The sequence below is a fragment of the Oryx dammah genome, unplaced genomic scaffold (assembly GCF_014754425.2).
Source record: "Oryx dammah isolate SB20612 unplaced genomic scaffold, SCBI_Odam_1.1 HiC_scaffold_12, whole genome shotgun sequence".
In the NCBI taxonomy this organism is placed as follows: domain Eukaryota; kingdom Metazoa; phylum Chordata; class Mammalia; order Artiodactyla; family Bovidae; genus Oryx; species Oryx dammah.
The window spans coordinates 69,397,251-69,468,359 of NW_024070196.1; the positions used below are offsets into that span (position 1 = coordinate 69,397,251).

Below are 71,109 nucleotides of genomic sequence, written 5' to 3' on the forward strand. Positions count from 1 at the left end.
GATTCTTCCGTCAGTTTGGACCTCTTGCTCTCAAGAGGCCCTATCAAGGCATGCTTCTGTGGTGGCGATGCTAAAGCAGTAACACGGGGATTTCCCTGGTGGTCAGGGGGCTGGGGAACCGCCTGCCAATGCAGGGCACATGGGTTTGAGCCCGGGTCCAGGGAAGATCCCACATGCCACAGGGCAATTAAGCCTGTGTGCTGAAGCCCGCGTGCCTAGAGCCTGTTCTCCATGAGAAAAGCCACTGCAATGAGAAGCCCACGCAACTAGAGAGTAGACCCTGCTTGCCGCAACTAGAGAAAGCCCGCGCAGCAACAAAGACCCAGCACAGCCAAACATAAAGGACGAAACTAGTAACAGAGCCTTAGGCGATGACGGGCCTCTTCCTTCCAAAGGAAGAAAAGGTGTGGGGAGGACTCTGCTCCAAGGAACCGTGAAACCTAACCAGCACAAGCACATCTGCCAGGCAGGATGCTCCCTGAAGGTGACGGACCACCAGGACAGAGATCTTTGCTGCAGAAATCCAGGAATTGGAAAAAGGCCAGGAAGAGAGGCTTGGGTGCTGCTTTTCCTCTGGACAAAGAATATCCTCAGGAACTTTGCTTCTTTCTGGAACATGTCAGCGTGATGGTAAATAGCCTTGTATCAGTCCTTCTCTCACGAGTTTCTACTGGTTAAACACAGAGCTGAGAATCAGAAGACTCGCAGCCTAACCTCATGTACAGTTGGGAAGGATATGTGATAGAAGGCAAGACCTTTTTTTGATTGCTTTAAGGCCTTTTTAAAAGTAAGTGAATGTACTCCACCATATTTATACTCTGCCAGGTAGCCTCCTCAGCAAGCTAAACTCTTCTTTCAGACATCTTGCTAATATTTTGACTTTGCTAATGTTTATTTTGACCTGAACTTGTTACTGCTTTTTTGACTTCCCAGCCGTGTGAGAAAACTAGCACTATTCAAAAACCACACCTAAAACACTGTGTGGTCAGCTTCCCCACCCACTTAATGGGGTGTGACTCCAATCTCAAAGAGTCTTAGCTGCTTCCAGATACAAAAGCCCCTCAAAATGATCCACCACCTGAGTGAACTGAAAATGCTGCACAACTGGCTCAGAAGGCCACCCACAGGTGGAGCTCTACACGTGTCCTGAGCACGGGACAGTCCTCAGAAAATGGCGGCCACTTTGGGTGGGAACATGTTTGTTGTGATATATAACTTTGGAAAGTCTATTAAATAGCAGCAACCTCATTACAGGTAAAATTTTAACTTATGAAGCCATAAGAACAGCCTTGAAAGTTATTTGAAAGGTTTAAAAAAAAAAAGAGAATCTTTTTATTTTCATAAATTAACACACATAAGCAGTGGGATTTTTAGTCACAAACTACAGAACAGAGAAGGAACTGCAGGGGCATTGTGTGTGCCAATGTTACCAAAAATGTACAAATTTCACTGAACTAATGACCATGATAATTATATAAACACTTCAGGTGGCTATTTACTGGCCCAGACCAGCCCAAGGAGATGCTGAGGCCTCTTGCCAAGGGTTCAAATCCAATTCAGCACCAGAGAGGGGCTCGTGAAGACACATGATGTACAAGCATCCAGTCTGACAGGATGCGGTGCCAGAGGGCGGACTATGCAGGGACCCTTGCTTCACAATCAGAATAAATAGCCTCTGCTGCTCAGTGGGTGGCTAGGTGATAGTGTCACACTTTGATTTTAGTAAAATGAAGCCTTCTTCCTGGCCAACTTTTGATACAGGAAGTTCAGTTGCAGCAAGGAGCCCTCCCCGTGCACGAATCCAGGGTAGGGTGCTACGAGCCTCTGGCCAACCACTTACAGACTTTGGGGACAGCCACCCACGATGCTGTCTCAGAGGTCCTTTCCATGATACTGGGGTCGGGGGACACGCACAGAAAACAGAACACAAGGGAATTAAGGAAAGCACCGACTGCATACTCAGCCCCCAGGGAACGGGGGAAAGTACCACCGCGTACAAGTTGGTCTTTTGCGGATCTCGACGTACATTATGAGATGAAATCCTAGCCTTGGAAACGAGCATTGGCTCTGCGTTCCACCAGCCGCAAGAGCCTTGGATCGGTGGCCCTGCCCTGCACCCTCTGTGCCACCCTCGGCCTGGCAGGCAGGGAGCCAGCCCCACGGGGAGGACCAAGCCCAGAAGGTGGGATCTGCAGTTAACCTCAGGTTGGCTCTGGCGCCCTTGGTAAGGCCCTTCCAGGCAAAATTGTGACAAAGTGTCTGATTTTCACAGCTCGAGGGGGAGTTCCAGATTCACAGCATGAGTTTCTGAGCTCTTCCGGCTCCAAGTAAGGCAAACGCTACATGTCTCTGCACTGCACCCTCCTTGGCTGTAGCTCTTAAGAGTAAGGTCAGTGTGAAAAAGTGGACATAATCTGCTTGAATGGGTGACGAGGTACATTTAAACTGATAAAGAAATGAACCTGCAAAGGAAACCAGAAGAAGAGGGGAAAGGCGGCCAATACTGCCAGAAACTGACAGAGAGAGAAAACCATAGCTGAGGGGTCAGTGAAAAGTCAGTGGGCAGAACCGCGGATTGGACCTGAGATTTCTCCTCTCTTTCCCATATTAAAATCACTAAATCTGATGGGGTGGGAAGTCCCCATCCGTGGAAACTACTAACTCCCAGCCCAGAACCAGACCTCCCAAGGCTCTGAGCAGGTGGCGCCAGCAGCCGACTGGTGGCAGGTGGCACTAGGGCCACGAACAGCGCTGCAGCTGCTAGACGTTAAGACAGGTGCGGCCGAGCACAGCTAAAACCTGACGTGGGGTTCAGGCAAGCAACTTCAGGTCTGCAGTGGGGGCCCCTTCTTAACTTTGGAATGAGGCAGGGCCAGAGGCAGGCTGAAAATTACAAGGGGAGGCTGGCCTCAGAGAAGCTACTTCCTACACTCCCAGGACAGGAAGGAACCAGGGTTCCACTTCCTCGCCTCCCCTCCAGACGTTGAGGCTCCAAACCCCGCTCCCAGCCCTGACAGGTGCCACGCCTGCAAAGGGCAGACTTGAAATTGGATCTCCAGAACGTTGGTGAAACCGCAGCTGCACCCACTTCAGTCTGCCACGTTTGCCCCACAGTGGACTGATCTACACTGGCGATGGAGCGGCGAACAGGGTTCTGTTCATTTGCTGGGAGTTTGTACAGTGGGAGCACCCTAAAAATGTCCGTACGTGGGCACAAACTCGTCCCTACTCCCTTGAGCAAAAAGCTGGACAAAAGCATTTGTGTCTGAGGACCCTGTCCCAGGACGGGAGAGGTGCTGAGGTGACACGCAGGTTATGTCTACGCAGTCTGAGCAAAGTGGATGCACGGGGGCAGCATCCGGTTTGTGCTGTCCACGGCCAGTGTGAATGCCTGGCTCTCCTCCGATGCTGCGTGGCCATGGCCTGAGAAGCCTCCGTGGGTCAGCAGGTCGGTCATTCGGCTCCTGAAAGCGCTGCCTGAGGCAGCGGGCCGACGAGACAGGCGTGGCACTGTTCTCACACTGCCCATTTTTCTGCTCCAGTGTGGCACAGACTGTCAGCCTGCAGAGGAAAGGCACATAGAGAACCCCACCCCCCATCTCCCTGCCCGCCGACTCACCGGGAGACCAAAGGAACCCAGGAGACGTGGCCCCTCACAGGCTGGGAAACGCCCCCGGGATCCGAGGGTCCCCGCTGGCCGGCGCTGCTCCCCGGAGGACAGTGGAGGCGGCGGCCGGCGCCTGGGCTGGGTTTCCAGCATCCGGCTCACCAGCCAAGGAATGCTAACTCTGCACTCTCGTTTTCAGAGACAGAGATGAAGAGAAAAGATAAAACGCAAGGGAAGGGGAAGGAGGAACAGGGTGAGGGCACACAGGCCTGACGTGGGGAAGGAACGAAGCCTCTAGGCCGGTGCCTCCACGGCAGCCGGCTGCTCCTCCGCACACAGACTCCTCGGGCGCACACAGAGAAGCTGAGGGACCTGCTGACGTTCCCCCAGGCTTTTAGCAGGACTGACGCAGGAGCCCGGAGGACAGCAATGTGCCCTTGGAGGGGGCTGCCAGTGAACTCCGTGACCTTGGCTGGCCCCCTCTCCCCCTGGACTGAGCAGCTCTGGCAGCTGTGCACACTCCGGGCTGGCCTTCGTCACCACCAGGGCCGCTGTGGACCTTTGTCACGGACACCACTTCAGATGAAACCCACTGAGACCACACCCAACCTTCCAACTTGTTAAATGACCGGGAGAGAAACCTGCTCTTACTTCTGTCATTACAATAAATACATCTAGTCGGTGGGCGAGAATGAGAACCCAGATGAGACAATAGTCACGCCCCGAGTTGCATGTGGGGAAGAGGCTGCCCAAACGTGTTGATGGGAAAAGAAGGCTCTTGGCCACCCACCGACAAACCGAGGCAAATGCCTGTCGTGTGTTCTGGAGATGTGTATTGTCTTTCTCCTTGATGTCTTAAAAAATTCGTTTTAAAATCACATTTAAAGGCTCCAAACATGCAGCAAAAATTTAAAAAAAAAAGAGGGAAATAAAACAAATGAAAATAATCAACACCACAACATTAAAAAGTGCAACTTACTTCAAATGGGCCCTGGACAGGCTCCTCTGGCACTAGTGACCCACAGTCACAGAGGGGGGAAAGACAATAGGGAAAAGCGAAACACACACACACACAGAGACACACACACACACACAGACACACACACACTCTCCTGGTTCTGGACAGATGGACTCAAAGGATAAGAAAACACAACAGCTCATCTTTCCTCAACTACTGAAGTGAGCCAGTGAGACCTCACGGGACAGGACACCAGGTCTCTCTCCCCAGGTCACATGTCTGAATGATCTTGGTCTAGCACCACCGTAGACAACGTGGGACTTTCACATGGACGTGCAAATGCTGTGAGTCGTTGAAACCTAGTGTTGCTGAAGGGGTGCCGCAAGCCCCTCCATGGATGGCAGAGAATGGGGCAAGGAGGCCGGCGTCATCCGGGACCATTTCCAAGAGAAAGGGAGCATTCCTGAGGTTCTGTGCTCAGCAGTACAAGCTAGAGGGCCCTCCTACACCAGCTCCAACAGAGGCTGCACCCGGAAGGAGGTAAAAATCCACAGCCTGTGCTCTGAGGGGTTTAGGCGAGAGGGCAAAATCAGGCAACCTCTTCCAGGAGGCCAAGAAAAGTCTGAAGCCAAGACCCCCGACCTGAATCGCCACTCAGCAGCCGGACGACTGCTCCTGCTCCTCCTCCTCCTTGGCAAAGAAGGTCTCCAGTTCCATCAGTTTCTGTATCAAGAGCGCGTCCAGCTCCCGGCTCTGCAGTGCCGCCTTCTGGGCCCGCGTAAAGCTGCCTGCTACCTTAACCTTTCCACGCGAACGCCTCTTCCGAGGGACTGTGAAATCCTGAAACTCTAGGACTCGCTTCCTCTTCTGTTGGCTGATGGAGATGAGCGTACCGTTTCGTTCCTTAGGTTCCTCGAAAATGGTCTCTAAACACCTAAAGGTGAAGTACAAGACAGGGTCACTGACACGCAGACCTGGGGGGCCACCGACCCTCCCTGTCTATGCTGAAGGCTCACTGCTCCTGACTCAGCTCCTGTCTCTGGCCTGCAGCCTTATTTTTTATGACCTATTTATATATATGCGTATATGTATATGTATGAATATGTAATCCAAGCACTTTGAATATGTAATACAAGCAATTTGGAAAACTCAACAGTGGCCACAGGATTGGAAAAGGTCAGTTTTTATTCCAATCCCAAGGAAAGGCAATGCCAAAGAATGTTCAAACTACCACACAATTGCACTCATCTCACATGCTAGCAAAGTAATGCTCAAAATTCTCCAAGCCAGGCTTCAATAATACGTGAACCATGAACTTCCAGATGTTCAAGCTGCATTTAGAAAAGGCAGAGGAACCAGAGATCAAACTGCCAACATCCACTGGATCACAGAAAAAGCAAGAGAGTTCCAAAAAAACATCTACTTCTGTTTTATTGACTATGTCAAAGCCTTTAACTATGGATCACAATAAACTGTGGGAAATTCTTAAAGAGAAGGGAATACCAGACCACCTTACTTGCCTCTTGAGAAATATGTATGCAGGTCAAGAAGCAACAGTTAGAACCAAACATGGAACAATAGACTGGTTCCAAATTGGGAAAGGAGTATGTCAAGGCTGTATATTGTCCCCCTTCTTATTTAACTTATATGCAGAGTACATCAGGCAAAAAGCCAGACTGGATGAAGCACAAGCTGGAATCAAGATTGCTGGGAGAAATATCAAAAACCTCAGATATGCAGATGACACCACCCCTACGGCAGAAAGTGAAGAACAAAAGAGCCTTTTGATGAAAGAACAAAATGAAAAAGTTGGCTTAAAACTCAACATTCAAAAAATTAAAATCATGGCATCCGGTCCCATCACTTCAGGGCAAATAAGACAGGGAAACAATGGAAACAGTGACAGATTTTATATTTTGGGGCTCCAAAATCACTGCAGATGGTGACTGCAGCCATGAAATTAAAGACGCTTGCTCGTTGGAAGAAAAGCTGTGACCGACCTAGACAGCATATTAAAAAGCAGAGACATTATTTTGCCAACAAAGGTCCATCTAGTCAAAGGTATGGTTTTTCCAGTAGTCATGTATGGATGTGAGAGTTGGACCATAAAGAAGGCAGAATGCCGAAGAACTGATGCTTTTGAACTGTGGTGTTGGGGAAGTCTCTTGAGAGTCCCCTGGACTGCAAGGAGATCCAACCAGTCCATCCTAAAGGAGATCAGTCCTGGGTATTCACTGGAAGGACTGATGTTGAAGCTGAAACTCCAAACTTTGGCCACTTGATGCAGAGAGCTGACTCACTTGAAAAGACCCCAATGCTGGGAAAGATTGAGGGCAGGAGGAGAGGGGGACGACAGAAGATGAGGTGGTTGGATGGCATCACCGACTCAATGGACATGGGCTTGGGTAAACTCTGGCAGTTGGTGATGGACAGGGAGGCCTGGCATGCTGCAGTTCATGGGGTCACAAAGAGTTGGACACGACTGAGCAACTGAACTGAACTGAGGAGATGCTAAAGCTGAAACTCCAATACTTTGGCCACTTGATGTGAAGAACTGACTCATTGGAAAAGACCCTGATGCTGGGAAAGATTGAAGGCAGGAGAAGGGGACGACAGAGGATGAGATGGTTGGATGGCATCACCGATTCTATGGACATGAGTTTGCGCAAGCTCCAGGAATTGGTGATGGACACAGAAGCCTGGTGTGCTGCAGGCCATGGGGTTGCAAAGAGTCGAACACGACTGAGCGACTGAACTGAACTGAATACAAGCACATAGTGAAGAAATGGAAATTGGATAGGATGGTAAAGAATAAAATAAGACACCTCCACCCCACTAGCAACAGTGTTTCATGTATCCTCCCAAAGTCATTCAACGTACAGACGAGCACAGGTAAGCATGCATCAGCAGAGGTCAGCCCTGCTGTGTGAAGCGTTGGGTAGCAAACATTTTAAAAACTGATGAGCCACTGGGGTCTCTGCTACATATTTATTTTCATTTTTCAAATAGTCCTTTGAAAGAATAGAGATCATTCTTAGCTCATAGGACTGAAAAAAAAGAAAGGAAACAGGCGACTGGCTGAACCTGGCCCGTAGTTTGCTGACCCGCGGCACCATCCATCCGACAGTCTGGGTTCCTCCTTACTCACAGGCTCTCCCGTGCACTGTGCCGCTCTGACTAGCAATAACCTTTAATAAGAGCGCCCCAGCTGGTACGCAGGGACCCCATTTTCAATGGCTGTGCGGTGTAGCCCACAGTCAGGATGGGTCATAATTTAGTCAGAACTCTAGTAATGGGCATTTTTAAAGTTGTTTCCAACCCTCTCCTATTATTGGGTTGGCCAAAAAGTCTGTTCAGGTTTGTAAAATCGTATGGACAAATTTAAAAGAACTTTTTTGGCCAATCCAATATTTAGCAATTCTGCAATGAACAGCATTATATGACAAAGGCTTCAGAGCAAATGCTCATCCTATCTTATAAGATAAAATTCTCCTCCTTCATCCTAGACACCACACAAATGCAATAAACATTCAACGATTTGAACAGAATTTAGACCCAAACAAAGCCAAGTAAGTGAAATGCCTTCTGTATTTGGGTTTGGAGTCAAATCTGAAGATCAATGATTCTTAGTCTTGAAGACACAAGTACAAACGAAAAGAGGATAACCAACCTGACACACACTTCTTTCCTGTCCTACTACTGACTGCAATTCAAGCTAACACTAAAAATACCAATCCTAGTTACTTTTGAGATCCGGTATTGGAAGAACTGAACATAAAACCCTTTCCAAAGTGAAAAGACTGGAGATTGATGTCGATGGTTTCAGAAGCCCTCCCAATCTATTATTTCCTACTTGTGTGTACCTACCTGTTTGCAGGAGGAGATTTATAATTCTTGTTGGTATATATTTCTTCTAAACTAAACTCTTTTTTCTTTAACCTGAAAAGAGAAAAAGGTATAAATTCTTCATGGTCTCGCTTTTAAGAAAACAGATTTATTTGGCTCTGCTGGTTAGTTGCGGCCTGTGGAAGCTAGCTCCCTGACCAGGGATCAGTCCCAGGCCCCCTGCATTGACAGCTTGGAGTCTTAGCCACTGGACCACCAGCGAAGTCCCTTCATGGTCTCCTAAGAGGAACGAGATTGGTTTCCCAACTCTATCCTTTCCGGTCTTTTACTTTCCAAGAGCCCTTGATATGTCTCACGTGAACCATGAATCCTGGATCTTCCTTTGCATGCCGCCGATCTTAGCTTTGTGAGATTCAGTTCAATTATACTTACTGGGAGGGATATAACTGGACCTGTACCTATTATCTTAGCTTACAGCTTCTTTTTTTCCTACTTTTTCAATGTTTCTTCTCTTTGACTGACTGCTCTCTTTTTTATCCTCCCCTCCTGGCTTGAAAATTATACGACTTCTATTCTTTCAGCGGTTGCAAGAATTTTGATTAGCATATTTAACTTAGAAACTGAAGTGCAGTAATATTTGTACCATTCTCTCAAACAACACAAGGTCCCTGGAAGTTCTGAGTCTAATCGATACTGTCCCAATGCACTTGGGCTTCCTCTAACTGCAGTGAGCGGGGGCTACCCTTCGCTGCAGTGCGCAGGCTCCTAACTGCGGCGGCTTCCTTTGTGGAGCATGGGCTCCAGGGCATGTGGGCTTCGGTAGTCATGGCTTGCAGGCTCTAGAGCGGGGGCTCAGTAGTTGTGGTGAACGGGCTTAGTTAGCTGCTCTGCAACAAGTGGGATCTTTCTGGATCAGAGACTGAATCCATGTCCCCTGTGTTAGCAGGCAGACTCTTAGCCACTGTGCTACCAGGCAAGTCCTGGCATCATGTTGTTTAAATTGCTGAGCAGTATTCTATGTTGCCTTTTGATTTTGTAATTATGCATCTAATGAGCTAACCATGTTATCTCTTTATTCTCTTCGTTAAATTTCCTTTATTCTATTAATATGGTATACTACACGGATTGATCTCCTGTGTTCAACTAACTCTGCATTTCCGGGGTAACACCCACTTGGTCACGGGCATAATCATTTTTTCAAAGACATTGCTGGATTCAGTTTGCTAGTATTTGAAGATTTTGGTGTCTACACCTACAAAGTTTCCTGGCTTCTTTTAAGATCATCTTTCTGCCTTTGGAACTCTGGGCTCTCCTCCCTGCCATGTCGTCTGTCCTCTATATCTTTGTCTCCATTGCTGCCCTGCAAATAGGTTCATCAGCACCATCTTCCTGGATTCCACATACATGCGTTAAAATTCGATATCTGTTTTTCTCTTTCTGACTTACTTCACTCTGTATGACAGATTCTAGGTTCATCCACCTCATCAGAACTGACTCAAATGTGTTCCTTTTTATGGCTAATATTCCCCTGTATATACGAGTTTGTGTTTTGTCTTTGTTTATAGCTTATTTATTTTTTCCTCAGCAGGAAAGATAAGATTTTCATGAAATAGCTTATTCAGATTTTTGACTCTGAATTTTGTTATAGTTAATCATTTCCTATGGTTTCTTATTCAGATTTTTATTTTGACTCTGAATTTTGTTATAGTTAATCATTTCCTATGGTTTCTTCAAGTATTCTTTTTTTCACATTTAAGTCTTGATTTCATGTGGAATATATTCTGGTGAGAGGTCTAAGATAGAGACCCAGCTTTATTATTCTTAGAATGGCTGCCCAGCTGTCCCAGTAGCACTTTACTGATTAGCCCATCTTTACACCACTGATTTGAGGGGACGCCTTTGTTACGTAGTAAACTTCTCTATGTATTTGTGTCTATTTATGGACTCCCATCTTTGTTTTACGAGCCTGTATGTTAATCCTCTGGCATCACGTTGTTTCGCTCTCCATTCTGTCATACTTATCTATTTTTTGAAATGTACATGTGTGTTTGGTCGCTCAGTCGTGTCTGACTCTTTTGTGACCCCATGGACGCTGTCCACCAGGCTCCTCTGTCCATGAAAGTTTCCAGGCCAGAACGCTGGCGTGGGCTGCCACTTCCTATTCCAGGGGATCTTTCCGACTCAGGGATTGAATCCTGGTCCCTTGCATTTCCTACAATGGCAGGCAGGTTCTTTTTTCTTTTAATTTATTTTTAGTTGAAGGATAACTGCTTTACAACATTGTGTTGGTTTCTGCTATTCATCAACATGCAGGCAGGTTCTTTACCATATACACAGCTTTACTGTTAGCTGTGATGGGTCTTCGCTGCTGCACTTGGGCTTCCTCTAACTGCAGTGAGCGGGGGCTACCCTTCGCTGCAGTGCGCAGGCTCCTAACTGCGGCGGCTTCCTTTGTGGAGCATGGGCTCCAGGGCATGTGGGCTTCGGTAGTTATGGCTTGCAGGCTCTAGAGCGGGGGCTCAGTAGTTGTGACGAACGGGCTTAGTTAGCTGCTCTGCACCATGTGGGATCTTTCTGGATCAGAGACTGAATCCATGTCCCCTGTGTTAGCAGGCAGACTCTTAGCCACTGTGCTACCAGGCAAGTCCTGGCATCATGTTGTTTAAATTGCTGAGATTTTACAACATATTTTAAGATCTCTTAAGACTATATTCTTTTTTTTCCATTTACTTGTTTTTGGCTGGGCTGGGCCTTGCTCGGGCTTTCTCCAGTTGCAGCGAGTGAGGGCTACTCTCCATTGTGTTGCATGGGCTTCTCATTTCGGTGGCTTATTGCAGAGCACAGGCTCTAGGCACTCATACTTAGCAGCTGTGGTACGCAGGCTCTAGGGTATGCAAGCTTCAGCAGTTGCCGTTTGCAGGCTTAGTTGCTCCACAGTAAGTAGAATCTTCCTGGACCAGAGATCGAACCCATGTCCCATGCACTGGCAGCAGACTCTTTACCACTGGATCACCAGGAAGTCCGAAGACTAGCACTCTTTCCTTTCACTTGTTTGCTGAACTTTCCAGGCTACTCATGCTTTAGTTCTGTGCCTATGTTACACACACGGCTTCCCGTTCATTCCTATCTCTTCCTACAACTACAGAGCTTGGTCAAGTGTATTCACTTTACATTTTGTTTACTGGAATGTACCAGTTACTAAATTACTGCTTCTCAGCTCAGAACGTGCTCTCGGTGCCTGCTCTGTGATAATGGAATCTTGGCCTCCTTACACATTTCTTTGCCACAGTGAACACAGTGCTGGACTTTGGCAAAAGAAGGCACCAGAGGAACACTGGAGGAGGAAGGGAGCTTTTTTCCTTGCCCCTGCCACATGGTCCATCGTGGGTGTTTGTGTATTGGGGTGTCTGGGGTGGAAATAGATGGGGACACTTGGAGGGGCTCAGCCCCAGCTGAACAGCCAGAGTGTGCAGCCTCCGAGGACCCCTGCAGCACTAGTTTGGTGACCACCACACCACAGATAAAGCATTCAGGGACAGAAGCCCATGGTGGGACCCCAACTTCCTGGGGGTCATTTCCTGTGACTCCCCTGGAGCAACCATCCCCCACTGCAGGCCACGCAACTGCAGCAGCACCCCAACACCCTGGGTGTAGCCCTCCAGCCTCATCTCGGGTCCCACAAGGCTGCTGTTGTTTCCTGCTCACCCAGCTCCAGTATTAGCAACCCAGCCATCTGATGGCTGCAACCATACCTTCTGCAACAAAATCAGACTCCAGTTGAGGCGAGGGCCCTAAGATGCCCTTCAGAATTCTCTGTACGGGGCACTTCCCTGGTGGCTCAGTAATAAAGAATTGCCTGCCAATGCAGGAGGCATAGGTTCGATCCCTGGTCCAAGAAGATCCTACATGGTGCAGAGCAACTAAGCTGATGTGTCAAAACTACTGAGCCTGTGCTCTGGAGCCCAGGAACTGCAACTACTGAGCCCAAGCTGGAGCCTGTGCTCCACAAGAAGAAAAGCCCAGGCAACGAGAAGCCTGCCCATTGCAACCAAGAGTAGCTCCCCGCAACCAGAGAAAATTCTCTGTACACCTCTACGGTTCCTCTTCTGTTGTATTAACAGTTTAACACTTTAATATTAAACTTGCCCTGTTTAACATACCATGCAGTTTCCATCTCCTGAATGGACTCAGACTGATATGTGATACTAAGGTAAAACCCCTCAGGCTCTGCTAGACCTCGGGTCCTCGTACCGGCATACTGGAAAACTTTCAAGAGAGCACACGGGAACTCAGCTCCAGCGTAATCAACCTCCTGAACTCTAATCTCCTGCTCATGACTCATCTAGAAGTGTCCGTATGCTCATGCATAACTTCCCACAAATTCTTCCCAAACAGTCCCATCCACCCTGAATTCTGCCTTAGTATCAGAATCAAATCACTGATCTCACCAACCCCTCTTTAGAGATTAATGAAGTCATTGTAAACTTGTCTTGGACGTGTCTCTCCCCACTTCACACAAGGTTCCATGTAGTGGCTTCATTGAGAGGAGACCTGGCCTGGTATAAGGATATCTGGATTTCAGATTCAGTGTGGAATGGAGCTCTCAGAGGGACTTTGTTTCATTCACCTCCTGACTATCATCAGACAACAACTATTTAAGAAAGAGAGTTTCAAACGCCAAAAATAGCTTAACTGTACACAATGTCTTTTTCAAACTATTCTCAACACTCAGTCTGTTATCACTTAGAAAAACTGGACTTAATAGTTGATTCTTCTTCTTTAAAAAAAAAAGTAACTGAAATGTTTACTGGGACTATCAAACTTTTGAAGATAAAGTATATAAAACTTAGAAGAACTTTAATCAAATCTTATACAGAAACATTTAAGTCAATTAGTCAATCTTCATCTTATAAAATACAACTTCTACTTTCTGTTAACAACAAAAATTATATGATAAGCTGCCATGACAACTGGTTTGCAGTGATACACTTGTACCCTACATTGAAGTGATCATGAGATTTTATATTAATTAATGGATCTCTTTTTTCCCCCACGATTAGTTGTTCCTAAAAGTCTAATCACAGTTTGATTCGTGCATGTGCACACATGTACTAAAGCAACATCGTGCTTTGTTATACAGTACTCTCTTCATAATTTATTATTTTAGCTACAAATCACATTGCTTTATTATAAATTCAATAACAGAAAATTCTTATACATAAATTTAAACTTTGTCTTATGACTCAGAAGTCTACAAGATGTGTTCCATAGTTTACTTCTCAATGGTCTGTATGGTTCTCTTGAAGGTGAATATTAACATACTTATTGTTTCATAGCCCTGGGCATGGAGGGGAGACAGTATTTGTGGCACTGTGCCATTTCATATAAGAGACTTGGGCATCCGTGGATTTTGGTATCCGTGGGAGCGCTTGTAACCACTTCCCCGAGGATACTGAGGGACGACTACATTTGAATTGGAAAACAGAAAAGTAAGGAAGTAAGATTGATCCGGCTGATGGGCTTGAAAAATAAAATATGCCTTTGCTAATTAAGTTACATGTCAAAAATGTTCCATAAGTTTAAGGCACTAAATCAGCATCTTCAAGACATAAAAGTGTACTTGAAGTAATAAAAGCATCTTAATCAAAATGTCTTTGGTAAAGACTTATTGAAGATGCTAGTTTTCAACCTCACTCATTATATAGGATTAAATAAAGTACCTCTAAGTGACAAAGTAGCATGTAATTTGTTAGCCATCTGACACTGGTCAGATCCTCCTGGGTCACGTCCCACAAACCGAGATACTGCCTACCTGCAAAGCCTGGGTGACAGCACCCAAGGGAGTCAGCACTTTTCAATTCTTTGCTTTCAAAAAAAAAATTAAGTGATAAATCATTATAGATCACTCAGTTTTTGTTTAATACTACTTGTCAGGACTTGAAAGGGTTGAATGTCATTGTTCCATTAAAACTCTCTCCACTCCCACTACTTATCTGAATAAGGTTTTCTAGAACTTATATCTACCAAAAAATTCAAGGTAGAATACCATGATTCTGAACCCTATTTTATTCTAGTAAAAAGTACTATTCAACACAGGATGTCTGAAATACTTAAAAAATTTATCTTGAAAAGACATCGTAGGATGATCAGTAAAAGAACTGTAGAATACAACACATTAAGATAAAACCAAGTGGGCAAAGTGGCACAGCAATCATGTAATAGTTACCTGTCACATCTGTGTTGTGTGAAGCAATAAAATAGACATTTTTTTTTCAACTGGACTGTACAACAATTTTAAATATTGGGAATTCTTATTTACCTTTTACAGGTAGGTCCTTGATGTTCAGGAGGGTGAAACAACTTACTTTGGGTTAGTCAAGGGACACAGGCTTCCATTCGCCAATGAGAAATGAACGCATGAAATCCATCACAAAGGAAACGTAACTAGGTATCTTTTAAAACGTGTCTCTCTTCATTGTGTGTACATGCGTGTGAGCACGTGCACACAGTCGTGTCCCACTCTTTGTGACCCCAAGCACTGCAGCCCACCAGGTTCTTTGTGACCCCAAGCACTGCAGCCCACCAGGTTCCTCTGTCCATGGCATTTTACAGGCAAGAATCCTGGAGTGGGTTGCCATTCCCTTCTCCATGGGATCTTCCCGACCCAGGGATCGAACCCAGGTCTCATGTGTCTCCTGCATTAGCAAGCGGACTCTTTACCACTAGCACCACCTGGGAAGCACATGTATGTAATACACATCATCCCCAAACACCAATCATGTCAAATACACAATCTGGAATCATGCCCAATACATAATTTAGTAATCGTTTTTTTTCCACTTCACTCTTTGGGGATGAGCAATCATCTCTGTCACAAAAATCTTTAGAATCCAAAATTTTCAAATTTTAAAATCATCTCTGTACCATAACACAGAACTACCATTTTCTTAATTAAAAAAAAAAAAAAAAGACAAAAAAGACAACTTCTCTTATAACTTGTGGGTCGCTTTCCCGTTCTGCGTGCAGAATGTCATGAGTCTGGGCTGTGCGGCTGGGTGAGACCTGTGGGGATAGGAGCCACCAGGGCCAGGACAGAAGTTCCGGCATAACACAGGTCTCTCAGCCACTGAGCCCTGGCACCGGCACCTAAGCCTGGGGAAAACGGCAGTGCTGACTTCCCAGCACCCCTGGAGGAGGCACTGGGATTGTAAACACAGAGGGACCTGGCACAGAGAGCTCAGGAAGTGACCCAGAACCCTGCGCACAAATCTCTGGCCACAGTACTGGTGAAATTCTTCTGGATAAATTCCTAGAAGTATTGATATAACAGAAGCTCAATATGATCATTGAAAAGGCCATTATATTATACTAAACAATTTCCAGAAAAGTACATCCGTGTGTGTTAGAAAAGGTGCTCACCTTTTGGGTCGAGGAAGGCCCATGGGCGTGAGGTTAGGGTCTGGCTTAGGAATGGTTTTCCGGATGCGAATCTGTGAGACTTTCTTCGGCCTCTTCTCCAGCTCAGCCTATTTTTAAGAAAGACAGTCAGGTTGTAAGTCATTCTAAATACACAGAGGCCCCTTTGTTGACACTCACCACACTGCTTCCTCAGTGTACAGGTGGCTTCAGGAAGCAGTTTTATGAGAGAGCTTCCCCAACCACTCCTCCCAACAGCATTTTCAGCAACTGCCCCCTTCATGTCACTGTGCATGCAGCTCAGATACTGAGATGATCAACACACAAGTTTAAAACTGTTGGAGACAGTGGATGCTAATAATGAGCACAGCATCATTCACTCATCTCTGCCTGTGTGAAGCCCCCTGCTCCGTACTTCAATTCTCTGAATGTTGTTATATGCGTCATTAAGAAAAGGGTCTGGAGAGCAACGAGGATGAAGAGATCCCAGGCACCCTGTAGTGGCCAACGGAAGAGCCCCTGTCCTGATGACATCCGGCACTGGGCTGAAGCTACAGGTGGCAGTAAGGAGACCTGGGGGGCTGTCTGCACCTGTCACGGGAGCTGAGGCGCCTCTGCCGCCCGAGCCCACTGCACCAAGTTTACCTCTTTCTGGTCTGGAGTGCTGCCCTGTGGTCGGGGGCAGGCGGCTGTCACACCGTCCAGCTCGTCAAACCCAGGAACCGGGAACTCGGAGGCTGAGAACAGGAGCTTGCTGACGGCTGAGTCTGTTACCAGGTGAGACTTTGGTACCAAGGCAGGGAATGGAGGCTCTAGCCTGGCACCGCAGAGAGAGAGACAAAGAAGCAAATGTGGGGCAGGTTCACCTTCCACGTCGGCACCAAGTGACATTCCCGTAAGGCTGTCCCCATGTTGCTTCTGGACACGCCTGTGTCTGCATGTGTGATAAAGTACAAGAATGTGGTCAACCCAGTTCCCTGGGGTGGAACAAGGAGACTTGGAAGATGCAGTGAGTAAGGAAAAAAGTGAGAAAAGGCAAGGAGTTCTTGCAGGAAGAAGACATTTAGGGAACTGAACAAACGAATTGTGCTTGGGTATGATCAACAGCATCCGCGCACTGAAACCAGCTCAAGGCCTGAGATGTATCTTGAGGGGACTTGCGGTACAATGAGCTGGCTCCCGATTCTGACTTTTTTCATGTTTTCAGTAAATGGGACTGATCACACAACTTTACACAGTCCTGGGGCTGAACTTCTGCCTGTGCACCTGAGACGCACATCAGGCTTAGAAGGAGAACAAGAGGCCAGAACTGCACCGAGCTCAACCCACAGCAGCTGCTAGAGTACCCCCCCCACCCCCATGTCTCCCTCCCTCCACAAGCCCTCACCTCACGTGACTGCCGCCGGCACTGTAAGCAGCTTCCAGGCCCGGAAGAGGCATGGACGGTAACACGGTGTGGCTGAAGTGGAGCAAAAATAAAGAGTGACAGGTTTGGGCGGCAGGATGGTGGGAAAGGCTGTGGGGCCCCGCAGGTTTGGAAGGATGCTCAGTCAGAGCCCAGGGAAGACCTACGAAGTGTCCATCTACCCACAGAGACAAAAACCTGCCTCCAGGGCACAGAAATTACATATCCATGCCCATCACTGGAATGGAGGTGGGCTCACAGGAGGGCTGTGTCCTGACTTAAATGGAAAGGCAGAGAGAGATTAGAAGGCAAACTGATATTGGTGAAATTATTTTCAACTGTTCTCAGTGGTCAAACCACAAGAACTCTTTCCCAGTTCATAAAGTCTATGAATTCTATAGCTATAACATGTACATGAAAATCTTTGAAGTTCCTCTGCTCCAAAAAGAAACAGAGGTAGGCTTATAAACAGACTGGGTGTTTGCCTGCATAACTAATTAATTTTAAAAGTACTTCTGTATCCTTTACACACCAAACACTGAGTGTAACAGCTGTGAACAGATCATAGGTGCAAGTCACAAGTCACCACTTACAGTCTTTAACTCACAGTGTGATTTGTTCTTGGCAAGAAGAGGGCAAGAGAAGAAAAGGAGAGATTTAAGATTTAATGGTTCATAGAAATAAACCAACAGAATGAAGGAAGGTACCAAATAAAGGGTTCTGCAGGAAATCCAGATCCTTCAGGAAAATTTGAGGGGCCCGCACTTCAGAATTACTGCTGCACTTTCTCAGCAGAGATCTGGCAATAAACAGGCAATGCAGACACAGCCTCTGAGCCTTCTGGCTTTAGGAGAGCCCTCCCCTCTCCCCAGTGAGAGGATGCAAACACGGGACTTCAGCAAAGGACAGGGCATGGAGTTTACCTGCTCACAGCGCCCAGAGGTGACTGCCGCTTGCTGTGAGAGGGCGGAAGGGCAGAGATCTCCAAGGGGCAGGCGGAAGGCCCATGCTGGCTCCAGATGGACAGCACCCGGCCCACCGAGTAGGGCAGGGAACAGAAGATCTTGTCAGCTATGGAGGCGGGAGACCGCAGCCCTTTGAGGCCCTGTGTTAACTGGGTCATGAAGAGCCTCTGCATGGCAGGCGTGTGGCTGGCGCAGCTCCGTTTCTTCGTCCAGATCCGGTAGCATCCCGGGGAGCAGAGTGCTAAGAGCGTGTGGAGGCCGAGGACGGAACAGCCCGCTCTGGTCTGGACTAGGGCGGTGGCCCTGTGGTCCTGGAGGGGAACTGGAGGCTGGGCGCCTGCCTGGCTGCAGAGGCCAGGGTCTTCCCTGGACGTGGCCATTCCAGGGCAGCCATGGGCCAGGAAGAAGGAGAAGGTCCACTTGGGAGGTGGAGAACGGCCCCAGTGGGCCTCTCCTAAGGCGAGTCTCGCAGGCGCACAGTGCTCGGGGAAAGTCCTGGGGGACTCGGCCACGCGCTCAGGGCCCAGCTTCACATGGAAGGACACCGGGAAAGTTTCAGAACCGAACAGCAGCGATTGCATCTTGTCACTCACATCTATGAAGCTCATTTTGACAGTTTCGAGCGAATAAAGCGTCAGGGGTTTACTGTTAGGCCTCCTGTCCCAGCCACCAGCTGCCAGACACGGGTTCAGCTGCGTCGTGCTGCAGGAGAAGCCGTCCAGGAGCCTCCGGTATCGGAGTTGCTTGTAGCTTTTAGCCACGGGGAGAAAGTCCGAGGAGCACCGCCGGGACCGCAGCTTCTGGGTCCTGGCAGCGGGGGCCAGTCTGGAGGCAAGGATAGACAGCTTGCTGAGTAAGGCCAATTCTTTGGTAGGCATCCGCACATTCAGGCCGCCTGAGGGTGGGCCCGGGTTGGCCTTTGGCTTTGGTACGTGGCTCACAAGGCTTCTGGCAGGGGCTGTTTCGGGCTCTGGGCGCACAAGTACAGACATGGCATGGGAAGCGAGAAACCTGTGTGCTTTCGTGGGGATGGTCTCAGAGGAGCTCTTTAGGAAAGCAGAACGTGCAATTCTACTGCTTTTCCTCCCCACAGAGACCAGCTCCTGGCAGGAGACTTTCTTGCAGGTTCGGGGGGGCTGCCTCTTTAAGGGCAGCGCCCCCTTCCGGTGAGAAGTGTTCCCAAAGGCACCGTGGAAGGCCTCCCGCCGGGCGGAGCTGGGGTCTCGAGCGCGCCGCCGAGGGGCAGTGCGGGAGCCGGGGCACGTGCATGACTCCGTGTCCTTTCTCAGTGGGTGACACGAGCTTTCCTCCTTCAGGTCTATGGGCTTCTGAGGCCCGACGGCCGGCTTTGCAGAAGTGACTTCCGGCTCTGAGGCGGGCTCATCTTTGCCACCCTGAGGTGGGCTCTGACTCTGCCCCTCATCCGACAACGTATGAGATGCTGCGCACTGCCCCAACAGCGTGTGTGCTTCTTTCTGGCATGCCTGCTCCTCTTCCTTGTGGCTCAGAACCTTCTGGCTTGGTCGTTTCTCCGAGTCAGCCGGCACCCTCGGAGCTTTAAGGTGCGTCTGAGAGGCCTGGCTCGGGTCGTCAGCGAGACCGCCTTCCCTGATCGCCATCTCTTGAGACTCCTCCCCAGTAGGAAACTGACCCCACGGGCCCCTCTGCTGTTCGGCAGTGTCTTCTCCCTTCACATTAGATTCTGCTGCTAGTGTCAAAGGCGAGCTTTCCGCCCTGATGGCTGCGCTGCTTTCTCTGCTAGGCTCACTCTCACTCCTTGGTGCTCCGCCTTCCATCTCAGGCAGGACTTTGTTGTTCTTATTCTCACAAGGCATTTCACTGTCTATTGGCTTAAAAAGGTTTTGGAGGTCAGTTTCTTCACTATTAATAATTGTTCCTGATTTTTTTTGAGACAATGGGTGCAAAGGCATTATCTCGGTGGATTTCGGGCTTCTCAAGGGGACAGAGTTTACGTGGTGTCCAGAAGATGTCAACTCTACTGAAGAAATTCCAATGGTATTTTCTTTGTCTTGCTCAGGGTTTATTTCTAGTCTTGATCCTTCAATTTTTCCTTGTGTTTCTCTCAGAGATGCTTCTTTAACTTGCTCTTCATGATGAATGTAATTTAAAGACATATTTATTTTACCCAATACTCTTACATCTGGTTCATGATCTGTGACAGACCCTGTGTCAGGCACACAAGGGTCTGGACACACTTCCATTTCACAGTCTTCTACGGGTCTCCATGCTTTCTCTTCACATGATTTTTTAATACTGAGACAGTCTGATGTAGAAGCAGCAGCATCTTGGAAATCCGACTCCTGGTCAATCATTCCTATAAATGCAGCAACAGGCGCTCCCCTCTGGGACAGCGTACTCCCTGAGGCTTCCAGCGACATCGCCCTGGTGTGCCTTGCACCCCCAGTGAGAGTACCAGAAACCCTTCCATCCAGAATGCCTTCTGTGGGCTCATTACTACAGCCTATGGAGACCATATGTGCTGTCCCATCTGTGGGTTCCCCACAATCAGAAGTCCTCCCACAGCCCCCTTTCTTGGGGCTCCTGCCAGATGCTGAACTGTTACTGCCTGAACCAACGGGTGGAGCCTTCAGGCTGAGGCTCGCCTCTCTGTCAGGCTCTGTGGGCGACTCGCACTGGTCACAGCCGAGTGTCTCCTCAGCTGGGTTACCTTCACCTCTGCATTCACTGGGTCTGCCTGGGTCACCCTGGGAGCCGAGGGTGTCATCTGCCTTCTGCTTGGGAGTTTCAGCTGCTTGGTTCACGTTCTTAACACCAGAGAACATCACGGGAGGAAACTGGCCAAACAATTTCTCAGGACTTGGCATGCTTGTGGGTTGGTTTAATTCTTGTGCGACACAAGCAGAAACGTCACGTCGACAGAACACGGTCTCTTTGGGCGTGGCCTGTTCTTTTCCCTCTGGTCCTTCCTCACATAGTCGGGTGGTTTGGTCTGGAGCGTCACTGTTTAATGTGCCTGCCATCGTTTCATCTCTGGCCTCACCTCTGGGAAGGCTGCCTTCAGTTTCTCCCTCACCTGGCTCACTTTCCTCTGATGCACAATTCTTTCTGCAGCTGCAGCTTTCCACAGAGCTGTCTCTCCCTTGGGAGTGGTGATCAATATGCTGACAGGTATCTTCATACTTGGTTAACAGACAGTTCTCGACACCCAGGGTCGTTCTGCTGGGCTCCAGGGCAGCACACCTGCTCTCCTCTGGGACGTTTTTCGTCACACAAGGGCAGCTAGAGAGATCCCGAGATGGAACGCACTGACGTTCCCGGACTGAGACCTCTACAGGCAAGGCTGCCACTTTGCTCTTATCTGAGGGAAGTCCAGAATGCAGACTACCTGCTCCCGAATCGGCTGCTTCGGTCTTTCTCTCTAGGCTTTCTGGTCTGTTGTGTAAGGTGGGGCTGTCTGAAGAGGCACCACGGGTTCCGTCACTTGGTGGAGAGATGTCTTCGGTCTTTGTTTTCACAGGAACGGGGTGGGTTCTGGCAGCAACACCTGCACCATCCTCTGATGGAAGGCGCTGGCTCTGGCGGGAACCCCCGCTCACTGTTACAGGCATCTCTTTGTCGGTTGGCAACTCTGTGTGGGTTTCAGGATTAAGGGACACTTGATTTAAAACACATTCACTTCCTGTTTTGTTCACAACCAGCTTGCTGTCATGAGGAAATTTATTCACCTCCCAGGCGGTGCTCTGTTTACCTAAATGTGGGCCATGGTCCTGGGCATTTTGTATGGCTATTTCTGACTCAGGCCTGTCATCAAGTTCTAGGGATGGTAGCAATGGCGTAATGTCTTTCTTGGGCTTAGACATCTCATTTATAGAATTTATCTGGTGCTCTGGCGTTAAACTCACAAGGGATTTCCCTTCAATTAAAAATCCTTTAGGTGAGGCTTCATTTAACTGGGGTCTGCCTTCTAGATTTCTCTGGGTACGGACTAAGGAGTCACAGTCTTTACTGTGAGTCTTCTCAGTCAGCACACTGGGCTCTAGGGTAGCTGTCCGTTCTGGTTCTTCAATCTGCATTGAGGAGGGAAAATGACTCCCTTCAGAGTCTGTGCCTGGATGGCTCATTTCAGCAAAAGTTCCTCTGTGGTCCTCATCGTTTGCCAAGCTACCATGAACGTCTAAAGTGATTTTCAAATCACTTTTTTCAAGCATTCCTTCCACAGCTTTAGTAAAAGAATTGGGTATGAAGGAACTGGAGCAGCCTATATGGGGACTGCCTCGAGGGCAGTAGTGATCGTGGGCATTTTCTTTGGGGAAGACAGTAGTCTCTTTTTTTCCAGAACAGTGACGACTAGAATCCTCTCCTGGTTGCCTGGCGTTAACAAGGAAGAGTTCTCTTTCACTTCTAGGGTTCAAAGGCTGTTTGTGTTCTTCTCTAGAAGACAAGTTCTGGCTTTGACCATTGCCATCCAAACAGGAATTGTGCGTCTTTTCAGCGGATCCCTTTGGCAAGCCATCACCTTCAAGAGCACACTCTTCTGAGGACGTTGTTCTGGATCCTGGACCGGATAAGCCTGATGGGAAATGGGAAACTTTAGAATTCTCTTCTGAGGGTTCTGTTATCACCACCTTTCTCGTGGCTTTGGGACTGTCACGTGCAGAACTGTGTCTCTCACTATGGTGCCCAGGGACCTGCTGGTGATTGTCGTCGGCTTCACAGACAAGGTTTAATTTACACAACTCTTCCTCCCTGCTGTCTGCTTTGGAAACAGCACTGCTCCCTGGTAACAATGACAACCAAGAAGGATAAGTTCTTATTTCTTCACATTCTTTTTCTTTTGGAGTTGCTTCTGTTAATCCAGGGTCCACAATGCTTAAAGGCTCTAGGGAAACTAAGGTGCTGGACTCTGAGACCTCAGCACTGGCCATGATTTTGTCTGTCTCTGAGTGTCCACGGCACCCAGCCGAGAGACCCTGACTCACACAGCCATTCTCGAGTCCTTTGTTATTGTCCACCTTAGTTCCATGGACCTTCATAACTTGGACTTCCTCAGTAGATGTCAGAAGAGTTTCAGCTGTGATTTGTACATTTCCTTCTGCACAAGAGAAATAAATCTGAATTAATGTGTAATCATTTGCTCTAACTTCATAAATTTAATCACACAACAAAAACAACAACTCCAAAAGAGAACTGCAAAGTTAGTGCTACAGCAACCACTGGCTTTGTTCTTTGCAAAATATGACAGAGAGCCAAAAGAGTACCTGAAAGAAACAGTCTATTCTGAACAAATTCTTTCTTTAAATGTGTTACTTACTGAAACACACTGACCTAGCTGGACAAATGACGATAATGGGAGACATATGCTTAATTCAGTCTTAGGAAGCTTTCATCCTAAAGCATTTATAAAGCAGACTCACATTAAAATAGCTTATGTTACAAAATGACCATCTTAATACTCGAATAAATAAAATTATCTTTGAAATAGAATAGTAACACATAAAGGCTTAAGTAAAAGAGATTAATCTGTAAGTGGAATATCAGTCTTGAACCCAATTACCTGCAAGGCTTGCCTCCCTACAGGGTCGGTCATGAGTTGGTAATAATTGAAGGTGAGAGACAGGTTCACAGGGATTTAGTTATGTTCTCCTTTTCACTTCTGAGTGAGAAATTTTTCATTATGAAACATTACAACATACACACACACACAATACCTAAGATGTAAATGTAACTCATGAAGGAGTTTTACTTCCCAGAAGTTCTCTGAAACTCTAGGCACAGGATGTAGTATAAAGAAGTTCCCCCAACCTGTTAATCTACAAAAGACTTTTTGTCCCTCTCCCAAAGCTGTTCACATAGAGGTAAATATGTGTGTATGCCTGTACGTATGCTGCCTGCATATATCAGGACGCCTGCACTGACAGACAAAGCAAGACGCAAATCAACCTACAGATCTAGTTCCCACTAGAACATGAGCTCCACGAGGGGGAGGATCACCTCTGACTTGCTATCTCCACCTCCCTGTTATCTAGCATAATACCAGGTACATAACAGCACTCAGTAAATATCTGTGGAGCTGATAAATGACTACAGTTTGGTGACGTCAACAAATGCTATTAGATCTTACTGCTCACTCTGTACTGAACACCCCATGGTGACCCTGGCGACTGGTAGGTATGTTTCAGATGTCAGCAGAATGAGGAATTAAGTGAGGGAAGCTGTTGCAAGTTAGGCACACTGGAGGGTGAAATGTGTTCTGTGAGGTGTATGCCTGTTTAAGCAGCACAGGAGTTTCGCGACCTTGGCTGAACATCCTGGATTTGTAGTCATGTGATAACTGTTTAAACGGTGCTTACGTTTGCAGAAATTGACAGACATCCTAAAACTCGTATGAAAATGCAATGGACACATAATAGCCAACACACAATCTTGAACAAAGAAAACAGACTGGAGGAGTTAGAGAGGAGGATAAGGAGCCTGCAAGGTGGAAATGTTCCATTTTTTTTTATTGTGTCGGTACAGCTGTGATTACACAACTGCATGTTTGTGTACACACACACACACGAGTAAATTCCACTGTATGTAAGCTATACCTTAATTAAAAAAAAAAGTCAGTGCCCCAAATGTCTAGACCACTTCCTGGTTGCCTTTTAAATGAGTATGGTACTGGCTCATTTTTCAACTTTCCACTCCTCCAAAATGTGAATTACAGGAAGATAATGACCATCCTCAACTTCAGAGCTTTACTCTCCACAGGACAGCGGGGTCTTTGAGCCACAGAGAGAACCTCCAGCAGCAGGAAGCTGGAGGATGAACTGGGACAAGTGTCCTTTCTCACAGGGATGGTCTGCACCCCCTTTTCTGTCAGGCTGCCAAGAAGCATCATCAAATCTGACGCTGTTCCACAGTAACAAAATGTTCACGTGATTAAACGTATTTGCTGTTTTGTGTTTTTTTTTTGCAGCTCTAATTGTTCTACGTAGTTCATCTTAATTATGTGACAGATGCACACAGAATCTTGGCTCAGCACTCTCTTTTAGGCCTCGGTTTCTTCCCTCATCAATCAACAGATGAATCACAATGAAGCAGTGTCTCCGAGGCCCACATCTCACCATTGTCTTGAGGAGCAAGTGTGTGTACGTGTTCAGTCGCGTCTGACTCTTTGCGACCCCCTGGACTGTAGCCCACAGGCTCCCCTGTCCCTGGGACTCTCCAGGCAAGAAGGCTGGAGCAGTCTGCCGTCCCCTTCTCCAGGGGAGTCTCTTGCATCCCCTGCACTGGCAGGCAGCGCTCTTTGCCACTGCCACACCTGAGGAGCAAATGAGGTGACAGAAATGAGCTTCGCAAACTCTCAAGGGGATGGGGAGTGGACGCGGGGTGAACACAGTGCGATGTCCTGTGAGGCAGGGGTTCCTGCCCCGTCCATGTGAACTCGTTTGGACGGCAGTGTTGCTTTATAAAGTCAAATGGAAGATTCCACACTAGCTTTAAGGTTCAACTCATAGTCAGTGGGGCTTCATTACAGAAAAAGTGGGAAGCAAACTTGTCACAGAAGAGGCACCGCTGGGTAACACCAGGAGCCTCTGAGCATAGCCATGGGCAGTAATACCAACAGCTGCTACAACCAGGCCCTTGTGCAAGATGGGGTCCTACAATCCTCATGTTCTCAGTGGGAACAAAAATGGTGCAACAAGTGGAAAAAGGAAAGGATGTGAGAGAAATAGATACCTTTATTCCTCAGACCATCTTCAGGGAGGCCCGTGCATAAAAGTTCTTCACTTGCCTGCATCTGGAGGTCCTCCTGCGGTAAGAAAATCCAGTGGTCAAGGAAGACCCAGAGACTCTGAGCTCACACCGCCAATGATCCTCTGAGAGGCTTCTCTGAAGCTCCTGGAAATGTGCTAGTGGCCACAAGGACTGGGGACTGAAGGAGGCCGCAAATTCAAGTTCATATTATTAGTAAAACTTCCATTCCTCTAGAATATGAGCTTGAAAAGTCACGTTTCCCAAGGTCTTGACAGATCCAAACAAAACCTTGTGTCTTCCGAATCAATAAACACACTGGTGCAGTGTGATCTTAATAACGTGAAAACCTAACTGGAAACTGTCAGGAAGTTGGATGGCACTCAGCCCCTAACCATGTTCTTTCTTCCTGCAAGGGCTACTTTCCCTTTTCACCCCTGTTCACTGGAGGAGGGGACAAGGGGGAGCGCCGTCAATGACAACTGACAAAAGGGACTTCAGGAAAACAGGCAGGGGCACCGTGGTGGGGAGCCTGGTGAGGACAGGGTCCAAGTGCGCTGGCCAGCTGCAGACGTCGACTAGCCAACGACGGCTGCTCACGTCAAAGTGTCCTTCTGGCTCACCTCTGTTTATCTGCCCACCGATTTACATTTTTTTCTTTTTCAATGTAGACCCCAGACCAGTTGGACCCAAAGGTTGACAATGTGACTCCTAATTACCTCCGAAGGGTGTCCACCAGCTAATCACGCCCTCTTTGAACAATTTCTATAAAACTCCTCACTGTCTTCCCCAAGTGTGGACACTTGGATTTGAGGGCATTAGCCCACTGTGTCCCCCTTTGCCTGGCAAAACAATAAAGTTATCCTTTTCTATTGCAAAACTCTGTCCCAGAGATCAGACTCAGCACCAGCATCGGTGCACAGAGAGGCTGAACTTCCCACATCACCCTGAGGAAACTGAGGGTAGGAACCAGATGCCCGCCGGGCAGCAGTCAACTGCTGCAGCCACACCATGCTTGACGGCGCACCCCGAGACTCAGGAAGAGAGGCACAGGACACGGACCTCAGGGAGCTGAGGTGTGCATCGAAGGAATGAGTTCATGAGTTCAGACTCTTGCATCTCCCCATACAGACAAAAGCACTGAATTCCTTAACTGGGGATATCTGGGGGTTTTTTGGTCATCTTCTTCGATGTTTTTAAAAAAATCTTTTGGTTTTTCTTTCTGCCTCACCCTCAGGCACGAGGGGTTTAGTACTCCTCCTCCCTACCAGGGGTGGAGCTCATGCCCCTTGAAGCGGAAGTGTGGAGTTCTAACCACTGGTTTTCTTTTACATCAATAATCTTTTGATGTTCAAAAAAAAAAAAAAAAAAAAAGAGTAGAATTTTCCCCTACACTAATTTAATTGGTAAATACAAGATTCTGACTGACACAACACTCACTTAAATCTACAGATGGTGAAGTCACTGTTGTAACTTCTGATAATTTTTTTTATAGCACTTAAAAAAACAATAAGCAAAACCATTTCATCTCTAAGCAAAGTTCTGCAGTGGAAACAGAAGACCCAAGTGATGCCAAGTACAGGGGGAGAAAAGTATCGCCACTGGACCTGAGAGAAGACGCCCGGCACGGAGCGTCGTGTAGGAAGCAGGACTGTTCCTTTGCTTTTTCTCGCAACTTCAGAGATGAATGCTTTGGCGGAGCACGAACTCAAAACAGCTCTCTCCCACAGAACTTACTGTCACTGTACTTGACCAAAGCGTACAAATTCTAGCATGGTGCTGGGTCAAATTTATTTGCAAATGGGAAGAGGAGAAAGCTCTTACTCATCATAGAAGGAAGGACGGAACTAGAAAATCACCGCTTGGTGATAATTACCTCAAGGAAAATCATCAGTGGGTGTTAAACCTACTGGCTAAAAGTTTGAATGAGAAACAGAAATAATTACGTATTATTCAAATATCTCCCCACAAGATACTCAGTAATTGTGAAGGGGAAAATGATACCTCCACACTGGAGAGGCCAGGCAGTTCCCCTGCCCAGGAAGGAGGCACCCCCTACACCGAGCCTGTGAGAGGATGCATGGAGAAGAATCGACCATTTCTGTGGGATTCCTGCCCCGCTAAATGCACAACCACGATCTGATCACGAGGAAACCCAAGCTGACAAACCCAAGCTGAGGAAAACGCTACAAAATAAATGGCCTGTCCTCTGTAAGTGTCAAGGTCACGAGCTGAGGAAACACTGCAGATTAAAGGAGACTAGAGAGACATGACAGATGAATGCCACGAGTGATCCTGAATTTTTCTCTTAGACCAAAAAAAGATTTTCTTTTGCTAAAAGACATCAGTGGGCCGACTGGTCCAGTGTGAATATGCTCTTCCGATAAAAGGGTTAACGTCTTGATTTTGATTAGTGTACTGCGGTCACCTAACAGAATGCCCAATGTTTGCGAGTAAATACACAGTCAAGTATTTAGGCCTCACATCTGCAACTACAAACTAAGATCAGAAGGGAAAAAAGCACATGTGGTGAAAAGTTAACAGGAGGGGGACCCACAGGAAGGGCTTCACATTGCTTCCGCAACTTTTCTGTGAGTCTCAAATTATTTAAAAATGAAAGGTTAAGAAAGCACCTTTTCCTGTGGTAACCCTTGACCCTTGCTCCAAACCACACTGCCCTGCACACTTCTAGTTCTCAGGCTGAGTGTCTGAGGGGTGAGACTGGATGCTATTCAAGTATTTCTTCAGATGAACACTCTATAGGCAAGGCTGAGTGCTGGAGCAGAAGCCCAGGGTGGACCCAGACTCAGCTCCGCTCCAGCCTCAGGATGCCCACCTGCAGCTTCGCGAGGCTTAGAGCGAGCTCACAGGTGGTTTTACAAATGGGGACCACAGGCAGCTTGTGCCACGAACAACAGAAGCTCTTGCCACCCAGCACACCTTAGACACTCGCCATCCCTTCCTGTGAGAAAGCTGACAGGACTGTCAGCAGCAGACCCCGGTGTCATCTGGGGTGATCGCCCTAAGCTCTTCTGGGTCTAAAGAGCCTCTGCAGGGTGAGAGCGGACCTCCCGCCAGCAGCACGCAGCTCCCCTCAGGTTCCCAAGGGCTCTGGTGATCTCACCAGAGGGGGCCCTGGTGGGGCTGCGGTGAGTTCAGTTCCTCCACACCTGCTGCTCGAAGGAGGGGTCTCAGCTGGAGACCCCACACCCAAGCCAACTGCTTCAGGCCGTCCCCTTCTCCCTGGTTAGCAGCACGATCCTAACGGGAGGGGAGAAGCAGGGTCCAAGAGCGACAGACTCCCCTCTCCCCTCTCCGACCTCTGAAAAGGTCCTGAGTCAGGAAAAACAAGTCTCCCCTCGCAAGGGCTGCAAACCCTACAAAGCTTTAAGTTTCAGATCTGATCTGGGTTATCAGATATGACCAGGTAAGGCTGAGGTCGGATGTGAGGGACACCCAAGCATCGCCAGCAGGGTGGTGGGCGACCTCCAGATCAGGTGGGAGCTTGAACAGCCTGGGCCCCAAGTGCAGATAAGGGCACAGAACAGACAACTTGAAGCCGCGGCTGAGCAGCCTAAGTGTCCTGCGTGTAACTCTACCACCCTAAGGCCAGCCCAACATGTAACACTCGCAAAAACTTACCAGACATGAGGTTCTCTTCCCATAATACCTTATCAGCTAGTGTTTTCCAGTAGTCAGGTACAGATGTGAGAGCTGGACCATAAAGAAGGCTGTGTGTGTGTGCTTAGTCGCTTTAGCTCTGTCTGACTGTGACGCTATGGACTGTAGCCCACCAGGCTCCTGTCCGTGGGATTCTCCAGGCAAGAATACCAGAGTGGGTTGCCATGCCCTCCTCCAGGGGATCTTTCCAATTCAGGGATTGAATCTGTGTCTCCTGGGCCTCCTGCATTGCAGACGGATTCTCTACCAGCTGAGCCACCGGGGAAGCCCAAAGAAGGCTGAGTGGCAAAGAATTGATGCTTTTGAACTGTGGTGCTGGAGAAGAGTCTTGAGAACCCCTGGACTGCAAGGAGATCAAACCAGTCAATCCTAAAGGAAATCAACCCTGACTATTCACTGGAAGGACTCATGCTGAAGCTCAAGTCCCAAAACTCTGGCCACCTGATGCGAACAGCCTACTCACTGGAAAAGATCCTGATGCTGGGAAAGACTGAGGGCAGGAGGAGAAGGGGCTGCAGAGGATGAGACAGTTAGATGGTATTACTGACTCAATGGACATGAATTTGAGCAAGCTCCAGGAGACAATGAAGCACAGGGAAGCCTGGCGTGCTGCAGCTCATGGGGCCGCAAGGAGTCAGACACAGCTTAGCGACTGCACAACAACGAATGTACTTCAGTCTCAGGATTCCCAGGGGTGAAGTCCCAAACATTTCTCTCTACCATCTAGATTTTTAAAAATCTCCATAGCTGATCACTCGTATCTTAATATTCCTTGCAAAATCTGTTTCCAAGATAAAAGTTAATGTGGATCCCTCTTGCAAAATCAAGTGAGATCACTGCAGTAGTCTGTAGCATTATATAAACTATGTAAAATAAGAAAGGTCACACCATAGTGGAATTTGTCAAATTGACAGCAACTTCTCCACCTCAGCCTGCCACAGCCAACATGTCACTCTCCCGCCCACTGCTTTCAACCAAAATCAGCTTGCCATACTTCTCCAAAGTCTAGGCAGATTTTAGAAGGGTACTGAAAACCATTCTTACTGTTCATCTGTAATCTCATTTCCTGTTAAAAGCTGGCTGTGAGTCCTAGAAAAGATGCAATACCGGTTCATACCTATGAGGTTACTATAGAGCCAGAAAAAAAACAAACCAAAAAACCCACAAATATCTTTAGGAGGGAAATGAACACATACCGGGCTCTTCAGCTTTTATAAGCAGGCTGGTTAAAGTTCCTTGGGGCCTGATGTATCTCTGAGCCTTGGGCCCTAGATCCTGCAGACCTCCTCCAAGCCTGAACTTCCTGAGTTGCCGGCAGTGGTGGTCCCAGCTTCAGGCAGAGCTACTGCCGACACATGGAACACACAGGAGCGGGGCCACACATGGAGCAAACGAGAGAGCCCACACTTCTTGACGCTCACGGCAACAGCCGTGATCACGCGTGTGTAGTGAAGAACACTGAAAATCAGTGAGACATGGAGTCTCCAGATGGACCTGTTACCTACACTTGCACATCTGGGAAGTAAGAGCTGTGGGACAGAACTCTAAATCATCTTTACAGGGTTTACAAGGACTGTTCCTCTGTGGATCTCAAGTCAGAGAAACTTTAGACAAGGCATCGATTATGTGAGCGGGGTAAGGCATTTCATGACAGCCCCCCCACAGGGATTACCTAAGAGAACTGCTAGAATGCTGAGAAAGTTTCACCTTGTGTGCATGCTTAGTCAAGCATGGACTGCAGCCCGTCAGACTCCTCTGTGCACGGGATTTCCCGGGAAAGAATACTGGAGTGGGTTGCCATTTCCTCCTCCACAGCATCTTCCCACCCCAGGGATCAAACCCCCACCTCCTGCACCACAGGGGCACTCTTCACCGCTGAGCCACTGAGGAAGCCCCAGCTCTACCTTAAGGCCTGGCAGCACGCACACGGTCCTCGGGCACTGCTCCGTCACACAGTTAACACCAGGAGCTGAGAACCGCCGGCATGTGGGGATCACTGTGTCCTGGCTGACCTGGAAAAGAGCTTATGGCCATCAGCTTCATTACTGAGAGTGTGAAGTCCAGATTTTTTTTACTTTTAAATCACTGAAAACTAGCTCTGTCCAACAAGATCTCTTTTACACAAACAGCAAGGTCCTTCACACTGTGGAGAAGCTTCCTCAGGATCAGAGACTCTCAGGGTGACAATGAAGCAAACTTAACTGGCCCACAGCATACCAGCCTTTCACTTAAGTGAAGTCATGGAAATCACACGAGATCAGGTCTTTTATGGACATGCCGTTAAATAACAAGTTTCTCAAGAGCGTCACCCACCTCGAGTGATCACCAGCCACTGTGCATCCTTACTGGATGTCTCCTGTCCACATATCTGTCAGACGACGTACTGAGCCCTGGCATGTTTCAGCCAGCAGACGATTCAGAACGTTTGTGCGCCTGTGCTGAGCATGAATATCTTGAGGCTAAAGCTTTCACAACAGATTCAGCCAGGCAGATCTAACCCTGTGACTCTCAGCACCAAGAAAAACAAAGAGCAAGCACAGGGCTTCCTTGGTGGCTCAGTGGCAAAGAATCTGCCTGAAACGCGGGAGACATGGGTTCAATTCCTGGTCCAGGAAGATCCCGTATGCCATGGGGGAACTAACCATTGTTCTCACAGGGTCGGACCCGACTGAAGTGACTTAGCAGCAGCAGCAGCACCTAACTAATCTCTCTTACTCTAATATCAAACTCACAGAGACTGGATTTTTCATGCCACACCAAGCAGAGATTCCACTTCTCACTCTGTATTAAAGAACGGGCTTTCTGTGTCTCCGAAACACGGAGACCCCTCGAGGGTATCCATCCTGCGAAGCCCTTGCTGCATCCGTCTCCCTCAGGCACTTCTGTGACACCTCACTCTGTCCTGATCGTGATGTTACCGAAACAAGCAACCAGTACGCATCCTTCCACACAACTGTCACAAAGAGACTCAACATTCCGTACACAGCAGCTGCTACAGAGGACTGACACTTTCTTCATGAGATAAGCACTTCTCCTCTTCAAGTGTCTGATGTGACACACGTTTTCAAAGATCACTGAAAAAAAGTTAACATCAAGATCAACATTCTGGAAATGTTTCAGGAACGAATTGTAAGCCACCTGTGAGCGTCTGTACTTCACCTTGTGAAGCGTCAGTCCAGCTGGAGAGACGCCGAGTGAGCCAAGTCTCGCGTCTTACCTGGCCGGGGCGGAGCTGTTCTCCAGCAGCTGTGGGATACTGCTCCCTCACAGGGATCTCTCACCACCTCTGCCTGGTCCCCTCCATCTCTGAAGACCTTTTGCTCCAGGCTCTCGGCTTTTGCTTCCCTATCCAGGCTCCCAGGAGCCACGGGACCTTCTGTTGAGGGGTCCACCAGCCCACACTGCCCAGGCTCACCCCCATGGTCCGAGGTCTCGGGGGCTTCTTCACGACAACTGTCCGCAGGAGTCCTCTGCAGCTCCGAGGGCGCAGCCCTACTCTGACTTACATGAGAGCTTGAGGCTCCGGGTTTTACATCTGGAGTTGCACTCGGCTCAGGGTCAGCATGAAGCTCTTTGGAGGCACTCCCTGGGAGTTCAGAGTATAATTCCTGCACCTCAGCAGACATGGAGGAATCAAGTGGAACGGGCTGGGTCTCCACGCCGGATGACAGCATGGGGGCAGGTGCAGATATGGAGTCAAGCCTCTTACACCAAACGGTTCACCCTGACACAAATCAAAGGAAGGGATAAGAATTTAAAACCTTGCAGGGTAAAAGGAAGCTGTCTCAGCTCAAATTGGCTAAAACAAGCACCAAAAATTCTATCTCAAATGCCAGCATTATCTGGCACCAAGAAATCTGCTTAACAGATTGAGTTTGAGGAAAAATAAATACCTTAAACCTTTAGTAGACGTCTGTCTAATCGCAATTCAGAGACCGCCTTGTGATAAATTCTCAATTTAAAGCTGGATTTAAGCGAGATCTGATCAAATGTAGATGAGAATAAGACTTGTCTAAGCACTCAAGGATAGACCGGATGTACCAAATAAATCAGAAGATAAATGGGAGTTCCTTGGTGGCCCAGTGGTTAGGATTCCAAGCTTTCCCTGCTGGGGCCTGGGTTCAATCCCTGCTTTAGAAACAGACCCTGCACGTTGTGAGGCAAGGTCAAAAAGAAAGAAATTTTTGAAATTAGAAGGTAAAGATGGTTTTCCACTCATTCTCGGGTCATGAACCTTGCCCATTTTATTCAGTGCTGCAGCCCCACTGCCTGGAAGAGCTGCCTCACACCTAGCAGGCACTCAGAAAGAATCTTCTGAAGGAACATACACTGAGGGACTCAGAATCTGATCGACTGACTTCTCTTCATTAAGAATTTTCTTTGGAAGAACATACAGAGAAAACAGAATTCCATTCTTTTATTGTCACCACAGAGCCTGGAGCCAGACAGCACTATCCCAGCTCTGGGGCAGAATCCTTCCTGACTTCCACTCAGCACTTCAAGATTGCCCAAGTGCGTTCCCAGATACTGCTCATGTGAGTTTCCTGACAGCCCTGTGAACTGAACAGGGCAGCTGCTGTCCTTCCGGTGTAGGCTCCCACACCATAGCTGAGGAGGGTGAGAGTGAGCTGCCGGAAGTGTTGGGGGCTTCCCAAGAGGCTCAGTGGTACAGAATCCGCCTGCCAATGCAGGATACATGGGTTTAATCCCTGGGTTGGGAAGATCGCCTGGAGAAGGGAATGGCGACCCACTCCAGCATTCTTGCCTGGGAAATCCATAGACAGAGGAGCCTGGTGGACTACAGTCCATGGGGCCAGAGAGTCAAACATGGAGGAGACAGTGAGCACGCATGCCTGAAATATTACATTGTTAATGCAAGGGAGGAGAGGGGATGTCTGGGGCTTCTAATGTGGAGGTCACATTTCACTTCTGTTGGGCAACAGAAACATAGGTTATCTGCTAAAATCAGTATGTTTAAGTAGTTCACAATACTACATTATTAAAGCAATCAAAACAGATGCAAAGAGATAGGGAATGGTACCCCCAGAACCGGGGCTCCTGGCTGGGACTTTTCCATTTTAGTCTACCAAATGTGTGCAGTTTCCACCACAAAATCCACTTATCTGACCAAGGCGTAAATGGTTAACCAAATGAGACACTGCAGGCTTTCATTCTTGATGCTTTCCCTAACCCTGAACAGGAGGACAGAGAAGGTGAGAAATGTTTGGCAACTCCGAATTCAGAACAGGAATTTACTAGAGGTACTGGCGGCCAATCCCGTTGGCCGAAAAGCACACAGAAAGGATGTTTCACAAGGCTACTCCCACTGCTTCCAAATGTCCACGTTTCCCTGTAATAAACACATTACATCAAGTAAAGCCCAGAGCGAACTACAGATCTGTTCTCACTGTGCTGAGCGGTCTCAGCTTCTCTCCAGTGACCACAACTGTGTTTCTGAGCAGGAGGGACTCCCTGAGACACCCTGTAATTCCTTAGGACCCAGCGGCCTTTGGGCCCTGTCTCTATTTGCACCCCGATTCCCTGAGGGAGCCCACCCACATCGCTTCCACAAAAGCACACGCTCCACCTCCCCATCACTGAGCACCCTGCTCCTTGAACACCTCTGGGCTGACAGGGGGATGGACGGTCCCCTCCACGGGCCTGTGCTGCCTGGACTGGAGCTGGGACCGAGGAAGGGGGCAGGGGAGGGTGACAGGCGCTCTCCTTGTGGGCCATCCTGCCCTTCTCCTGGTTTTCCGACCCATGGGGGACAGTTTATTCACGCCCCTGTGCTCTCATCCGCCGAGCGCCTGTGTTCTCAAGGAACCCTACTCAGAACGAAAGGGCACATTGTGACGCCACTAATTTAAATGCTAGAAATTATAGGAAAGCAGACGGCCGACCCATGAGGCTGAGGTAATGTAAGAAGAGACTTAACTCCAAAAGGGAAACAAGGAGAGAGAGGCTGCTGAGCACAGGAGCACGGCAGGGCTCACAGACTTCCACAGAGAGCGCTGACAAGGCCTCCTTCCTGGAGTTAGTCTCCCCTTTCTCCACGAGCTCCTGGATATCTCCAGGGGTACTCTGGATTTTAGGCCAATGTGTGTGTGTAGATATGTGGGGGTTAAGGGAATAATAGTGGAATTGCTATTTGAGGCCCCTCCCCCAAAAGGCTGGCAGTGCTCCATTTTAATTTGGTTCAGCTCCCCTTTCACCTCACCAGACACCATCCAGCTTCTGACTGTCACATCACAAACAGACCGCAAGAGCGAGCGCAGAACTGGAAAGCCCACTGCAGGAGATGGTCTTGTGGCTGGAGAAGGCTCCGTGGGTCTTGCCAGCCGCCATCAGGTGGGGCTTTTCAAATCCAGCCCTGGACATGCGTTCCCCGGCTTCACTTTCTTCATGCCCTTGCCTTTTCATGCAGCTTGTCTGCCAAGAAGGTGACTCAAACTGTCCCTTTAGGCACAGAGGAACTACACGACTCCGCGACTCCACTCTAACCACACAACTGCACAGAAACTTGTACGTGGATGTTCACTGTAGCACTGTTCACAGGGGCCAGAAAACAGAAACAGCTCAAAATGTCTATTAACGGATGAATGGCCGATGAAATGTTGTCCATCCACAACGGAGTCTTACTCGACTATGAAAAGACGCAATGTGCTGGTTCATGACACAACACAGATGCCCCTTGAAAACATCATGCAGGTAAAGGAAGCCATCAGGAGAGACCACTGTTATAAGATCTCATTTCCACAAAATGTCCAGAGCAGGCAAATCTAGAGCCGGAAAGTGGATTAGTGGTCGCCTACTTCTGGAAGCGATGGTTTTTCCAGTACTCACATATGGATGTGAGAGTCGGACTACAAAGAAGGCTGAGCACCAAAGATTTATTGCTTTCAAACTGTGGTGCTGGAGAAGGCTTTAGAGTCCCTTGGACAGCAAGGAGATCAAACCAGTCAATCCTAAAAGAAATCGACCCTGAATGTTCATGAAGGACTGAAGCCGAAGCTCTAATACTTTGGCCACCTGATACGAAGAGCCCACTCACTGGAAAAGACCCTGATGTTGGAAAAGACTGAAGGGCGGAGGAGAAGGGGATGACAGAAGATGAGATGGCTGGATGGCATCACCAACTCAATGGACATGAATCTGAACAAAATCCAGGAGGTGGTAGAGGACAGGAGACTGGTGTACTGCAGTCCACGGGGTGGCAAAGAGATGGACAAGACTGAGGGACTGAACAACTTTTGGAAGAAGTGGACAAACGGAGTGGCTGCTGATGGACAGTGCTGCTTTGGTGCACAACAGAAGTATTCTAAAACTGGTGTGGTGATGGCTGCACAACTCTGACTATGCCAAACACCACTGAATTGTACAATTTACACTGTGAATTGTGTGGTATATGAATTATATCTTAATAAAGTTGACTTTTTAAAAAAAGAAACCTGTCCATGGCCTCAACCTTTTCTCAAGTTGTGATCTATGTTTCATTGACAAGGATGGCACCCTCTCAAAACTTGTTGTTTAGCTGCTAACTTGTGTCCAACTCTTTTGCAAGCCCATGGACTTCGCTCAGACTCTTCTGTCCACAGGATTTCCCCAGCAAGAACACTGGAGTGGGTTGCTATGTCTTTCTTACTCTCCTGCATTGGCAGTTGGATTCTTTACCACTGAGCCACCAGGGAAGCCCCCTCCCCCAAACTCAACATGCCTAAAACAGAGCACACTCAACCCAGTGAAAAATCGAGTATTGTCCATGCAAACAGCTGTGAGATTCAAGGATGAGTTAAGATGTTCTCAGTAACCTTACATGCTTTTATTTCTGATCCTGCTGCCTCTCTCGGTAATGGCACCACCTGACCCTAGAGCTCAGACACGAATCCCCAAAGGTAACGGTCTGGCCGTCCACACACTGTGCAGTCAGCACTCAAACACGCACCCAACGCCAGCTGTGTCTCCACCACATCTCACTGTTCCATCCCCATCGTCCTAACTCAAGATTCTGCTCTGGACACAGGATCATGCACGAGCACACGCACTCACTAAACAGCTCTTTATCGAAGAGGGGCAACACTGATCACCACACAAAATGGCTCAAAACATTCCTCAGGAAAAACTGCTGTCATCTTTCCTGTGCCCCCACCTATGCTGTGGCTGCTGCTGCTAAGTCGCTTCAGTCGTGGCCGACTCTGTGCGATCCCATAGACAGCAGCTCACCAGGCTCCCCCATCCCTGAGATTCTCCAGGCAAGAACACTGGAGTGGGTTGCCATTTCCCTCTCCAATGCATGAAAGTGAAAAGTGAAAGCGAAGTTGCTCAGTCGTGTCCAACTCTTAGCAACCTCATGGACTGCAGCCCACCAGGCTCCTCCATCCATGGGATTTTCCAGGCAAGAGTGCTGGAGTGCGGTGCCACTGCCTCCTCCACCTATGCTGTGGACCGAACCAGAATTGTAAGGCTTGGTGACTAAAAGATGACTCCCAATATACAAAAGCCGGATGTCACAAAGCTCCTGGCTCTCGTTACGCGTGTTTGGTAGAGACAGAATTCTAAGACTTTTCAACCTGTAAAAGAGCCATGCACATCGGCTATCCAAGCAAAAGACACCCCTCCTCCTTCTCTTCAGCCCCTCAAGTCTCTCAGCAGTGCGTGCAGTGGAGTCACCATGAACAGCTCAGTGCCTCAGCTGAAACTCCAAGCTGAGTGAGTGAGCGAAGCTGCTCGGCTGTGTCTCTCTCTGCAACCCCACGGACTGGACTGTAGCCCGCCAGGCTCCTCCATCCATGGGCTTCTCCAGCCAAGAATACTGGAGTGGGTTGCCATTTCCTTCTCCAGGGAATCTTCCCGACCCAGGGACCGAACCTGGGTCTCCTGCACTGCAGGTAGACTCTACCATCTGAGCCACAAGGAAGCCCCAGAGGTGAAGTAGTATTTAGAAGCTAGAGTAGTGGTTTTACAATTACTCTTAGCTCACCAGCGCATATCACTAAACTCTCCATCTATCAAGATACTTGGTTGTTGCCTCAAAGACAGCAGAAACAAAATTTTACCATTTGAGTCCTTCAAATTTCTGAATTCAATGGAGCAATAAAAAATGATGCTATAGAAATATACCTCTCCATAGAAAGCTGTCTGGGATGTCTTATCAAACTAGATAAACACTGTGTTTATCTGTTGTCAGTGGTGTCTGACTCTTTGCAGCCTCCTGGACTGTAGCTCGCCAGGCTCCCCTGTTCAGGGAATTTTCCAGGCAATAATACTGGCGTGGGTTGCCATACCCTCCTCCAGGGGATCTTCCTGAACCAGGGATCGAACCCGTGTCTCTTGCATCTCCTGCATTGGCAGGGAGATTCTTCACCACTGTGCCTCCTGGAAAGCCCACATTAAAAAATAGGATTATTTTATTTTGGTAAAGTATATATCTACATCCATACAGGAAAAATGTTTTTAAAACTATAAGCCAAATATTAACAATGCAACCGTGGGTGATAGGATTATTAATGACATGTCCCTATCTTTTTTTTACAATGAGTGTGTAATACATGTTAAACTTTTAAAAAATATTATATCTCAAGATCCAAATATGAAGCAATAAATAACTGGTAAGTGTATTATCCCTTTACTTTTATCAGTATTTTTTAAATGTTAGCTCTCTCCCTTAACCATAAAAGTTTTTAAAGTTTTAAATATACGTGAAATAAAGTAAGTATAGCATGTGCTTATAAAATGTAGACAGAGATTTATGGCTTAATCCTTACTACAGACTTATAACCAACCTACTGGGTTGAAGACATCAGATAATTACCTAGTTTGAGGTACAAGGGAAAAATAACCATAGACTCACAAACAACTCTTTCCTACTGCTACTGGCTTGTCATCTTTACCGTGAACACAAATAAGAATTAGATTGTTCAGGGGATGGATTTATCCCTGGGCGGGGGGGAGACTAACATTTGGGGGAGTAGGCAGCACAATTATTCCAACAGAAGAAATCATTTTTCAATTGAGAAGAACAATCATCTCCCAGTCTTCCTGTTTCAAAGGCAGAGTCACTGTTAGGAAGTAGTCTAGTTTTGGTCTCCAAGGTGGGAGACACAGGGTCCCTATCCTGCCCCTCACACTCAGCACGGCCTTGAGTGTGTGTCACTGAACTTTCCTGGGCTTGTTTTCCACATGTAAAATGGACAAGTCAAACAAAATAATCTCAGAGAGTCCTGCTAACCCATAAAATTCCCAAGACTTCTCTATTTCACTTTGTTTTGGCACAGTGCACCTAAAGACGCCAACCAAAGTGGTACGGAATTCAGACTAATCCCTACTGCAAGGGCAAAGGAGGTAATTTAAGAACACTTTACATACGAAAAGGATAGAAAGCTGTTCTTTAGCGTGTCTTCAGGCAATTGGAAGTGTTAATTCCTATCCCACCAAATGACAAAAGCCAGGGGGAGGGTGGGGAGACTACCAGTGAAAGATTAACTAACACTGCAGCTCTCAGCCTCATTAGAATACACTTTATTATAGTAATATTAAAAACCTGACCAAGTGACAACTTTTAGTCATTCAAACACTCCCCAAAACAAAAGTTCTGGGGGTATAAAGTTTACAGCACTAAGCAAAAGAAGAATAAGGAAAAAAGAAAGAATCAGACAAAGAAAACAGCAGAACAGAAAGCCATGTGCCCCAATAATCCCAAGTCTGAAGGTCTCCCTTCTCGTTAATTCCAAAAGCAAAGGGGCTGCTCTTAATGAAATGAAGCAGTAAGAACGCTAGGCGCTGCCACACTTGTGTCAGGGGACAATACAATAGTGATCGGGACCTCAGAAGTTCCCCACAGGCCTTTCACCTTGAGAAAGGGCCTTTCTTTTCCAAAGATTCAAACACTGTAGCCAATCTCTGAGGCAATTCGGAAAAGGGGCCTCTTCTTGAGGGACAGAGGAAGAGGGATCTTTTAACAAGCTCTCCAGACAAGCTCAAAGTGGGGCAGGGAAATCCATACAATGAACAGGGCCTTGCTCTTCCACAGGGGAAGAGAGCACAGGAAATCTCAAGAGCATCAGGCACAGCTTTCCTGTTCCTCCCCTAATCAGCACTCAGAAAAAGGATCCCTCTATCTCCACGGGGGTGGGGAGGGGGGACTGAAACACTGCAAATGCTCCTGATTTCTATTGACAGAGACTCTGCATAAGAGATTTCATCCTTTTTTCAAAGGGAGGGGAAAAGAGAAACCATTGGTGCCACTCCAAAGATACAGCAGGAAAGGGCACTCCTCTCAAAGGTCTAGAGTCATATTTTTCTTGGGAGAGCAGGAGAAAGAAGTTGGAATCTCCTTTCTGGGGGTGAGTGGTGTGCAGATCAGATAGAAGGAAGCTTTTTCATCAGCAGAGCAAGTTCGGGGATTGGAAGAGGGCAGCTCTAACCAGTCGGGAAGGACTGATAGCTTCTGTGGACAAAGGGAAGGCTGCTTCTCCTATCAGATCTTCCAGACCCGTTTGCCCAAACAGTCTTTTCCCCAGATTACTCTAACAGCTTTGTTAATTTAGGATCTAAAAGAGTAAAAGCGCCTCTTTCTCTCCCTCCCGGGGGTTAAAAGCCTCCTCTCTAGTGAGGAAGGGATGCGGGGAGCGGTGGGGAGGGATGGGAAGAGGCACGCATGGAAAAATCTGTTTCTCTATGGAAGATACTACTTTTCTTTCCTAACAACTTAAGTAACTAATAGCAACAGTCTACCAAAAGGTTACTATGTACCAAGCAGTTACACGAAATTTCCAGTAGTCTTGAGAACAATTCTATGAAAAGAAGACCGAAATTAAGAGATGGGCTGACAAAAGGTGAAGCTGTGAGTCAAGGTCATAAAGATGGAAAGTGGGACACACGAGCTTGCATCCCTCACACTCCAAACACCACGCTCTTCATTGTGCAAAGGTAAAAAGCTCAAGGCACACCAGGAGACTCGGAGGCAGAGAAGCAAGGCTCCCTCGGTGGACACGGCTGGGGGAGGGGAGAAAGCCTAACACCTCTAAGTAAATTCTAGGTCTTCCTCCCCATATACCGGGATAAAGGCGAAAAATATGAGGGAAGATAACTCTATCTTTTACAGGAAAGGAAGATCTCTCTCACTTTTAGGCAACTTGAGTCTTTCTCTCCACCTGAGGGGCGCTGACCAAACCAAGAGAAGTCTTATCCCTCCTGAAAATAAGTTCAGGGTCGCCCCCTCGCACTCCGGGAGCGGGTTTCCCTCCGCTGACAAGCGCGATGCAGCCGGACACGCGCGTTCGCCCACGACAACGGGCGTCGCCTTCCCGAGGAGAGAAGTTGGGGGGTCCCCCGCCGTATTGAGGTCGACGAGCAGTCGCTTTCCCCCGCCGGAGCCATGACACCGAGAAGCTGTTTTGCCCTCGCGACGCGGGGCCTGGGCTCCTCCCTCTCCCCTGGTCTCTCGGCGCCCGCAGCGCAGCCTGCGTTCCTGTCGGCGCTCCAAGAGGGCGGGGGACCCGGGCTCTCGCTCAGCCTGCACCGCCCGGCTGAGGGTCCGCTAGGGCTTGAGTGGGACGGGGCGGCTACGCCCCAAGCGTTCCCGCCCCCAGCCTCTTACCCTGAGGCCTGCTCCGCGGCCCGCGCTCGCCCCGCCAGCCCGGCTTCTGCAGCCGCAACCCCGTCGCCGCCGAATCTACCTGAGCCAGCCGAGCCGTGAGAGCCCGGGGGCGCTCCGGCCACCGCCGTGTCTTCGTCTCTATGGTCGCCCTGCACTTCCTCATCCGGGGCCCGAGCCAGCCATGCGGACTCGCCCAAGTCCCGCCCCCGCACTGCGCGCGCGCGCACCCTAGAGGCGGCTCTTCTCAGTAGGGACTCCCGCCCTCAGCTAGGTCTGGTGGCCTCTGCCCCGCCCCCGCCTCCAGGACTCTTAAAGGGGAACACACTTTTTGATTCCGCTGTTGAGCCTCAGGCCCAGTGTCTGATTCCACTGCTACCACCCTGGTCCAGTCCTTTTTGTGGCCCTAATGTTTGCAGCTCTTGGGACCTCTCGGCTTCCACCCTGGCAGCCCAAGATATCTTTTTATACCTGGAATCAGTATTTTAGATCATGTCACTCCCTTGCTCCCTCTCCTTTCTGGAGTTTTGTTTTCGTCTCTTCATAGCTTTAACACTAGCTGAAATTGCCATTTCGTCTATTTATCGACTCCTTTTATCACCTGTCTCTCCCACCCTTATCTGTTTTGTTCATCATTCTTTGTTCACCGCCTAGAGCAGTGCCCGCAAAAGCAAACACTAAGCAGATATTTGAAGGAAGGAAAAGAATGTTCTTTCAAGAGGGAATTGAGGTCTAGAGAATGCAATCAACTTGCTTCAAATCACACAGTCTTGTGTTTAAACAGAAGTCTGTTATTTTTTAGCTGATTAGAGAGCTAAAGTTTTACAGTTTTGTGAGAGATTTTAGTTTTCTCTTCTTTGATCAAGGTATCTTTGAACCAGTCAACATATGGACCGTTTTATCTGAGATAGTGGTTTTCCCAGCTTTAGTTAGGGCTGGAGATACAGAAACCCAAATGCCAACACTATTGTTTACATCCAGTGAGTCCAGCCATCCTCCATGCACGCATGCACTTCACATATAGGCTACTACAGATGTTGTTGGGATTAATTAACTAGAAACTCACTTTAAGACATTTCAACACATTTTTTACAGGAGTATCCAAGACTTCAGGTTCTTCCTCAGGCCACTGCATGCCTACAGACAAGGATCTGAGAAACCCAGTGTTATTGGTTTGTCTTCTGCCTCAGGTTCTAATATGACAGGCACTGCACCATTATTCTAATCTTTATTTTAAAAATGTCATATTTTGTTCAACATGGATTTTTTGTATTAATGCTTCCTTTAAAAACAATCACATTATCGTTTATCTCTTTGAGTTTTTTGGCACCCCCTTAGCATTTTGTGCCCTAAATAAGGCAAGTGGTTAATAGGATGACCGGTTCAATGGACATGAATTTGAGCAAACTCTGGGAGAAAGGGAAGGACAGGGAAGGCTGGCGTGCTGCAATTCATGGGGTCAAAAAGAGTCAAATCAGATTTATGACTGAACAACAACTCATTAGCCTCACCCACCTCACCCTAGTCCTAGTCTTGCTCCTAGCTCTGTAGTAAGCACAAAGGGACCTCAAAGAAGCATCATCATTCAACCCCCTAAAAGTCAATGAGAGCCAATTTCCTGATAAATTCCATGCTTTTGGAATCACTGCAGATGGTGATTGCAGCAATGAAATTAAAAGATGCTTACTCCTTGGAAGGAAAGTTATGACCAACCTAGATAGCATATGAAAAAGCATATTACTTTGCCAACTAAGGTCTGGCTAGTCAAGGCTATGGTTTTTCCAGTGGTCATGTATGGATGTGAGAGTTGGACTATGAAGAAAGCTGAGTGCCAAAGAATTGGTGCTTTTGAACTGTGGTGTTGGAGAAGACTCTTTAGAGTCCCTTGGACTGCAAGGAGATCCAACCAGTCCATCCTAAAGGAGATCAGTCTTGGGTGTTCATTGGAAGGACTGATGCTGAAGCTGAAATGCCAATACTTTGGCCACCTCATGCGAAGAGTTGACTCATTGGAAAAGACCCTGATGCTGGGAGAAATTGAGGGCAGGAGGAGAAGGGGACGACAGAGGATGAGATGGCTGGATGGCATCACCGACTCGATGGACATGAGTTTGGGTAAACTCCGGGAGTTGGTGATTGACCCGGGGCCTGGTGTGCTGCGATTCATGGGGTCGCAGAGTCAGACACAACTGAGCGACTAAACTGAACTGACATGGCATTTAAAGTTTTTTTTAATTTCAAAGACCTAATGTAACATGTCCTTCACCTCATCTGGCCCTCAAACACTTTGTGAAGGAAGAATAACGCATACTTTAATTCCCACCTGTCAAGGGAGAAATTTGAGCAGAGAGAATTATCTTGTGCAAAGGTACAGCTAAAAGCAGGCAATCCCACAGATGGTTGTAGAACCAAGGCTATTGACTCCTCAGTACTTCAGCTACCTGCTCCAGCCTTCCCTAGCTTTGCCCAGCTTTAGACATTTTTAAAAGTCTCAACCCTTGACAAGGTTTTGTTGTTGTTGTCGTCTTGTTTTTATGAATTTTTGCCAAATTAAAAAGTGAAATATTTGTATTTCTAAGATATGTCACCAATTATGGACATTGCTCAGGACAAAGAATCAAATTCCCCTGAGGGCCAGGGACATAGGGTCCCCTTAATTCTGTCTGGGATGGAAGGACTTCTCACTAGCTACTAAAAAACAAACAGAGTCTGAGAGATCTGGGGGTGCCACCCTGAAATGGCAACATAAACAAGTCTAACATTTAACATTTTATCCTTGAAAAGTTTTGCAACTGTTGCAGTGTGCTTCATTACATGCTTTTCTTTACTATTAAAAATTACAATTATTTAAAAATTATTTAACTTCTGAACCCTTCACCCCCACCCCCCACCCCCAGTTCCTTTGTGATATGCGGTGCTTTTTTCCTTTCAATACTCAGAAAATTTCCAAAAATTATAGGTCAATTGCCTTCCCTTGTAGCTCAGTCAAAATCAGTAAAGAATCTGCCTGCAGTGCCGGAGACCCGGATTCGATCCCTGGGTTGGGAAGATCCCCTGGAGTAGGGAATGGCAACCCACAGGGACTAACTTTCACTTTCATATGTCAATTAGATGGAGCTGGAAACTTGCCTGGAGCCCTTAGCCTGCTTCAGGCACGGTCCACACAGCGCTATTTCCCTTGAGAAGAGAAAGGTGTCCCAACACAATAGGGGCTTAGGCCCTTGGGTGGGACATGAGGATGCCGGTTAAACGCTCAGCCTTGGAGCCAAGTTGGACTGCGTTGGGTCAGGATCCGTACTCCCTTCCTCCCGAGGATTTTTCTGTCCTCGGCCTGTTCCAGTTGTCTGTGAAATGAAATAGTATCTGCCTCCATAAAGGGATGTAGCGATTACATAAGAATGTCTGTGAAAACCATGGTAGCTATTACCAAGAAACAGAGACACTGAACACCATTTGCGGTTTGGAAGAATTTGAAAAGCCCCCCCCACCCCAAATGGATACTTCCCAGCAGGGGCCATCGCACTAAGTCGCACATGCTCAGCCCTTTACATTTTACAAAAGTTCCCCCAGAAACCCTATTTTGTGCCTCTCTGTTGCCCTAGGAGGCCCCGCGAAGGTCCGTAACACCCTTTATAGATCCCGGGACGCTCGACCGAGTTTGTCCTGTTGGGGAAATCACTAGGTCGGAAGTCAACTCTTGGGCTCGAATCTATTTCGGAACGTCTAGGAGGAAAAGGATTTCCTGCCCGGGTCGACGGCCCTTAGGAAGCGGGAAACGCCGTCCGGCATCCCGGCCAATAGACCGCACGTGAGGCCCCGCCCCCGACGCGAGCCCCGGATGGGGAAGTAGCGCGGACACCGAGACGAGGCGGAGGCCCGGCCAGAGCGGCCCGGAGCGGGTGGGCGGGAAGGGGGCGGTGCCCCGGGGCGGAGCCACCGGAGCGGCGCGGGTTCTCAGGTGAGCACTCTGTGCCCGGGGCGGGCCGGCCGGCGCCTGGAGATCCGGCACGGGATCCTCACGGACTCTGCGGGCGTAGGAGGGACGTCCGGAGGAGACGCGGGGACCCGGCCAGGGTCCGGCCGTCGGAACCCCGGCCTCAAGCAGGAAGGGGCTCCGGAGCTGCGGGTGAGTGGACCTGTCCGCCGGGGCCGGAGTTGGGGATCAGGAGGAGAGGGCCAGGGCCCCGGTTCAAATCCCGGCCCCACCCCCAACCTGCTGTGTGACCTTAGACAAGTCTCTGTCCGTCTCTGAGCCATCGTGACATCAGTTCTGACATGAGGGGAGCTGGTACGGGTAGGAACCGCGGAGAGTTTGTGCAGATGGAGGTTTGGGGAGCGACCCTTCCACTCTCCTCGCCCAAGACATCGGTGGCCGAACGTGAACAGTAGGAATTCTTCTCTGTCTCAGAGACCTCGGGCATGTCCCTTGCGCTGACCCTCACTTTCCTCATCTACAAAATGAGTGTACCAAACCTCTTTTAAGGTCTCTTTAATGTTTGAGTGTTATTGATTTATACAGAGGCAAGGTAATGGTGCCTCGTTCACTCCAAGTTTTCCCTTTAGGGTGTGATAGCATATCTCAGGGGTTGGAGTAGACCCTGACTTGAATTCCTTTTCGTTCCCAGATTGGTTGGTTCTGTTTGTTTTCCATCCCTCTTGGTATTTGGAGGAGTGATTTCATCCAAGGATTGGTGCCACCTCTCAGCTGAGCAAGAGCAGTATTTTCACTGCCCTAAAATCAAAGAGCAGTTGCAAAGAAAACTCTGACATTCCAGCCTTTTTTTGTTTGTATTTCACTGGCAGGGAGGCAAGATGACTTCTCTCCCCCAAACTTGGAACAGCTGAAGGAAACAACAGTACAAGATGAGAACAACAAAGGTCTACAAACTCGTCATCCACAAGAAGGGCTTCGGGGGCAGTGGTCAGTATTGACTGGTCTTTGAGGTTGTGTAAGTTGGCTGAAGTTCTGATATATCCTGTGCCTTGAAGTTTACACTCTGATTCAGGAGACAGTGGAGGCTCAGCAGGTAGCTTAACTGAGTTAGGCAGCAGGTGTGGTACTGAAGTATTGAAAGGATAGCAGGACCAGAGAGCACAAGCCCCTTCTAGAAGCATTTGCATTCTGCATTTTCAGGGATGTTGTATTTCCAGCTTACTGCTCTTCATTTGTTTGTTTTTGTTTTATTTTAAATTGATGTGTGGTTGATTTACAGTGTTGTATTTAAGATGTATAGCAATGTAATTCATATATTTATATTTTTTCATGTCTTTTTCTCCATTGCAGGTTATTACATGGTGTTGAATATAGTTCTGTGTGCTAGGTCCTTGTTGATTTGTTTGTGTTTTTTATTACATGTTTACTGTGTATGTTCTATAAAATTCCAGTCTGCACTGGTTCGGGAGATAAGAGAAACTTATGTTCAATGAAAGAGAGGTAATAGGTGTGCATAAGACAGGTATGATCAAAGCAGGAACCTTTGCCTGGCTCTGAAGCACCATGAGTTGGGGCAAGACACAGCATGTTGCCCTCCATTAAACCTGAATCTGGGTATCAGCTCTGCCTCTTAATTTCCCTGTGACCTTGGGCAAGCCTCTAGTTTACCTTAATTACAAATTCCAGCTTTTTAAGGTAATTTCTCCATTTTTCTTAGCACGTTGAGATTATGACTCTGCAGAATAAGGAAGCACCTATTTATATGACGTTTTTTTCCCCTAGAGGAAAAAATTTCTTTTATGTCCTAATAACCTTATTTACTTCAGGAATTAGAATTAACAACACAGTGTTTTAAAAATTGTATTTTACTATATATTTGCTCAAAATCCCTGGTGGCTCAGATGGTAAAGCATCTGCCTGCAATGCGAGAGACCTGGGTTCAATCCCTGGGTTGGGAAGATCCCCTGGAGAAGAAAATGGCAACCCACTCCAGTACTCTTGCCTGGAAAATTCCATGGATGGAGGAGCTTGGTAGGCTATAGTCCATGAGGTCGAAAAGAGTCGGACATGACTGAGCGACTTCACTTTCACTTTTATATCTGCTCCTGTATTATAGATGTATAAGCCTCCCAAAGGTAAGGGCTGCCTAAAAGGTAGAATAATAGTTTCTATATCATAAGATCTTAAGGGTTCAAATTAAGTGATGTATGTAAAGTATTCAGCCAGGCTCCTTTGAGCTGCTAAATAAATGTAGCCATTGTAAGTACCAGGTAAAGGATATACCAGGCATTGCTATATTTAAAACATAATTTCTGCTAAAACCACAGTCTGTTGTTAACATTGTACTTTGTATGCAGTGGAAGCTTCCTAAACCTTTGTGGAGCAGAATTGAACAAACAGAAATAACTTTTGACACAGGAAAGGATAAAAGGATACAGTGTATAAAGTGTATCTATTAATACAATGTATGCAAGTGTTCTTTTTCATGTGTGCAAGACAGTGGTAGATCCCTGCCGTACCCAGTCTGTGTAGGACTATAAAGAAAAAAATACATCCTACAATATTACTCAGCCATAAAAAAGAATGAAATGTCATTTGCAGCAACATGGATAGACCTAGAGAATATTATGCTTAGTGATTAAGTCAGACAGAGAAAGACAAATACTAAAAAAATAATACAAAACAAATGAATGTATATGTAGAACAAACTCTCAGACATAAAGCAAAACTTGTGGTAACCAAAGAGGAGAGGAAAAAGGGGAGGGGCAAATTAGGGGTATGGGATTAATGGATACAGACTGCTATGTATCAGATAGATAAACAACAAGGATATATTATGTAGCGGAGGGAATACACCTCTTATCTTGTAATAGCTCATAATGGTATATATTCTGCAAAAATACTGAATCCTATGCTGAACACCTGAAGCTAATGCAGTATTGTATGTCACCTGTATGTCAATAAATAAATAAAAATCAAATTGAAAAAAATACATCCAACAAATATTTATTAGGTACATACCTATACCAGTGGAGAAGGAAATGGCAACCCACTCCAATATTCTTGCCTGGAGAGTCCCATGGACAGAGGAGCCTGGTGGGCTGTAGTCCATGGGGTTGCAATAGTCAGATACGACTTAGTGACTAAACCACCTGTCTATACCAAGCATAAAGATTTTGAATATGACAAGGTTCCTTCTCCCTAAGGAGCTTTCAGCTAGTTGTGACATACATGCAAAAAGAAATGATAAGATTGAACAGGAAGGAATACTTGTTAGACTGTGAAAGTTAGAGGAAGACTTCATAGAGGGTTTGCTTTACATCTGTCAATGGAAACTGTATCCAAAAAAAAAAAAAAAAAAGAGCAACTGTGGATTAACTCAGTACTTTGCTTTCCTAGGCTGAGTTCTTGTTGGTTCTGATTATATCTGAAATCTGGACATATTTATTTGTCATAATTTTAGCATGATAGAAGGATATGTTGGGAATTCCCTTATGGTCCAGCAGTTAGGACTCTGTGCTCTCACTACTGAAGGCCTGGGTTTGATCCCTGGTTGGGGAATTAATATCCCACAAGCCATGTGACATGGCCAAAAAAATTGAAAAGAAAAAAAAAAGACCATCTTGCCCTGAAAGCTAAAACAGAGACAAAGAAAAAACAACAACAACAGATACCATATCTTTATGATCCTGAGTGTGTTATATTTGAAAGAGTTCCCTCCCCGCTCCCCGAGCCCTAGTGTGGGGCAGGGATAGATAACCATATAAAATCACATCCTCTGTGTATTTAAGAGTCTTCTGTACCCAGCTCCAGACTGAAGAAGAAGACTTCCTATAGATACATTATAGATACACTGTATATACTGTGTCCTTGCATCCTGTGCTCTGTTATTTCTGTTGTCTGTTCAATTCTGCTATATGTGAATTTTTTCCCTGATCAAGCATTGCCCTCCAAGTCCAGGGTGTTTTATTTGGCTTGAGGGATGTGAGAGACAGTGGGTTTTGGAACCTCGTGTCCTGTTGTTACTAGCTATCTACCTTTGGCAAGTTGCTTTATCTCTTGTTTCCTTGCTTCTGTTAGATCTAGAGATTTATTGTGAGGGTCCCATTCAGACAGTATTTTGAAAAATTTTTTGAATATTAAGTAGAAGGGATTGTGCTGTATGTGGGCCCCTGGCTGTCTTGTTCCTGGTGTATGCCAGATGCGCACCATTTGAGGAAGTAAAGAATTGCCCTAGAGGCCTAATTCCCAGAGCAGAAGAGCTGCCTTCTCCCTGGCAGCAGTGGGCTGGCAGGTAAAGCTCTGGAGACAAAGGTCCCCCGAACACCATCCCACTCAGCTGCTCACCAGCTCTGGCTTCCTGTACAAATCCTTCAGTCAAGCTAAATTTCCTTTATTTATTTTTGGCTTTGCTGGGTCTCCGTTGCTAAGCAGGCTTTTCTCCGGTTGCAGCAGGTGGGGACTCCTCTCTAACTGTGGACCGTGGGCTCCTCGTGGCAGTGGCCTCTCCTGTTGCAGGCACAGGCTCTGGGCTATGCAGGCTCAGTAGTCGTGCCATGTGGGCTCAGGACTGTGGCTCCTGGGCTCTAGGCTCCATAGTTGTGGTGCACGGGCTTAGCGGCTCCCAGGCACGTGGGATCTTCCCGGACCTGGGATCGAACCCATGTCTTCCGCATTGGCAGGTGGATTCCTTACCACTGAGCCACTAGGGAAGCCTTAAATCTCAATTTTAAATGGAGCTTCCTCTGTGAGATGGGGTTGTCGTACTGAATGATGGGGTTGTAAGGACCCAGCATGAGAACACACAGCAACCCACAACCCGAGTGAGTTGCTTGCTGCCTGAGATCCCTGAATTGTCTTTCAGACGATGAGCTAGTCATGAACCCCAAAGTATTTCCACACATCAAGCTTGGAGACATCGTGGAGATTGCCCACCCCAATGATGAGTACAGGTGAGCATCTGAGCAGGAGTAGGGGGCTAGCTGGGCAGCCCGCTGTTTCCAGGTGATGTGTTATCTAAGGGGATGAAGGGCGAGATGGCTCTTTGCCTTGGGATAAAAATGTTCCTGCCCTCCGGGATTTGCTAGACCAATCAATCTTTTTAAAGGGGGTCCATTCTTTCTGTTTACAAAGCTGAGAGGAGAACTCTGAACAATTCTGTAGCATTTATTCATTCCCTTGAATACAGTAAGTCTCTGACATACCGATGAGTTCTGTTCTGAGACTGCGTTTGTCCTTAAGTCCAATTTGTCCCTAAGTCCAGCGAAGTTGGCCTAGGTACCCAACTGACACATCGGCTGTATAGTACGTGCTGTAATAGGTTCAGAACATTGGGCTGGCCAGTATTCGAGTTCTTCCATATCCCAAATGAACTTTTTGGCCAGCCTAATACTTTTTCACACAAATAATACATACATCAAAAACACAAAAAATAAAACATAGTTAATCGTACAGCACAGTACCTTGAAAACTACAGTCATCCAGTACAGTGGGTGGCACACAGGGGCTGGCACACACATTCGCGTCTTTGAAAGTTCACAAGTTGAAGGTCTGGATGTAGGGGACTTACTGTACAAGTGCAGAGTTTGTTTCTAAAGGAACTCTCTCCTGTTCTTGTGCTGCCATTTAGAATATGTCCAGAGGGATCTGTTTGTGTTTTGTGGGTGGTAAAGAAAGCTGATTACTTAATGCTGACAACCTCTCTTCTCTTTGTTGCTTCCCCCCACCCCACCCCGCCCCCAGCCCTCTGCTTTTGCAGGTCAAGTCCCTTAAGGAGGATTTGCAGAAAGGTAAGAACTCCATCTCTCTTCTCTAAGATTTTTTACACTTTGTTGTTTCAGAAACTTTAAGGAACCTCCCTTCACAATGAGGACACAGAACGTCTCTCCTTATCAAATTGTGTTCCTGCTAATAAAAATATCGTCAGATACCAAAACTGCCAAGGAATCTCATTTGTCAGCACCTTGAGGGCACTAGAAATTTTTAACTATGTTTAGAGACTTCCCTGGTGGTCCAGTGACTAAGACTTTGTGCTCCCAATGCAGGGGGCCTGGGTTCGATCCCTGGTCAGGGAACTAAGAGTTCCCACAACTAAGACCCTGCACAGCCAAGTAAGTAAATATTAACAAGAAAACAAAAACTGTATTTAGAATCAAAAGGAAAGAAGATGAAGCCCTGCACTTAAACTCCAAAACAATTGTTGGCAAAGCATGCTTTCCTCAATATTATATTTTTTCACAAAATATTTGTTACGTGTCTACACTGGATTGGAGCAGGGGAGGAACATATACCTCTGATTACCCGGCACTTGTGCAAGGCACTGTACTGGAGCTGTTTGTTATCTATCTTTCTTTTTCTTCCCACCAGCTCTTGAGTGAGGGAGGAACCTTTGTCTCAGTGGGATGAGCAAGTTTGCCTGGTGTTATCAAGTGAAGGAGCCAGAGCAGTGATTCTATCAATACTAACTCATTCTGGATCCAAATCCTTTCTCCTAATGACTATACCATGCTGATCTAGGAACTAAAATGTTAATTGATAGCAAATAAAATAATTCCTTAAATGGCACTGAAAAGAAAAAATTTTTTAAATCTTCTCTAAAGGATTTTGATGTCAACCACTTTTTTATGTTTTAAATTGATGGGAAAACGTGTTTTCAAACCTAGATCCTGAGTGTCCTTTTTACTCTCCCCTCGGTGTTCTTGCCTGGAGAATCCCAGAGATGGGGGAGCCTGGCGGGCTGCCGTCTGTGGGGTCGCACAGAGTCGGACACGACTGAAGCGACTCGGCGGCAGCAGCAACAGCTCCTGCTGCCTGTTGAGTTTTTTTACTTAGCAGACTTCAGGGCTCATTGGAAAGGTTGTTTCTTTCTTGACTACCATCATTACTTTTATTCCAAAAGAGAAAGGATCTCTTTCCTCTTCTGAATTTTCACAGCCCTTTGAATTTTCTTATGTTGCTTCTTAAATTCTTTTCTTTCTCTCTATTTCAGTCTGTCTCTCTCTCATTTTTTAATTGCTTGGGTTCAGGTCTTTGCTTGGGTTCAGGTCTTACTTCACCTGAAAAGCAGAGAACTCTAAGTTTTAAGTTCCTGAAGACAGAAAACATGTCTTGCCCTTGGTAAAGAATCAGTTGTGTTGTTTGTTGAATGTTTGGGTATTTATAGATTGTGTGTGCGTGTGTGCACACACGCACACACATGCCCTCAGTTGTATCTCATTCTTTGTGACCCCATGGACTGTAGCCTGCGTCTCCTCTGCCCATGAATTTTCTAGGGAAGAATACTGGAGCGGGTTGCCATTTCCTTCTCCAGGGGATCTTCCCGACCCAGGGATCAAACCCACATCTCCTGATTCTCCTGAAAAATTGGCAGGCAGATTCTTTACCACTGAGCCACCTGAGAAGCCGTTTATAGATTAGAATGTATTTACCTGGTTTTTCAGAATGTATTATGTGATCCAGATTTCTTCTCTGTTTCAGAAACTATCAGTGTGGACCAGACTGTGACTCAGGTGTTCCGGCTAAGACCTTATCAAGATGTGTATGTGAATGTTGTAGACCCTAAGGTGTGTCTTTGTTCTGGATTTGGATATCTTATGGGGAATGATTAATGCCCTTCCTCAACAGTAGGTCTCTAAGGAAATAATGAGTTACTTAGGGCTTCCCTGGTGCCTCAGACAGTAAAGAACCCGTCTGCAATGCAGGAGACTTGGGTTCAGTCTCTGGGTCTGGAAGATCCACTGGAGAAGGGAATGGCTACCCACTCCAGTATTCTTGCCTGGAGAATTCCAGAGACAGGAGAGCCTGGTGGGCTACCGTCCATGGCGTCGCGAAGAGTGAAACACAACAGAGCAACTAACACGCCAAGGGTAGTGTAGACTATTCAACGTGTGGTCATACATAGGTCGTTTAGGTTATAGACAGAATGTACGTTGCATTGAAAGTCCTCCTTTTTTTAAAAGCTTGTCCTATAAAGGTTCTGTACATATATGTATGTTTGTGAAGCTAAATATAAAATTCTCCATAAAATACTAAAATTTCTTTCTTTGTTCTCATTTTACTTTGAGCAATGATGCTATAAAATTAAGAGGTAAAAAAAATCATTGTCCAAATGACATGATCGATAGTATCTAGGGAAATAAAACCCATAGCTCAGTGTCACATTTGTGTACCAAAATTAAGACTAAAACACTGACTGTCTACTCTGGTATGCTTTGCACTTGACCATAGTACAGTAGCTGTCATATCTGTTGGACACTTCCCTGTCTTCAAAAGCCTTCTCAGGCAGGATAAAGTTCTGTTTCTCAGGGTTCCGCTAATGAATGGGCTTCCCTTGTGGCTCATTGGGTAAAGAATCTGCCTGCAATGCAGGAGACCTGGGTTCGATCCCTGGGCTGGGAAAATCCGTGGAGAAGGGAAGGCTATGCACTCCAGAATTCTGGCCTGGAGAATTCCATGGACTATATATAGTCCATGGGGTCACAAAAAGTCAGACATGGCTGAGCGACTTTCACTTTCACTATTGAATGGTCTTCAGTGCTTGTCTTTTTGTCAAAAAGTTTCTCTGTGGTGAATGAGCACTATCTTACACCTGTAAAGCATGGCAGAGTAATGTAGAAACATACATCTGATTATCCTTTTTAGGATGTGACCCTTGACCTTGTGGAATTAACCTTTAAGGATCAGTATATTGGCCGTGGGGATATGTGGCGACTAAAGAAAAGTTTGGTAAGATGTGATTGTTCTTTTGTTTTAAAGTCTGTTACTTTTTCGATTATGTTAATAATCCATGTCACTGGGGAGATTTATGTCTAGTTGGAAGAAGAGTATAAAATCATTTCTGGTTCCAGCATCACAGACAGTTATTGTAGAGATGTTGTCTGTCTCCTTCCATTCTCTTTTCATGTTTTTTTTTTCATGCTTTGTTCTGCTTGTTTGTTGTCACAGAGTTTTACTCTGCATTTTTTGATCTGAATGGGAAAGTATAATATGATTTTACATTTAAATGGGACTTTGATTTTCAAGTTTTCACCTGATTTCATTTGCTCTTCATATCTCCTTCTGTGGATAGGCATTTATTACCCTGAATTTATATATATGAAAACTGAGATAGAGAGGTTGAGTGAGTTCCCAAGATGAGAAAGCTAGTAAACAGTTGACACTCGGCTGGAACCGAGATCTTGTTGCTTCCAGGTTAGACTGCTTTTCGCTTTCCCCTCCTCCCATTTTTCCTTTTTTGTTTATTTTTAACTGACATTTTCCACTGAACCTGATCAGTTCATCACAATTGCGAGCTGGTGTGGAAACTTCTCCTTTTGGACTCTTTGGCAATTATGGAACAGCAAATCATACGTAAAATGTCCACACTGTATATTTTTAGACAGAGATATCTTTGCTTCTTTTTTATTTGGTGGGAGAAGGTTCCATTTTCTAAAATGAGAAGTAGATGTTCTGTATGTAAATACAGGTGCATATGAGAGCGTCTCTGACTAGCGTACAGGTGAAGCTGGCCACTCACTATCCACCCAGGCTTTACTATTGTCGGTACCTGCCAAGCCCTTCAGAACCTACTGTTATACCCGCCCCAGCAGGCTTCCCTGTGGGATAAACCTATTGCTCCCATGTTAATTGAGTATCGGGTTGTTGGAAGAGATTAGAGAGCCAGGAGACTTTCTCTGTGGCCTTTCATGGCCTCGATGTGTTGTTGAATCTCTCTCTCTCTCCACCTAGGTCAGCACATGTGCCTATATCACTCAGAAGGTGGAATTTGCTGGCATCAGGTAACTACTGTGTCACTCCTGATTCATCAGCTTGTAAACAGGAGCAGGGTCCAGTGCAGTAACTGTTCTACATACGGCCTTTGAGGCGTGTGGATATCTATATAATAAAACACACAGTAGGCCCAGGAGCAGACAGATCTGTTTGCTAGGCACACTGAAAGCCCATTGGAACATCCAGTTAGGGTGTTTTTCTGCTTGATCTGCCCAACTGCAGAGGATCTTCTGGAATATTCTCTCTGACTTGAGCTCTGATTTTTTGGTGGCCAGTCTCAACACACATGTCCTGGTGATGGAATTAACACTGTCAAGTACCACATGTTCAGCAGATGCTGTGTGTCAGGCGTGTGCTAAGTAGTTTCACATACAGTGCTTGTTCATTGTAGACAATTTGAAAAACAGGATAAAGCAAGAGGAGGACTTCCCTGGTGGCTCAGTGGTAAGGAATCTGCCTACCAATGCTAGAGACACAGGTGTAATCCCTGGTCGGGGAAGATCCCACGTGCCGCCAAGCAACTAAGCCAGCGCAGCACGACCACCAAGCCTGCGCTCCAGAGCCCAGGAACCGCAACTATTGAAGGCCGCTCATCATGGAGCCGGCGCTCCGCAGCAAGAGGGGCCGCTGCAATCAGGAGCCCACACGCCACAGCAAGAGAGGAGCTCCTGCTTGGTGCAGCTGAGAAAAGCCTAGGCAGCAGCAAAGACCCAGCACAGCCGGAAAAAAAAAAGAGCTTAATCTCACAACAGTGACCGAAAAATAAACAAAAATGAATTAAAAAAAAAAGCTGTAGGGGCAGAAGATACCATATTACTTAATAATGACATGGAAATTTTTCAGTAAAGTGGCTTCCACTGGGCCTTCCCTGGTGGTCCAGTAGTTAAGACTGTGCTCCCAATGCAGAGGGCATGAGTTTGATCCTTGGGTGGGGAAGTAAGATCCAGCATGCTGCATGGCTTGCCTGAGAAAAGATGGCCTCCACTGAGTAGGGACCCTGTGCCTTTATACTTCCTGTCTATTTGTGATATTGCAATGGGTCTTGTTTTCGTTGGAACTCATTATCTCAAAGCTAGGATTAGCAGATTTGTTCATCAGTGCTTTTTAACTGTTTTTGTGACGTGGGCCCTTTTGAGATTTGACAAAGTGTACAATTCTGTGCGCAGGAAAGATTACATCATTTAGAGGGTCCGTGGGTTCCCCAAAGCCCTTCCTCAGATTCAGAGGTTGTCTGCGGACCCCCAAATCAAGAGTTCCCATTGTACAAATTCAGTGGACGCTGAAAACTCTGTTGTGTTTGTGGCACTCTGGAAATCTGTAACTGACCAGGTCATTTGGGTGACGATGACAGAGTAGAGGGCGCCACCCTGAAGGCACCTCCGCTTCTTGCTTTATGGAGGACTCGTAATAATGTGTGTGCGTCTCCTTTCAGGGCACAGGCTGGTGAGCTGTGGGTCAAGAATGAGAAGGTCATGTGTGGTTATATCAGCGAAGATACCAGGGTAAGGTTGATACGACGCTTTTTTGGTTTTGTTTCCCCATGTTGTGATGTCTGTAAGTCATGAAATCAAAAACAAAACGGAAACCAGCAAAAACCTGATCTCATAATCAAGCTTGTGACCAAGCTACCATCTGCCTAACTGGAATAATACTGTAATAAAGCAGGGACTCTTGAAATTCTAGGGTTTTACAGTTTGATCCCTCTGGTTTGGGGGTGATCTTTGTTTTCCTTTGTTTAATATCAGAGGTAAAAATGGAGTGTCTAGGTCACAGACTTCTGTGCCCACTAATACACAGCAAAAGTTAAGCTGAGTAGAAGATTGTGTTGGTAAACCCGGAAAAAGACCTTTGCCAGGGAATCTCCTGTGACTCCAGTACAGTTGGGAAATTCCAAACTAAGCACCTATGCACAGTCCCCATGCTGATGGGAATCAGGGCTCAGCAGCTGTGGCTCCAGGGCTTTCCCCACCCTGGTGAAAGCACCTGTCTGCTCTTCCGTGTTCCCACCCACAGCCTCCCTTGAGAGCAGTGGTTCTCAACCCCAGGGTGATCATGCTTCCCCAGGGGTCTTTTGGCAAAGTCTGGAGACATCTTTGTCACAGCTGGGGTTGTGTGGAGGATGCTGTTCAATCTGTTACAGCATGAAGCATAGCCCTCCAGCAAGGGAATCACCTGGCCCGAAAGGGCAGTAGTGTTGGGGGGCTGTACCAGGCACTGTGGGCTGGTCAGTGTCCCTGGCTTCTACTCACTAAATACCAGTAGCTTCCACCCCCGTCCCCACCCCCTGCAAGTCACAACCTCCAGAAATGTCACCAGACATCACCAGATGTCCCCTGGGCAGGCCAGATAGTTGAGAACGTGGAGCAATTTTGAGAGATAACCACTCTGTCTTACAAAAATTATTTTTGTAATTTGCTTATTTATATAGTGACAATACGTAGATATTTTACCCTAAGCAGTGTATTACTCATTTTGCTTACTTTTGAGTTTTATTAAAGAGGAATGAAAATGTATTCTCCCCCTTCCTCCCTTCCACTTTCTTTTTTAGCTGTCTTGTTTGCACTCACTATATCTTAAATCACTGATTAGGAGTGTGTTTGTCATGGCATAGGTTCTGCTCTGTAAGATAATGCCAAATTATCTTTCAAAGTCTTTGGACCAATTTATACTCCTAGGTAGCCATATATAAAGCCTCCTGTTTTTTACTTTCTCCAATACCCAGTTTTAAAGTTAGAAAGTTTCTGCCACTCTAGTGGGCATGGATTGGTGTTTTACAGTGATCTTTCCCCTAGTTTTATAGCAATTCACTCCTTTTTTTCTTTTTTGTCTTGGCTGTGCTGCAAGGCATATGGTCTATAGTTTCCCAATCAGGGGTTGAAACCCATGCTCCTTGCAGTGGAAGGGTGGAGTCATAATCACCGGATCACCAGGGAATTCCCTTAACCGTTTTTAAATGTACAGTTCAAAAAAAAAAAAAAATGTACAGTTCAGTAGTGTTGAGTATATTCACATCATTCTGAAATAGATCTCCAGAATGTTTTCATTTTGCAGAACCGAAATTCTATCCATCATTGCTTTTTAATGCAGTTATGTTTTTGTGTATTGCAGGTGGTATTCCGTTCTACGTCGGCTATGGTTTACATATTTATTCAGATGAGCTGTGAAATGTGGGATTTTGATATTTATGGTACTGTTCCTAAGTGTGGGTTGTAATGCTAATGGGGAGAAGTTTCTGGTTTCCTTCAAGTTGGTATCATTCACTGTAATCTCTGAACATTCTCTGAAGATATGTCCTGAATCTTTATAAATCCTCAAATGTTAAAAATAAATATACATATTATATATGCAGTGAATTGTATGAAATGTAGTAAAGCATTAATGAAAAATCTGTATTCTCAGATCTTCAATTATTCTATAAGTACAGAATCAAAAGTTATAGAGGTAGTGGCTTTATAGCCAGGAACCAGCATCTTCTTTGATAACTTTCATTTCATGTTCTATCACTCAAAGAAATCACCAAGTTTGTCTCATTTTATTAGAATTACTATACTGTAAGTGGAGTATGATAAAGCTGCCATGAGGTGTGGATGCTGTGCCCAACACACCAGCCTCATGGTTCATGCAGTTCTAGCTTGTGTTTAGCAAAATTACAAATTAATTTTTCATGTAGGTCATCAAGGATTTGCTCAAGAACAGCAGAAACTGCAAGTGATAATTTAGTGACTGCCCAGGGTCTACCTGATCACCTTCGAACAAACATGAGGCATCACTATGAGAATACTTGTATTTAACAGTTAGATGGTTCTCTCATTTTGAAGATACACTCTTTTTCAAGCATCAAGACTGTTTCAGTCTTTTCACAACTTTTTCAGATCTTTTCAATCATGGGTTTTACCCTGAACCCCATGACCTCTTAGTGAGTGAGGTAAATATTAAATTTGGCTCAGTAGAAACCACTTTTAGGATAGAGCACCTTCTCTTTGACTAGTCCTATTCCTATTACTTTACTGAGGGAAGAATTTGTAAGCAAGAAATAAAGAGAATTCTCACCTTCTTCCTATTGTTTCTTTTCAGGGGATCTGTATTTTGAGAAAGCTGTGAATGGTTTCCTTGCTGATCTCTTTACCAAGTGGAAGGTATGTTTCTTCTCATTCACCAAGTCTTGCTGTTTAAACATTATTCAGTGCAGATTTTAAAAACAAACTATTTTTATTAATCTGCATTTAATGGAGACACCAGAGCTAAAGTCTGATTGATGAGACTGTAGATTTAAATTACCTTAATCACTTCAACATGGTGAAGTGTTCTTGTGAAGAACCCAGAGCTAACATCAAAGTCAGTGGTAGCAGACTGAAAACTTTCCCCCTTAAGCTCAGGAACAAAATAAGGACGTTTGCTTTCATCACTAGTGTTCAGTGCAGATGGTCACTGCAGCCATGAAATTAAAAGACGCTCACTCCTGGGAAGGAAAGCTATGACGAACCTAGACAGCATATTAAAAAGCAGAGACATCACTTTGCTAACAGAGATCGGTAGAGTCAAAGGTGTGGTTCTTCCAGTAGTCACATACAGATGTGAGAGTTGGACTATGAAGAAGGCTGAGTGCTGAAGAATTGATGCTTTCAAATTGTGGTGCTGGAGGACAGCAAGGAGAACAAACCAGTCCATCCTAAAGGAAATCAATCCTAAATATTCACTGGAAGGATTGATGCTGAAGCTGAAGCTCGAATACTTTGGCCACCTGATGCAAAGAACCAACTCATTGGAAAAGACCTTGATGCTGGGAAAGGTTGAAGGCCAAAGGAGAAGTCGGCAGAGGGTAAGATGGTTAGATCGCATCACTGACTCAGGGGACATGGTTCTGAGGAAACTCTGGGAGATGGTGAAGGACAGGGAAGCCTGGCGTGCTGCAGTCCAATTGGGTCACAAAGTCAGGCATGACTTGGGGACTGAACAACAACAATTCAGTGTTGTACCGGAAATTCCAGCCAGAGCAACTAGGCCACAAAAAGAAAGAAAGAAAAAGAAGGCATCCATATTGGAAGAGAAGAAGTAAAACTATTTTTCTACACAGATGACATCCTATATATAGAAAACTCCCCCAAAATCCATTAAAAAAAAACAACTATTAGAGCTAATGAACAAATTTAGCAGAGTTGCAAAATCAGCACACAGATCATTTGTATTTCATCAACAGTGAACAATCTGAACAGGAAATTAAAACAAGGAATTAAAAATTTTAAAGAGAAATAAATTAAAAATTCCATTTACAAGAGCATCGGAGACATAAAACACTATGTAATAATTTACCCAAGAAGGTGCGAGGCTTGTGCACTAAAATCTACACAGTGTTGCTGAAAGAAAGACCCAAATCAATGGAAGCATTTCATGTTCACAGACCAGAGGACTTAATATTGTTAAAATAGCAATACTACCCAAGGACTTCCCGGGTGGCTCAGATGGTAGAGAATCTGACTGCAATGGAGAAGACCTGAGTTTGATCCCCTGGGTCGGGAAGATCTCCTGGAGAAGGAAATGGCAACCCCCTCCAGGATTCTTTGTGGGAAATCCATGGACAGAGGAGCCTGGTGGGCTACAGGCCGTGGGGTCGCACAGACTTGGACATGGCTGAGTGACTAAACAACAGCCACCGCCGCCAGATGTTGTTGCGTTTTACCTACATCATCCCGCTGAATCCTCTCTCGTCACTCTTCACAGATAGGGAAGGTACAGCCAAAAGAGGTTAGGTACCCTGCCTGGGATCAGTAGCCTGCAAAAGCAGAACAAGAATTCTAGTCCTGTTCCATCCGTTCCCCCAATGCTCTCCTGGGATCGTAACCCCCAGGCCATCCTGTCTGTGTTTCTGTAATCCTGAGCCATGTCAACCCCGTTGTATGTCGCCTCCTCCGTCACACGAGTTGAGACGCTCACATGCCCAGGCCAGCCCCCCCGTCAGGCATTTTTTCTGTCTAAAACTGGCACCCCAGTCAGATGAGTTGGAAGCTGCATTTGGAGTGCCAGATGTCCAATAAATAAGTTGGTGGCTAGTGAAGGTGTGCCCTTGGTCCTGTGGCTTGTATTTAGGAATTTCTGTCTGCCTGAGAGAGAGCGGTGAGGAACGTAAGGGGACGTGCGGTGTGCGTTATGTTGTCTTCCTTATATGATGACTGCTGAATTGTGCAGTCAGTAGGCTGAGTTTGAGTCGAGGTTGGTTAGTGTGGGTTTCTGTTTTCAAAGACCAGGAGGAACTGATACTGAGCTTGCTGACTCCCTGGTGCAGGCCAAATTTCATACCGTCTGTAAACACCCTACTTCTAGAACATTGAACTCCCGATTGCATGGAAATGTTTATTCTCACTCGTCCCCATCCCAGTCCAAAGGGAATTCTCTGCCTTGATTTCAACCCCTGCATCTCAAGCAGTATCCAGGCCCCATCCCGTGACCCTGGAAGTAGGCAGGAGTGTCTGGTTCTGGCATCCCACTTCCCTAGGTTCTGTTCTTCTCTAAACCACAGTCCTGAAAAGGTTAAAAAACACTGTGAAGCAGGTATAAGTACCAGGATCCTCTGACAGTGGGCTGGTCTGTTGCACACCGCAGCAGGGAGACGGCACACCGCCTTATTGGTGGTCTGCAGTTTTTTGTTTGTTTTGGCTGTGCTGCGTAGCTTGCAGGACCTTAGTTCCGCAATCAGGGGTGGAAACCGTGCCCCCCGCAGTGGAAGCGTGGAGTCTTAACCGCTGGACCGCCAGGGAAATCCAGTGATCTGCGGTGACTTCAGATAACTTTCCCAAGGTCATGTAGTGGTCAATTTCAGGGCCACGAGTCAGCCTAGCACTCTGTCCCCTGTATTATGCAGCCTCTAGTTACAGGAGGTGACCCAATACCTGAGCCTCTGTACCTCCCAGAGCTGAGATTGCTGTGTTCACGCAGGCTGCTTCATGGTGCAGTACATGGATTAAACTTGAGCCCTCTTTTTCTGTATTCATGCCTAGGAGAAGAACTGCAGTCATGAAGTGACAGTGGTCCTGTTTTCCAGGACTTTTTATGATGCGAAATCTCTTGGTGAGTAACTCTTTCTCTTACAAAGTTATATATATTTTTTTAACTTTTTATTTTATATTGGGGTAGAGCCAATTAACAATATTGTGATAGTTTCAACTGAACAGTGAAGGGACTCAGCCATACATATACATGTATCCATTCTTCCCCCTAATCCCCTCCTATCCAGGTTGCTACATGACATTGAACAGAGTTCCCTTGCAACATAGTAGGTCCTTGTTGGTTATCCATTTCAAATAGAGCAGGGTGTACGTGTCCATCCCAATCTCTCTAACTGTTCCTAAAGTTATTTTTTTATTAAGCTTTCCACATGTCCATCCTGATTCACTCTGTATCATTTTTTTCTTTCCTGCCCCATCTCTGACAATTTTTCAGTTAAAAGATAGGATAGAGTGGAAAATGACTCAGTCCACTGGTCAATGCAAGAAGTCTCTGGGCTGTGATCCATCTTAAAACCAACCTAGTTTTGGTCAGTGGCAATATCAAAGCCCATGAGGTTTATCTGAGGTGCCATTATTGTTAATTGAAAACTTTTCCCAGCTTAATAGAAATATAATTATCTTTTGTGTGTGTTTGTGTGATGTAGTTCTTCAATCCAGAAGGGGGAGCAGAGAAACTGAATTTCTTCAATCTGATCTACGTATGTTGTTTTCTTTATTTCAGATGAATTTCCTGAAATAAACCGAGCCTCAATTAGGCAGGATCACAAGGGGCGATTCTATGAAGACTTTTACAAGTATGTTTGAGTGCTTTGCTTTTTTTGCCTGTTTTTCTCCTTGGTTGTTTCTTACCTAACTTAAAAAATTAACCTTTTGACTTTGGAATAATTTTAGGTTTGCAGAGAAGTGGGTTGCTAAGAGTCGGACACGACTGAGCAACTTCACTTTCACTTTTCACTTTCATGCATTGGAGAAGGAAATGGCAACCCACTCCCGTGTTCTTGCCTGGAGAATCCTAGGGACGGGGAGCCTGGTGGGCTGCTGTCTATGGGATCGCACAGGGTCGGACACAACTGAAGCGCCCTAGCAGCAGCAGCAGCAAGGCTAGCACAGAGAGGTCCCATGTACCCTTTACACAGTTTCCTCTGAACATTTCCTAACCAAGGCACCTCTGTTAAAACTCGGAGATGAGCACTGGTGTGTGCCCAGTCGCTTCAGTCTTGTCTAACTCTTTTGCGACCCCATGGACTGTAGCCCACCAGGCTCCTCTGTCTAGGAAGAACACTGGAGTGGGTTGCCTTTTCCTTCTTCAGGGGACCTTCTCAACCCAGGGATCGAACCCCCATCTCTTGCTTGGCAGGTGGATTCTTTACCACTGAGCTACCTGGGAAGCCCCACACTGGTACATTGCTATGAACTAAATCTCAGACTTTTCTCAAAGTTCATCAGTTTTTCCACTTATGCACCTTTTTTATTCCAGGATCCAATTTAGGGTATCACATTGCTTTTGAACTTTCCAAGCTTTTTATTGTGAAAAATTTCAAATTCTCTCAGAAAAGAAGAATGAACTAAATATAATGAACCCATACCCCCAGTTCTTGGATTAAACAGTTAATATCATTCCATGTTTGCTTCACCTGTGTTTTTGTGTGTGTGTTAAATTTTACTTTAGAGCAAATTACAGATACTAAAGCATTTTGTTCCTAAAGAATAAGGGGACTTTCAGATGATGATGTGTCCCTGTAGGTTTAGGAATTGCAACAAATGCCCCACTCCCATGAGGAATATTGATCATAGTCGGGGGAGGGGAGTACAAAACACGTGTTAGGGGAGGGAATATGTGGAAAGTCTCTATAACCCGCCTCTCAATTTTGCTATTTTTTAAAGCATTTTAATTATTGTTGGCTGTACTGAGTCTTCGTTGCTGTGCTCATCTTTCTCTAGTTGCATCTAGTAGGGGCGACTCTTTGTTGTGGCGCCAGGCTTAGTTGCCCAGCAGCATAAGACATTTTCTCGGACCAGGGATCGAACCCTTGTGCCCTGCGTTGGCAGGTGGATGCTTAACCACTGAACCTTTAGAGAAGTCCGGTCTGATAATGTTTGTTAAACACATTTGACTTCATCATGTATTGCTGTATGATAAATGACCCCAGCTCCAGGCGTCCCTTCTTCCCCTTTCCGTGAAACCCTGTACGGGACCCGATGTCCCGTGTGTGGTCGCTGCTTAGCACCCACCTTGCGATGGTGCTCCTTTCAGGGTGGTGGTGCAGAACGAGAGGAGGGAAGAATGGACCTCGCTCCTCGTGACCATCAAAAAGCTCTTCATCCAGTACCCAGTGCTGGTGCGACTGGAACAGGCAGGTACTGCACTTAGGTGCCGGGAGGTGTGCTGGGAGGGGAGGGCTCGGGTGGAGGCTGGGGGACGCAGAGGTTCCTGCTTGCCTCCTTCCCAGTGCCGAGTGTGGCTTCTGCTTCTGGCCAGGTGTCTGTCTCGGGTTGGGGGTCCCGCTGGTCATTGCGTGTACAGTAGGTTCAGTCCTGTCCCCTCTGCGGGGCGGGGGCCCCGCTGGTCGTTGCACGTGCCGTAGGTTAGCTTCAGTCTTGTCCCCTCTGCGGGGCGGGGGCCTGTGGGGCCAGGCACCTTCCGCTTGTTTCTTACGGGTCCGTCTTTCATGAGATGTTGTTCCTTGTCTGTGCCTTCTGCTGCAGAGGGCTTTCCCCATGGAGACAATGCTACCTCAGCACAAGGAAACTACCTGGAGGCCATCAACCTGTCCTTCAACGGTGAGTGAGGCGCAGCTGCGGTGTGTGGGAGTTCCCTGCCCATGTGACTGTGGACCTCTCTTTACTGATGTGCAGAGACCCAGGCTGAGCTAGTGATGCCCCTGGCCACCTACCCCCCAGATTAACTGAAAGCAGTAACTTTATAAGTCATATATTTATGTATTGGCCCATCGGGTCGTACTTGCAGCATGCAGGATCTTTCTTGCGTCATGCGGGAGCTTTTGTTGCAGTGCTTAGTTGCCCCACGGCATGTGGGATATTCGTTCCCCGACCAGGGATCGAACCCATGTCCCCTGCACTGAACGGCAGATTCTTAGCCACTGGGCAGCCGGGGAAGTCCTGGTTGGACGGGTTGCATGGCCACCATTTGGTCTCGGGGCTTCTGCTGGCAGCTGACTTCCCTGTCTCATGCTGTCCCGAGGGTAAAGAGCCGTAGGCAATCCTCCGTGGGTCCGTTATTTTCCCCAAAACTGTGTTTTTATCACTTTCCACTCCATCCCTCAACTGCTTCTAAGTAATTTTTATAAATCTACTTTTTTTTTTAAATGACAGAAGGAACCCACGTTCCTAGAATTCAAATACTAGAAAAGTACTTCAAGTAAAGTAAGAATCTCCCCTCTCCCTCCACTGTCAGAGCCTTCCCAAGAGGAACCATTGTTAGTAGCATGAGGTAGAGCAGAAGTGCTCGGCCATACACATACATTCTCCCCCAAACGCCCCGCCCCTCCAGGCTGCCATGTAACATTTAGCAGCAAATACTGTCTTAATTAATATTTGATTCTTGTAAGTTGCAATGCAGATCCATTTATGGATGGTTTAAGTTAACCACATGAGATTTGGACATGGTGTCTCAGACAATAAAGAATCTGCCTGCAATGCAGGGGACATGGGCTTTATCCCTGGGTCAGAAAGATCCCCTGGAGGAGAAAAAGGCAACCCACTCCAGTATTCTTACCTGGAAAATCACATGGACAGAGGAACCTGGCGGGCTGTGGTCCATGGGGTCATAAAGAGTTGGGCACGACTGAACGACCAACACTCTCACTTCTCACACAAGGCTGCACAGGCTAGGTATACGCCCTTGAAGAGGGGGATTAACAAAGGTGACAGCAACATAGAGCTATACACAGGAAGCTCTGAACGTCGAAGGGGAAGGACAGACGTGAACTCAGGCCAGGAGGTGGCAGGCGTTCTGATAGGGACGTGGACGAATCGGGTCCGAGAGCACAGGAACGCTGGCCAGTGGCTGGTTTCTGAGAAGCTGTAGCATCTTCACCGGAGGACTTTTTGCTCTGTTTCAAGTGTTTGACAAGCACTACATCAACCGCAACTTTGACCGAACCGGGCAGATGTCTGTGGTGATCACACCCGGGGTGGGCGTGTTCGAAGTGGACCGGCTGCTCATGATCCTGACCAAGCAGCGGATGATAGATAACGGTAATGCGCCCGGGGCGCTGCTCTGCGTCCCTGTGTTCACAGCCTGGCTTAGCCTTAGGGCTCTGAGTATCGGGACTGGGGACCTGAGTAACGTCAGGTGACAGAGTTCCATGGTCGGTCAGCTTGGGACTGCACAGTCAGGCACAGCTCCTCGTTGCCCGTGTGAAGGTGTCAGAGTGTCTTGTTTGCCTCTAAAGGACACAACCGGCGCCGAGTGTCCCAAACGTACTTGACGCTGGAGAACCCCTTTGGCGTTGTTTCCAGGATCCAGTGGCCGTCAGCCCGTCCTGGGAAGCACCAGAGATCACCTGGTACTCCCTCCGCAACATCCGCAAGCTGCGCCCCTCCCCCAGCTCGATTTGCGTTCCAACAGCAAGACGAAAGACGCAGTTGGGAACATGAGTCCCGACGGCCAGTAAAGAGACTCTGTTAACTGACGGAATTGTTTCGCTTTTTACTGAGCTGGCAGGGTTCCCTTTCGTCTCTGGCCTTGAAACTGTGCTCATGGCCCCATGGTGGTCTGCTCAACAGATCACGACCAGCAAGGCAGTCAGAGGCGGATTGTCCAGCGCTGATTAGCGGCAGGTGCGGGGGGACTTGGTGAAGGTTAGAAAGACGGAATGCTCCTATTTCCTTCTTACCTGCCACGGGCAGCGCTGTAAGTCAGCTGTGTCTCAAACCCTGACCCCACTTAAATCGCGCACACCCCCCAGCTCTCCCTTTTGTTCCTTAGGAATCGGTGTGGACCTGGTGTGCATGGGGGAGCAGCCGCTGCACGCTGTCCCGTTGTTCAAGGTGACTGATCTCGCGCTGCTCGCTCAAAGCCCGGCTCCAGTGCAGGGTGGTCTTGAATAGTGAGAATCGGAGAAGCTGGGGGGCTCCGGGTCCCGCCTGCTTCCCAGCTCACCTGGTCCACGCTCTGTCCCATTTCAGCTGCACAATCGGAGTGCCCCTCACGACTCCCGTCTAGGGGACGACTACAACATCCCTCACTGGATAAACCACAGGTGAGCGAGAGCCGGATTCACCGTAGGTGATCAGGGATTCTCTTAGCTCCCTTGCCATTTTTTTCTGCAAACTTGTTGAGCTCTTACCATAAAATCTTTTGTCAAGAAAATGTGGAAACTTTAAGTTGTCATATTTGCTTCAGGTCTCTCTACATGCAGAGCCATGGCCCTGACATAATTACAGTCTGTGGTGAGAAGCATGAGACCAAGTTTGAAGGACTTATTTCCACACCAGTTTCCGACTCCCACAGCCCACAGATGACTGATGCTGGTCCTGGGCCCCTCTGTTTGTAGGAAGCTCCCTGTGCCTCCTCTTGACTGGGACTAGGCCTCAGTGTTCCTGCTGACTTCAGCTCAAGGAGGAGGTTCTAAACCACTTAGAAATCAAGACTAGCACACGAGACGATTTATGGGGAAAGGAATAGAACAATAATTTAAAACGTAACCAATGTTTCCTAGTAATTACAAAGCAAAGTTAGAACTGGAAAGCTCACTGAGGGCTGAGTGAGCGTTCCTAGGAGGGCTGATCAACGGCTGGGATTCCGACTGTGTCTGGAGGTTTAGAATGAAAGGGGTTTGAGGACTTTCCCGGTGGTTCGGTGGTTAAGACTCTGCACTTGCGCTGCAGGGGGCCTGGGTTTGATTCTTGGTGGGGAAGTAAGATCCCACATGCCGTGCGGCACTGCCAAAGAGTTTTAGAAACTAAAAAAAATAAAATGAAAGGGGTTTAGATGAGTGACCCTGTCTGTTTCTTTCACAGTTTCTACACATCCAAAAGCCAGCTCTTTTGTAATAGTTTCACACCACGAATTAAACTGGCAGGAAAGAAGGTAGGTTTCATTGACCAGCAGAGCCTTTGGGGACTGTCACTGATATTGTTATTTTGGCCCTAAGATGCCCTCTGTTCCCCCGTGGTCATGAGTAGCAATTGAGAAATTCATTTTAAGATTTTATAGTCTTCTGCATTAAAGAAATACACAGCAGGGCAGATTCCAGGAGTGATTAACTATCTGTTTAACTTTACAGCCCACCTCTGAGAAAGCAAAAAATGGGCGTGACACATGTGAGTATTTTTTCCCTTCTTTCATCACTTTTAGGGTCAACTGAGCCATGGCAACAGGATTCTGTGAGGTTGCATAAAAAGTTCATGGCCAAGTTTGGGACCTGAATTCCCCTTGTGTGACCTTTGGAAGGTCCCTTAATGACTGCATATATTTTTGTCATTACCCACTGCAAAGTGGGTGATAACAAAACTTGTTTTTTTTATTTTTTTTCAAAATCTTGTGTTTATTTTCCATAGGTTGGTTATAGGAATCCAGTGGAAAGTTTTAAAGGACTAAATATATACATTGTGTGTGTATACATATATATATATATATATATATATATATATGTATGTATGTATGTATACACACATAGTTGCTCAGTTGTGTCTGGCTCTTTGTGACCCCTATGGACTGTAGCCCACCAGGCTCCTTTGTCCATGGGATTCTCCAGGCAAGAGTAGTGGAGTGGGTTGCCATTTCCTTCTCCAACATATCCATCAAGGTGCTATTTTTTATGATTGGTTTTTTTATTCTTTTAATCGGAGTATAATTGCTTTACAATGTTGTGTTAGTTTCTGCTGTGCAACAGTGTGAATCAGCCGTATCTATACATATATCCCTTCCCTCTTGAGCCTCCCTCCCACCCACCCCCACCCCACTAAGATGCTGTTTTTTAACAATGGGATCACAGAAGAAAATGGTGCCATCATTTGGCCTTTACTTAGTGCTTGTAAATAGTAATTTGTCTATCGTTTTGATGCAAAAATCATTTAATCTTCGCAACCTGATCATGGGTTATTAGCTCATTGTTTTTCACCCGGAGATGCTGATTACGACCTGTACCTTGCAGATTTTGATGAAGACCATCTGAAGGCGTCTTGTTGAAGTGTGTTTTGGTGACAGTTGGTATTATTTATGTGTTTCAGCTCTTGGGACCCCCAAAGAATCCGAGAACGCCCTTCCCATCCAGGTGGATTACGATGCTTATGACGCACAAGTCTTCAGGCTCCCTGGCCCCTCCCGGGCTCAGCGCCTCAGCACCTGCAGGTTCTCTGCCAGATGTGCTTTGGGGTGGACATAGAAACTAACTAGGAAAACCCGAGGCCCCGGAGGGACCTGCATGAGAGTAACCTTGAAAATATCTTAAATTAAAATTAGCCAAATGGGAGCCATAGTATGTATATCGTTAGGGAGTCTGTTTTCCTATTCTCTGGCCTAGCTGTTTGGTTAGCTATGTTTGCTCTGATGAAGTGTTTGCAAATAAGGAGAGCATTCTGCTTTTTCTAGTCAAGAGGAACAATTTGTGAATTCTAGAATCTTCATTTCACTGAGCAGCCCCTAATAGATAAAGTGAAAGTGTGTTAGTTACTCAGTTGTGTCTAACTCTTTGCGAGCCCATGGACTATAGCCCACCAGACTCCTCTGTCCATGGAGTTCTCCAGGCAAGAATCATGGAGTGGGTAGCCGTTCCCTTCTCCAGGGGATCTTCCCAACCCAGGGATCGAACCCAGGTCTCCTGTACTGCAGGCAGATTCTTTATCATCTACCAAGTTAGAGCAATAGCTCAATCCCAGCGTCCAGAGTTTCCTTTAGGTTTATTATTCCCAGAGGGCAAGATACTTTTCTTTCTTTAACTCTTGTGTTTGGAATTTGCTCCCTGGTATTTGGGTCACATGGTAGTTTTTCACTGTGATGTATTTAGATTTACCAACATACTCATTTCTGGGTCTAGTGTAAGAAAGCCATCCCAGATCCAAGATGTGTATTTTGTCTTTTCTCCTAGTTCTTTTAGTCTTGGTTTTTGTTTGTCTGTTTTTGACTGCACATTGTGGCGTGTGATTCCCAAACCAGGGATCAGACGACACCCCTCCCTGCAGTGGAGACTTGGAGCCCTTACCCCCGGACCGCCAGGGAAGTCCCTGTAGTCTTAGTTTTTATGCTTA

General features: G+C 46.9%; 2 protein-coding genes across 5 annotated transcripts in view; one reads left to right on the plus strand and one right to left on the minus strand.

The window, feature by feature from the left end:
- Window positions 1-4,422: 4,422 nt before the first annotated feature.
- On the minus strand, window positions 4,423-42,311 carry PRR14L (proline rich 14 like). The gene is given in 10 exon segments (XM_040251148.1): window positions 4,423-5,499; window positions 8,433-8,504; window positions 15,831-15,937; window positions 16,473-16,644; window positions 17,215-17,286; window positions 18,156-23,271; window positions 25,902-25,974; window positions 32,815-32,827; window positions 32,829-33,321; window positions 42,196-42,311. Coding segments are annotated over 9 exon segments (6,348 nt in total). The 5' UTR covers window positions 33,272-33,321; window positions 42,196-42,311; the 3' UTR covers window positions 4,423-5,219.
- Window positions 42,312-46,121: 3,810 nt separating this feature from the next.
- The window catches only part of DEPDC5 (DEP domain containing 5, GATOR1 subcomplex subunit), a 72,923-nt gene continuing 47,935 nt past the window's right edge, over window positions 46,122-71,109 (plus strand). For all 4 annotated transcript variants that reach the window (XM_040251149.1, XM_040251151.1, XM_040251150.1 and 1 more), the window contains exons 1-20: window positions 46,122-46,318; window positions 46,996-47,113; window positions 50,991-51,078; window positions 51,869-51,915; window positions 53,603-53,688; window positions 54,767-54,850; window positions 55,853-55,902; window positions 57,327-57,396; window positions 59,003-59,081; window positions 59,969-60,030; window positions 62,887-62,956; window positions 63,617-63,689; window positions 65,150-65,253; window positions 65,602-65,676; window positions 66,979-67,113; window positions 67,847-67,908; window positions 68,047-68,120; window positions 68,881-68,950; window positions 69,147-69,183; window positions 70,093-70,213. In XM_040251149.1, the coding sequence (XP_040107083.1) occupies window positions 47,056-47,113; window positions 50,991-51,078; window positions 51,869-51,915; window positions 53,603-53,688; window positions 54,767-54,850; window positions 55,853-55,902; window positions 57,327-57,396; window positions 59,003-59,081; window positions 59,969-60,030; window positions 62,887-62,956; window positions 63,617-63,689; window positions 65,150-65,253; window positions 65,602-65,676; window positions 66,979-67,113; window positions 67,847-67,908; window positions 68,047-68,120; window positions 68,881-68,950; window positions 69,147-69,183; window positions 70,093-70,213 (1,445 nt within the window). In that variant the 5' untranslated portion in view covers window positions 46,122-46,318; window positions 46,996-47,055. The remainder of the gene's footprint in view (window positions 46,319-46,995; window positions 47,114-50,990; window positions 51,079-51,868; window positions 51,916-53,602; window positions 53,689-54,766; window positions 54,851-55,852; window positions 55,903-57,326; window positions 57,397-59,002; window positions 59,082-59,968; window positions 60,031-62,886; window positions 62,957-63,616; window positions 63,690-65,149; window positions 65,254-65,601; window positions 65,677-66,978; window positions 67,114-67,846; window positions 67,909-68,046; window positions 68,121-68,880; window positions 68,951-69,146; window positions 69,184-70,092; window positions 70,214-71,109) is intronic.